Below are 65,041 nucleotides of genomic sequence, written 5' to 3'. Positions count from 1 at the left end.
TATATATATATATATATATGGGGGTTCATGGAAGGGGTTAACCCCCCACCTTGCCCCGCCCCTTGCCTACACCACTGTATGCGACACATTCAGAAATCATGCGTCTGGGGATGAGAACTATTTGACATGTGAAAGCATGGATATAAGGTTTAGTAGAGACATTGGTCTTATCGAGATGTCGACGGGCCGGAGAGTTCAGTCTTATTCCAGGAGGAACCCAATATACAAGGTGCTTACGTGGTGCGACTTGCGGGATTTTGGGGGAGTTCTGACGCCAGTGGGTGGATAAGTTGACGCCAGTGGGTGGATAAGTTGACGCCAGTGGGTGGATAAGTTGACGCCAGTGGGTGGATAAGTTGACGCCAGTGGGTGGATAAGTTGACGCCAGTGGGTGGATAAGTTGACGCCAGTGGGTTGATAAATGGACGCCAGTGGGTGGATAAGTTGACGCCAGTGGGTGGATAAGTTTACGCCAGTGGGTGGATAAGTTGACGCCAGTGGGTGGATAAGTTGACGCCAGTGGGTGGATAAGTTGACGCCAGTGGGTGGATAAGTTGACGCCAGTGGGTGGATATGTTGACGCCAGTGGGTGGATAAGTTGACGCCAGTGGGTGGATAAGTTGACGCCAGTGGGTGGATAAGTTGACGCCAGTGGGTGGATAAGTTGACGCCAGTGGGTGGGAGACTTGACGCCAGTGGGTGGATAAGTTTACGCCAGTGGGTGGATAAGTTGACGCTAGTGGGTGGATAAGTTGACGCCAGTGGGTGGATAAATTGACGCCAGTAGGCGGGAGACTTGACGCCAGTGGGTGGATATGCTGACGCCAGTGGGTGGATAAGTTGACGCCAGTAGGAGGGAGACTTGAAGCCAGTGGGTGGATATGCTGACGTCAGTGGGTGGATATGCTGACGCCAGTGGGTGGATAAGTTGACGCCAGTAGGCGGGAGACTTGACGCCAGTGGGTGGATAAGTTGACGCCAGTGGGTGGATGAGTTGACGCCAGTGGAGGGGGGGGGGGGCTGAAATTTTCGCCAGTGAGAAAAGAAAAAAAAAAGATTTTTTTTTCAATTCCATGAGGGCGTGGCGCTAAAATAATCTCCTGGGATTTCTGTCTCTTGTGAGCAGACATCTAATTTCTTAGTTGGTAAACCACCAATGAACAAGGGCGCCACTAAATAATGACTTCAATGACCATATCTTGTTGACTTGATAGCCATCCATTGATGACTTTTAGGCCCCGAAAGACAGCTTTTGGGCCATCTGGGGATGATTTCAGATCCATCCACTAATTTCTTGCAACCTTAGACCATCTTAAGCAACTATCTTGATGACAGCACTTCTTAAGTGGGCGCATATTGACACCCTGTAAAGACGACGCCCCTTTAACCAACGCCCTTTAAGATAACGCCACAAGGCGAGCATGATATGCCCATGTGTTGAATTAAGCGATGTTTTCTGACGAAAATGATACAGTCCCGCGTCAAATGTCTGGGTCTTCTACAGCAGGGTGAGACAAAATGGAATACAATAAGAGAGTGACTGCTGGAGAAAGGTCAGGCAAGACATTAGGGGTGTGGTATTTGGGACGGGGGTTGTCCTCAGTGTTTCTTTCAGACTTTTTTCTCCGGGGGGGGGGGGGCACTTGATATATTTTTGGGGAGTGGGGAGGGGCGGACACTGGTAAAAGTATATATTTTCTATGTAAATTCCATTTCGCTCGGTGGGGGGAGGGGGGGATGCTCAAGAGGGTGAAGGGGTTGGCTGAGGTGGGTGAGTGATAGGGGATTGTAGTGGGATGGAAGTGATGAGATGGTACTTCGTTGGTGGTTATGGTGGGATGGTGTGCTGGTAGTGGAGGATTGGAGATGGTTGGATGTGACGTGTTGGATGTGACGTGTTGGATGGATGGGACGTGTTGGATGGGATGTGTTGGATGGAAAGTGTTGGATGGAACGTGTTGGATAAGACGTGTTGGATGGGACGTGTTGTTGGATGGGACGTGTTGGATGGATGGGACGTGTTGGATGGGATGTGTTGGATGGAAAGTGTTGGATGGAACGTGTTGGATAAGACGTGTTGGATGGGACGTGTTGGATGGGACGTGTTGGATGGATGGGACGTGTTGGATGGGATGTGTTGGATGGAAAGTGTTGGATGGAACGTGTTGGATAAGACGTGTTGGATGGGACGTGTTGGATGGGACGTGTTGATTGGGTTGTGTTGGATGGGACTTAAGGTGGAACTGGCGCCAAGCAAACCCAAGACACCTTTCAGAATAACACATTAACGGTGTGTTGTAGGTCATTAAGTGAACTAAAATTATCGTTTTCTCTAAAAACACACTCAGGGAAGACCTATCCCACGAGAAGCATATAGCTATTTACATACAGATTCAGCGTACACGTTTTTACATCTTACAGCATGAAATATAAAGGTAACATTGTGTGGATGGCAGATCCCATGAATGTGTTGCTTGTTTAGAGAAGGGTTGTAGATTTGGCTGTAGGTTTTTTTTAATGTTTTGGTTTCGGCAGGTTATGTAGGACGGAGAGGTCTAGGAAGAGAAGTGTTTGAGTATAGATTTTTTTGGTGAGGTTTTAAAGTAGTAAAGTAGATTTTAAAGTTTGATATTATTGGGGACGTGGTTAAGTATTTATGTGGCGTCGTATGTTTGAATGTGGTGTTTAATCAAGTTGTGTGTTTAAATGTGGCATTTAATCAAGTTGTGTGTTTAAATGTGGCGTTCGGTGAAGTCAAGAGTTTAAATGTGGCATATAGTGACATCGTGTTATGAAAAGTAAAAGCAGTGTTTTTGGAAGATGAGAAATTTTTGTCTTTGAGTGGATGAGTGTTGATGAATGAAACATAATAACAGAACATACTGTAATGCATTGTTAAACATAATAACAGAACATACTGTAATGCATTGTTAAACATAATAACAGAACATACTGTAATGCATTGTTAAACATAATAACAGAACATACTGTAATGCATTGTTAAACATAATAACAGAACATACTGTAATGCATTGTAAAACACAACAACAGAACATACTGTAATGCATTGTAAAACACAACAACAGAACATACTGTAATACATTGTAAAACATAACAACAGAACATACTGTAATACATTGTAAAACATAACAGAACATACTGTAATACATTGTAAAACTTAACAGAACATACTGTAATAAATTGTAAAACATAACAACAGAACATACTTTAATACATTGTAAAACATAACAGAACATACTGTAATACATAGTAAAACATAACAGAACATACTGTAATACATTGTAAAACATAACAACAGAAAATACTGTAATACATTGTAAAACATAACAGAACATACTGTAATACATAGTAAAACATAACAGAACATACTGTAATACATTGTAAAACATAACAACAGAACATACTGTAATACATTGTAAAACATAACAGAACATACTGTAATACATAGTAAAACATAACAGAACATACTGTAATACATTGTAAAACATAACAACAGAACATACTGTAATACATTGTAAAACATAACAACAGAACATACTGTAATACATAGTAAAACACAACAGAACATACTGTAATACATTGTTAAACATAAAAACAGAACATACTGTAATACATTGTAAAACATAACAGAACATACTGTAATACATTGTAAAACATAACAGAACATACTGTAATACATTGTAAAACATAACAGAACATACTGTAATACATTGTAAAACGTAACAGAACGTACTGTAATACATTGTAAAACATAACAGAACATACTGTAATACATTGTAAAACATAACAGAACATACTGTAATACATTGTAAAACATAACAGAACATACTGTAATACATTGTAAAACATAACAGAACATACTGTAATACATTGTAAAACATAACAGAACATACTGTAATACATTGTAAAACATAACAGAACATACTGTAATACATTGTAAAACATAACAGAACATACTGTAATACATTGTAAAACATAACAGAACAAACGGTGATACAATGACGTGGTTAAGTAACCGTCTCTTTTCCAGTGATTTAAAAAGTCGACATTTGAAATGAACTGGTGTAAGTAAAGTACCCTACACTCAAAACTAACATTTTCACGAAAAGGCAACGCGAAATATCAAACGAGAAAAAAAAATTACACGCCAAGGAAGATTTGTTTACCCCTGATGTAAACAAATCAGTGTTGAAGTTTTAACACCTTGAGGATCACTGTTTTCATTTAACTCAATTACCCCTCCCCCCTCCCTACACTAGTTCTACAGATGACGCACAATAAAGTCTTTGAAACTTTTTGATCCTAAAATTACCCGCGTCAAGGTTTGACTCAATTTACGCCCCTCTAAACAAAATACTTCGCTTTAGGTTCAAAGCTAATTTTTTTGCTTATTTCTCTTAATGGAGATGCAGCCACTCTGCGCTTGACCTTTGTCCTTTATCTTAGATGACCTTGACCTTTCACAGTATGTTATGAACAATAAATAAAATAAAAACGCCCCTAGCGTAAGGTTGTATTTACCTTGATGGTATAAGGAAGGCGCTGATTGGTGAAGCCAGTATCGATGCTGTAATATACATCGCCATAATTGTACTCGATTATAGTGCCACATGAATATTCCACAATTGGTTTACAGTGATTTGAGGGGTGCATTTTACATAGTCACTGATATAAAGATTTTGTATACAATATAGGCCATTTATCAAATACGTCCCATATATATATATATATATATATATATATATATATATATATATATATATATATATATATATATATATATATATATATATATATATTGCGTGTGTGTGTATGTGTGTGTGCTTGTGCTTGGGCGTATTTGTGTGCATTTACATCTATACATAATTGCCGTCTCCATGTGAACCCCACCCCTCCGACCAATAACTCCACCACAGCCGGGGTCCGGTGCGGATGTAGCCTGTCTAACTGGGTCAAGAGCTCCACACGACTCGACAAACAACAAACATCTCGACCGCCAACCGTCGCCCAACTGTCGTCCGACGGTCGCTCGTACTCGTCCTAAAAGTGACGCGGACACGTCTTTATGTTGGTCGACAAAGTTTGGGCCGACCTGACCAAATGGTGTTTCGACAGCTCTAACCCACTGGCATTTTCTGTAACATTTTTTTTTGTTTCGAATTTTTTTTCTCAACAAAAGCGTCAGTTTTTGCTACTCATAAAAAGTCAGCAAAATGTCTTGGAATAAATGAAACATCAAAACTCTCTCAGTAACATACTTTTACATGTACAAAAAAAAGGAAAGAAAAAAAAATGTCGGTAGTTTATAACCAAACTTGGCTTAATTCTATTGCATAATTTGACGTTCGTTTACCGCCACCCCCCACACACACATACTTTCCGCTTAATACAGAAACGTAAAAAAATAGATTTTAAAACATAAATACATCTTTTATATAGAAAAACAAACTTAAGCTATATTATTTTATATACTGTCTTATTCTTAATGAAAACAACCTAACAAAACTTGATATTCCGTTTGGTCTATCTAAAAACATTTTTTTTTAAATTCTACCTGTAACTTGCAAACGACTGAGCTGCCAAATTGGATATTTGGTTTAACACAAGAGAAATGCATTGGCATCCTACAGCCAAACCAGGCAAAGCAAAAAAAAAAAAAAGTCTGTGCAAACCTGGCCAAACGACTTGCAGACTCGACCCGCTTGGTGGTGTGAAAATTTTAGGAATTTTAGGCGGAATTTCGAGAAAATTCTCGAAACTTTTTTCACGGACTTAATTAGCTGGGAAATTTGACTTCAGGCACTCCCCCCCTCCTCCCTCCCCCCCCACCGAAAATTTTAAGTGCCCTTAAAAAAAAAGTCTGAAACAAACAGTTTGACTGGGGTTATTGGAAGGACTGTTGGCGCCCCGGACTCACCCGGCTATGAATATAATGAATTGCTATAGTAGCTCACAAATTGAATCACCCGCGCCAGCCTGCACCGCTACAAGTTGCGATTTGGCGCCCTGGCTATTATGCGAGGACTATTGCGTCTACTTTCGTTTTAAAGAGTTCCATAGGCTATGAATACAGTGGATTGCCATAGTGGCTCACGAACTCGAATCAGACGCGTCCTCCGACAGAGTACAACAGAATATGGATAAGATATTGTATTATAGTCATTCACTAAATAGGGCTGGTAAGTAGGTCACCAATCAGTTCTAATGCTCAATAAAACCTGCATGAGCCATAGAACTGGTTGGTGACCTACTTACCAGCCCTATTGAATCAGGCGCATCCACCCGCACCCCGACAGGATGCGATTTGACGCCCCGAGCTGTTATGTGAGCATTTTAGCGCATTAGTTAGTTTTAACGAGCACACTATAGTAGACACGGTGGCACACGACATTCGACGATTAACTCGAGCCAGCGAGCCTCTGCCGTAGTGTATCCTGGGGCTCCCGATAGCGCCGTGCTATTTCCCTGACACCTGGGTGGATGTCGGAGTATGTTTACCTCACTGTTAAGGAGAGTGGTTAACCTACACTCAGGGCATTCTGTGGGCGAACCCGTGCCTCGCAAATATGATCCAAGAAATATAGCGCCAGCATTGATTACATTAAAATAACTCAGTTAAAAAAAAACAAGGTCATGTGTCTAAGATTGGTAACACATTAATGAAACATTCTTATAATATTTCGTCGGACTTTCTTCTGAGACTGCGGCAACGCGCTGCGACGGGCACGCTAGTATATATATATATATATATATATATATATATATATATATATATATATATATATATATATATATATATATATATATATAAAGAAAGAGAGAAAGAGAGGTAGTGAAGGAGATAGAAGCATCACAACAGAAAAATAAACCGGGAGTGATCTCCCCTAAATTTTCTCGAATATTCTTATATAAAACAACAGGGGATGGGAACTCGGGATATAGTTATGATTTTTAATCCATTTTAAATACTTAAACTTTTTAAAATAGAATAGAATCTCATAGAAAAAAGAATTGCGCACCAAGCGAACGCCAAATAAAGATGTTCATAATAGTGAGCAATATTATTAGTACTTTATAAATGTACGTGCGTTTTTGAGAAATCGGAAACAGCGTAAATTAGTACTTCCGGTCAACGGAAATTACTCAACATTTGACAGAAAGTAGAGAATTAGATCTTTTACTTACACGTGAAATTTCATTTATCTATCTGAAATAGTACTCAAGTTATAGGCTTTCGCAAAATTCAAAGTAGAAAAAGTACCAATTCCGGTTATTGGAATTCGCTCAAAAGTTGATAGGTGTCTACGATTTTGATAAAATACTTATATATGAAATTTCATCAACCTAGCTGTAACGGTACTCAAGTAATCGTGTTTACACACAAACAGACAGACACACAGACATACGGACAAGATTGCAAAATTATGTTTTTCCGTATCAGTGAGGTGTAAAACTTCGAGATTTGCAAACAAAATTTTTTTGCACGATTACAAGACTTTCTCTATACTTCGTATATACGAGAAAGTAAAAAAGGAATTGAAGTAGAATTGGTGATTAAAAGAGAAGCTAAAATTGTTTTAGGCAAATACAATTGATTGTGTGGGCCTATGCACACCATAGCATCTGCTCCTCTATATGGGTTGCCTCAGTTGTATATGTCAGACTAAAGCGTTTGTTACATTTTAATTTGTTCGTTCCCTTCTGTTTAAGAATCTATCTATCTATCTATCTATCTATCTATCTATCTATCTATCTATATATATATATATATATATATATATATAATTCTCTTCTGGGAGACGCTAAAAAACAAGCTGTAAGCGCGCTCCCTACCACCCCCACCCCTACATGGTCTGGTGAGCTGTGGTTCACGCTAAATGTTTACAAGCAGAGCCGGGTTTAGTGACGAGTATTAGGGGCAGATAATTTAGTTTGAAACGATTTTAAACGTAGGGGGGGGGGGAGTAACTAAGTGAAGTTTACTGTAACGGAGGGGGAGGGGGGAAGGGTTATCGTCCTTAACGAGCTTCTTATAGTGTTTTAAAGAAATATTTTCAATGGCAGCGTTGGTACTGTCGAATTCACAAATTATAAATTACTGAAAAGTAGAAAAAACAACAACTAAATAGCGGCGTATGATATGCCGCGGGTCGGCTCTTAAAAGATATTTCGTTTACGAACAGGGATATCTATTTTTTTTCCACCTCAGACATGTAATTTACAGCGTCAGTTAGCCTTGAATTTTCGCTTTAGTATTAGAGTTTTCATCATTGGCTTGTGAGGACTGATATATATTTACAATAGTAATACTTCTTTATGGTTTACTTATACATAGAACTAATACCTAACGTCTAATTACAATTTTACTTTATAAAAAACAAGCTGAAAATAAAAATGTCAAATGGACATTTAAAATAAATATTTGAAATTGACATTTGAGTCTATTTAGCATTGTTACAAGAAAAGTTTTACAGGTCTATAAATTAGTTTAACGATACAGCCAAGGGTTTTATATTTAAATAATATATCAAATAAAAAATTAAGTTTAAAATATTTAGGGTTCAGAGAAACATCATATGCAAAGTCTTATATTTATATTTTCCACTTTAATAGATAGCTCAATTTAATAAAAATAATAATTTCAATACCATGTTAATTATATGTTTTGGAAGATAGGAGTAAGTTGTTTCCCTTGTTTGCTTTGCATTCTTAAAATGAGAATTAGCGAACAACAACAAAACATTTTTAAACTGTACGAAAGTAGTAATAACAATTAAACACGTACACACATTAGGCCTATTATATATATATATATATATATATATATATATATATATATATATATATATATATATATATATATATATATATATATATATAAAATTATATAAAGCAAAGTGGTCAGGTGCACTTCCCGGCGACGCAGGCCCATCAAATTTGGCACGATGATGCCTTGGGGCGATAGAACACGAGGGCCGGTGACGGTTGGCCGAAAAGTCCACGGAGAGGGGGTCAAAACTGACCTCGACTGACCGGCGCCTTATATGGGCTATATTACGAAAAAAAAACTTTTGCCGAACGACCTCCCCCCCCCCCCCCCTTAATATTTTGTGAGATGGTAGAAGATCGCCTAGGGGTGTCAGAAAAAAACTCGCCATGTCCGGAAAAAATCTGGAAATGGGCCAAAACTGACCAGTCGTATTTCTCTATATAATCTTTGTATTTTATGGGAAAAACAGAGGGTCATTTCAACGCGGAATTTAGGGTATAAACAGTGATAAACTGGTTAATGATGTTTGATTAAAATGTGTCGGAGATTTTATTCTCAATTTAAATATATTCGATGTTGTAATTTGTAAACTGTGCTGTAATCTTTAGGTTTATTAGTGTTACTTCGGTATTTGAAAAAAACTAAAAAAAAAAAAAAACAACAGCCCTGAATGACTTCCATGTCAAGGCTCTTGACCTTTGACCCGACACGCCCCCTTGTTTGAGATACGTGCCACACATACCCCGAACTTACTGTCCCCTGCGTACTCTCTAAACAGACGGAGACTCGTCTTGATGGTGCTTAAGGGACCAGAGGTCCACCGAGGATTCTCAAGTTCTGAAACTGTATTGGCACCTGGAGCTAATCGTTTCAGCGGTTGCTAGCGAAGGTTGATATTTTTCATGTAGGCCTACAGACATTTTTGAGCGTCTGCAGTGTAGGATAGTGGGGTAGGGAGGGGTGAAGGGAATTAACTTTGGTAAAACAACATCCGCAGAACCCATCTTTTATTTCTTGCAATGCCAGATAAAAATTAAAAGCCAAATTAAAGAGTAAAAAGCCAAAAAGTACCAAAACAAAATAATAAAAAAATAAAAACAACAACAAAAAAACCCCAATAAAAGCTTCAGAAATAGTTTAATTAAAATATCACACTGTAAAAAGTTTAAAAAAAAAATGAAATGAAATAGACACATTTAAAAAAAGAAATAAATGTCAAGCTAAATAAAAAAAAGGCGTAGGGGATTTTTAAAATCAAAAGCCGTTAAAAAATAAATAGTGGCATATTGCAGGTTTAAAATAAGATGAGATGCTCTTTGAAAAAGTGTTAACTCCCTTTGATATCAGATGCATGAATTTGTAAGAGAAAAATACTTTTAGCATCAGATATCAAGGGCAGTTTTTTTTTTTTATTAAGGTGTCCAGGTACAAAGTTCAGTAGTTGTCAGTACATTGTTGTAGTGACGATCGTACCCAGTCCAGTCGCCATTCCTTGGTCCAGCCTTGTCAAATAATTTTTGGTCAAGTCTGTTTCAATGTCCAGCTTTCACGGGTCACATTCATTACGTTAAGTCGTTAGATTGTGGAGCTAATTACATCAGATTATGGATTTAATTACAGTATAGTATGGAGCCAATTACATCCGATTATGGATTTAACTACAGCATATTATGGAGCTAATTACATCCGATAATGGATTTAACTATATCATATTGTGGAGCTAATTACATCAGATTATGGATTTAATTACATCATATTATGGAGCTAATTACATCCGATTATGGATTTAATTGCATCATATATGGTACATCAGATTACAGATTTAATTACATCATATTGTGGTGCTAATTACAACCGATTATGGATTTAACTACGGCATTTTATGGAGCTAATTACATCAGATTATGGAGTTAACTACAGCACACGGTGGAGCTAACTACGAAATATTATGGAGCTAATTACGGCAGGTCATGGAGCAGATTGCGGAGCTATCTATTAAATATTTTGGAGCTAACTACCAACGACTTAGGAGCTAACTTAAACTAAAGTGGACTTTAGAGCTAAGTAAATCAGATTGTGGAACTAAGATTGTAGAGCTAACTATCGACACAGTTTAAAGTATTCTTTTATGAATGAACAGTCATTGGATTAATAAAAAATAAAAGCATCAAACATTTATTAGACCTGATGGTCAATAGGGCAGGTGAAGTAGAGCTCGTATATTTCTGAATCTCGGCACTACACCTAGTAGCTTTTTGGTTTCATCTGTTTGAGTCGCGCGCCCAACATAATATAGGGTATGTCTGGAACACAACACAACGTTGTGAATCTAGGATGGCACACGGCTGATACTAAAACAGGACTCGAACTCAGACCTAACCGTCACATGCGCTAGCGTTTACCCACTGCATCATATGTAACTACACCTACACTTTGAAACATAACCTTAACCATCAACACTAAATCAAACACTAAGTCGGAACTTCAAAACAAAAAAAAATTGAGATAGAATCTGATTATTGTATTGGGTAATGCTGTCTTCAACACTTTTTCCTTCATTTATTTTGGTTAATTCTTTACATCGCAGTGACCTTTCTTTGGAGCTATGATACATTAAGGTATTCTAAATAAACCGAACATCGCTGCCCACTATATTCATGCAGCTTGCAAGGTTATCATCACAGTTGAATGCCAGATTTCTGCTGTCTTGTAGGTCACGTCCCACACCCTCCCCCACCCACTCACCCACACCTCCTCCCTCCCCACCCCCACAATATGTAAACAAGTGTTATCCAGGTGTGTGAACACGCATATCTCACACCTTTACTTGTAGGTAAATATAGACTGCAGGGTCACGAGGTGCAATTCTACAAGAACTAAGAACCCGTTTTGAAGGGCCATTCACTGAGACACAATCCAAGGCGACGATAGGAGGGGGCGGTGGTGGTGGTTAGGGGCGGGGGGGGGGCAGAAAGACCGGGAACGATTTCCGGTATGAGTGTTATGTTTACGGACCGTTATATATAGGTCTATATATAAATGTATACATTCATTCATATACAGATCTATGAAGCATCAATAGGGTTTTTTATAAGTTCCGCAAAAGTATCATTTATAAACTTTCTATTGGGGGGGGGGGGGGGGGGAGGGAGGGGTTGGCTTTAAAATGATGTTTACATTAAGCTGGAAACATACAAGACGACTTCAAAGAAAGGGAAGTTTCTATTTTGTGGGGTCATAGGTCATGTAAAAAAAAAAAAGAGTCACATAAAAATAAACCAAAGTTTAGACAAGTGACGTGCAGTAGAGTTCAGTTTTTAAAAAAACTTGAAGCAGACGATCCATCTTCGCTGACAAGGTCTGCCGTCGTGTCATGTCACTGCAGCTTGGCATTTTATTATAAGATTAACAGGGGCTTTAAACAGGAGAGTTGTTTTACAAGATGTGTAAAAATGTTGTGTCAGGCAAGATGTTGTGTCAGCAAAGATGCTGTGTTAGGATGTTTTATAACATGTTGTATCATAAGATGTTGTGTCATAAGATGTTGTGTCAGCTAAGATGTTGTGTCATAAGATGTTGTGTCAGCTAAGATGTTGTGTCATAAGATGTTAAGTCATAAGATGTTGTGTCATAAGATATTGTGTCATAAGATGTTGTGACATAAGATGTTGTGTTGTAAGATGTTGTGTCGTAAGATGTTGTGTCGTAAGATGTTGTGTCATAAGATGTTGTGTCATAAGATGTTGTGTCATAAGATGTTGTGTCATAAGATGTTGTGTCATAAGATGTTGTGTCATAAGATGTTGTGTCATAAGATGTTGTGTCATAAGATGTTGTGTCATAAGATGTTGTGTCATAAGATGTTGTGTCATAAGATGTTGTGTCATAAGATGTTGTGTCATAAGATGTTGTGTCATAAGATGTTGTGTCATAAGATGTTGTGTCATAAGATGTTGTGTCATAAGATGTTGTGTCATAAGATGTTGTGTCATAAGATGTTGTGTCATAAGATGTTGTGTCATAAGATGTTGTGTCATAAGATGTTGTGTCATAAGATGTTGTGTCATAAGATGTTGTGTCATAAGATGTTGTGTCATAAGATGTTGTGTCATAAGATGTTGTGTCATAAGATGTTGTGTCATAAGATGTTGTGTCATAAGATGTTGTGTCATAAGATGTTGTGTCGTAAGATGTTGTGTCATAAGATGTTGTGTCGTAAGATGTTGTGTCGTAAGATGTTGTGTCATAAGATGATGTGTCATAAGATGTTGTGTCGTAAGATGTTGTGTCATAAGATGTTGTGTCGTAAGATGTTGTGTCGTAAGATGTTGTGTCATAAGATGATGTGTCGTAAGATGTTGTGTCATAAGATGATGTGTCATAAGATGGTGTGTCATAGAAATGTTTATTTTTCTGGCTAATTCATTCATCTCGTCGTAGGTCAAAGGTCGTAATGTTTTGTACATGTGATGTCGCTTTATGAACGCGAGAGAGGGAAGCTTAGAACATGTAACAGACGTAGCTAGCCTGCTCCAGGTACAGTTTCAGTGTTTACCGGCTACAGATACAGCTTCACTGTTACGGCTACAGGTACAGCTAAAGTGTTACCGGCTAAAGTGTTACCGGCTAAAGTGTAACCGGCTAAAGTGTAACCGGCTAAATTGTAACCGGCTAAATTATAACCGGCTAAAGTGTAACTGGCTAAACGGGTTAATTTACTATTATAGCCTCGTTATTTACGCGTATTTTACAGTAGATGAGGAATTAAATCCCCAGCACCATGGGCCCCCAAAACAAAATTTGTTCCGCAATAAGTTAAGAAATATAGAATTACTTTTACATGATTAGTACATTTTGCTAGTAATTTCCGATTTATGAAATGAAAAACAACTAAGGGACACAATTTATAACTATGATGAGAAAATCATTAAACATGCACATAAATCAAAAAGAAAAAGAACTCAGTTAACTTGAGCATTATAGTTTCTTTTATTTTTCGAAAGGAAGTATTAGTTTTTTTTAATTATCAGTGTATATTTATCTTATTCATATTGCAAATATCAGTTGTATATAGTTTTATAGAACTGAAAACAATACCGTTCATAGATATTAATTTATTAGACTTGATAAATCTCATACAAAGCTTTTTAATTAATTTGAAAAATCATTTGTATTAGATCTTTGTATAAACTAAAATGGCGGCCACCAAGCGCTTCCAAGAGCTAAGCAAAAGAAAACAAGAAATCGAAAGTAACATAAAACAGTTTATGGACCTCCTAGAATCACAAAAAAGTGTTGGACTGAATGAACCATTGGTGGATGCAGAAGGTTTTCCAAGGTCTGACATTGATGTGTACTCATGTCGTCATGCCAGACACCAGATTTCCTGCCTTCAAAACGATCATATTTCAATCATGAAAGAAATTGAAGAAGAATTGATAAATATCCACCAAACAGCTCGTGCCAATAAGGCAGGCGAGTCTCTTAACACATGCACAATCACATCAGGAGATGAAATAATGGAAACAGAACGGATTCCATTTGCTTTAATTGACAGGGTGGACCAGGGCTCACCAGCTGCTCATGGGGGACTAGAAGTGGGGGATCAGTTGATAGAATTTGGATCAGTCATGTCTGAGAACTTTACCAATATGCAGTCAGTGGCTACAGTTGTACAGCATTCCAAAGATAAACCACTGAGAGTTGTTTTACAGCGGAATGGTCGTGTTTTTAATGTAAATATCACACCATCAACATGGAGTGGTCCTGGATTGTTAGGGTGCAATATTAAGCCATTGAATAAGTGAAACGGTCATTGTATGCTATGTTGGTGATTTTTTTGGTTTCTGTTGGGTACATTAATAATAATAAAAAGTCATGGGGAGAGACCTGTTTTTAAATCACTTGAGTTATCACTTAGCTCACCACTAAAGAGTGGACGAATGCAAGCTAGTGTCTATGTGAGATGAGAATGGTTTTGAATGATTTCACATGGGTTTAATTATTTAGCATCTTTTTAAAATTATTGTCTTAATGTACATGAATCGAATGATAGACATTTATCTTTTATATATTATTCATATCTCCTGATAAACTTACAACACATGTAGTTTTGCCTAGAATTATCTATTACCTGTTTAGATGTAATTCTGGTTGGTAGTATCTACTGGATACTCTGGGCTAATTTAGCATACATAGAATATACTTAAAAGTTTTCTGCAACTGACTCCTACACCTACCTAAAAGTACTAGAGACTATAGCTAATTTAGTTCACGTAAAGTATACTAAAATTTTTCTGAAAACTCCTGACTCCAACTCCTTGACTCATGTTGGCATAAGATTGGTTGCCATGTTATTTGATGAAAATGTTGCATGTTTGTTGGAAGGTTAGTCTGATGTTATGGTTAACCCACAAAATGAGAGAAAAGTGACCACATGGTATTATTTTGTACATACATTTAAAAAAAAATAAAGTCCTGGTTTAAAGCTGAAAAAAAAAAAAAAAAAAAAAAAAAAAAAAAAAATGTATAAGTAAACCATCTTTGATTATTATATATTTGATGTTGATGTACTTGTTTTAAATTGCAAATAAAAGTATTTAAAAAAAAAAAAAAAAAAAAAAAAAAAAAAAAGATTATTATATATGCAATTGATGTTCATTGTTCATGTCTTTGATGCTGTGTAAAAACTATCAAATATATTAATATTACTGATTTCAATGTTTAAAACAATTGAATTAATAAAAATAAAAAAAAAATCTACCCCCTCCTCTCTCCCCCTCTATCCACTTTACCCTCATACATGATAACCCCACAATCCCTTTAACTGTTCCAACCACCCCACCACCCACCGCAACATCAATATCCAGAACTTATTTAAAGTTCTAAATCTTGTCTCTTTTCCCTCATCTTTCACACTGCAACCTTTTGAAAACTCAATGCGACCACTACAACACCCTTCCAACTAGTCAACTTAAGTTGTTTCCCTACATAGAAAATGCTTCACTGTCCCATTGACCTTCTCTGAAAAATTTCCTTTCCTCTCCCCACCCAGACTTCTGACACTTTCTTTTGACCTTCACCCCTTTTACTGTCATCCTTTGCAATTTTTTATAATCAAATACATGACATCATGTAAATATTCATTATCTACATTTGCAAAACCTTTCGTTTTCATTTGGTGTTCAAAATTATGTTAAAAAATTGGATGTTGATGTACTTGTTTTAATTGCAAATAAAAGTATTTAAAAAAAAAATAATAAAAATAAATATAAGTAAACCATCTTAAATGAATGAAAGTAGGCTACAAGTAAGAAAGAAATATTATTGTAAATATGTATCAGTCCTCACAAGCCGATGATGAAAACTGTAATACTAAAGCGAACACACAACTGACGCTGAAAATTACATGTCTGAGGCAAAAAAAAACAACAAAAAAACAAGTTGTTTATAATTACATACATAACTTCATGTAAATATTTATTATGCACATTTGCAAAACCTTTCGCTTTCATTTGATGTTCGAAATTATATAAAGAATTTGATGTTGATGTACTTGTTTTAATTGCAAATAAAAGTATTAAAAAAATAAAAAAATAAATAAACAGCGTCGGATAAATTATAATCTGCGTTGATACGCATATTGTAAAAAAAAATAACATGCGGCGGCACTTTTTTTGCGTGCTTTTTACAACAATAAATGCTTTTCCAGTTGCATAATTAAAATTATATTTCTACATTAAAAAAATAAAATTTAAAAAAAAAAAAAAATGAAAAATGCTGTTCATCATAGAAATGTATTCGAATTGTATATGCAAGATTCTCTCTTCGTGCAATTATTTCACGACTCTTAACAAGGTATATGTTCATTTTAACCTGCTTGTAGTGCAACGCTCCTTGCTTGCGTGGAGCAACAGTTCGAGTGAAATAGTTAAAGCTCTAAACCTATTTCAAACTAAAAAAAAAAAAAATTAAAAAAAAAAGTTATGTTTAATATAACGAAAGACATATTTTCGACCCCTGTTTTCCAATGGATAACAGCCAGATACTCACCAGAGCTGGATGAAGTTATCGATGTCCCACGGACTCAAGTCTATTTAAATTATCTGCTTCTCTTTAATTCAACCTCTTGTATAGTTTTGTCATCTCAATGTCTTTTATGGGCTCCATACGCTGTATACCTAATAAGGGAGTATGGGTTGCGGAGAAGCCCATTTTTGGGATTTTTTTTCAATCGAGGTAACAATGAAATAAAGTTTGGAAACCTCTGGGTTCTTCTATGCAAAATTGTATTTGTTAAAAACAAAAAAGCTAAGATTCAGTTTCTAAGTTTAATTTATTTCACGCCACTAGTAATAATATTATGGTCTAGTGGTAGAGCGCAAGAAGAAAGTTTCGAGTTCGAATCCGATTCCATTCAATAGAACGTCTCCGAGTCCACCCAGCGTTAATGGGTACATGATACTCATTCGAGAAAACAAAGGCGGATGGGCATAGTGCTGACCACAGCATCCCTTCGTATGCCGGGGTCATTGGAACAGATTAACTCTACTTCATCTGCCTCATGTATCGTTGGCATAAACGGAAAAAGATGGTGAATAACAATATCAATATAAATGAAAATAATTCTGATTTTATTTATTTCGAATTTTGTCTAATTTAACAAATTGAATTGAAGGAAAATTTCAGCACAAAGGGAATTAATTTCCTGAGAATAAAGGGAGCTAATTTCCATGCATGGTTTAAAAAAAAAAAGGAGTGCTGTGCCCCTGTTTCATGATTGAGTTTAATCAAACTGCTTCAACACCTAACAAATCCATTCAATTGTTCTTGACGCCCAGCGGGAGGGTAATCTAAGGGCCTTGATCTACAGGATCGAGGTCATGTGTCGCCACTTGGCTGTTCTAAAGGGTTGACGTACTTTGATGTTGGAGATAAAAGTGGAGGAAATGAAAATGTTTGGGGCGAATTGAAATAGAGTTAAGAGTGGGTCGTATTTTGTTGTTGGATAATGACAGTTTTAGTTTGACAATCTGAGTTGATATTTTTAGGTTATAAATCTGTGTATAGGTTGTGTATTTTTAGGTTGTAGATTTGTATAGAGGTTGTATTTTACAAGCTTTTATTTAACTTGCTTCCTCTGTCGTCAGTCTGTCTGTCTAGATCGAAACGCCCGAGCGAGATTACGGGCACTCCTAACTGATAGATTCGTTTCAAAGTTGGCACGTTGGTCTCTAAAGTGTCATAATGTTCACATAGTCTCACCAAGTCAACATCTCTAAAAACGTCACGATGTCAGTAAAGTGTAACAGTGTAAAGAAAACACAGCAGTGTCACTGAGGAAACAAAGTCACGAATGTGTCATAATGTGAATAAAGCGTCACGTCTTCACTGGAGTGTCACGTCTTCACCCGAGTGTCACATTGTCACTGACACGTCAAGTCATTAAAGCGTTAGCTTCCATTATACAAAAATGGTCTGAAATTAGATGCTATCAGCTGACTGTACAGTTGGATTCGGCGAAACGGGACAAGTTTATTAAGGATGCGCAGTAAGGCAATGTCTGTTGAATGTGAAACAGAAGTAGAGGGAATGTCGAGGGCCCAACTTGAAGGAGTCGCCCACAACAAAGTAGATGGAGAGATATGTTTGCTTGACAAGGTGTCCGCAGTAACGACGACAATGACGACGATGGCGGTGATGATGGTGATGATGATGATGATGATGATGGTTATGATGATGATTAAGGCGAATGGGGCTAACAGTTGGAGTTGGGATTCGGGTCTAAATATTAACCTAGGGTTTAGAGACAGATTTAAGAATCCGGGTTATGGATCTGATTTTGATCTAGGTGTTTAAAAATTAGTGTGACGATAACAACGCATAAAATGTGTATATAAAAAGTATGCAAAAAAAGCTCTATTTCAAAGCATTTGAGAGTAAAGACTTATATTTTAAGAAAGATTATAAAAGGAATAGAAATAGCTAAGAAAATCAAATAAAAAAGATGAAGTAGATCCACACAAAACAAATTCGAGTCGGTTTTTTTTAAGCTTTAAGCTCGAGATTTAAGTTTAAACCATCCGACTGTTTGAAGATGTAATTAAGATCTTGTTTACCCCGTCAACCGTGACGCTTACACCTTAGGTGTAAGCAAACCCTCGCTTACACCAACGTTGGTGTTCCCGGCACCCCCGGGATTTATCAGAGGTCAGGCGATACTGCCTGCCCTGATATCTTGACGCTGGGGGATACAGCCGGGCTATACGGTGCTAATCCGGACCGAGGCTTGGATTACACGGTTAGGATTAGCTCGGATTAAGTTTGCCAGGTCTAAGGTGTCGGCCAAAAGTAAAGCACACATTTTTAAAAAAAAAATCTGGGATATTTTAATAGATTTACGAAGAAGTTTAGTTTAAGTAAATATTTGAAAGCTTGCGATTAAAGAATGCTGAGAAATAACTGAAATCAATGAAATGTATCTTCAGAGATGCTAGTTTTTAAAATTATTATTTTCTTGATTGTGTATGCGTATGCGTATGCGTATGCGTATGCGTATGCGTATGCGTATGCGTATGCGTATGTGTATGTGTATGTGTATGTGTATGTGTATGTGTATGTGTATGTGTATGTGTATGTGTATGTGTATGTGTATGTGTATGTGTATGTGTATGTGTATGTGTATGTGTATGTGTATGTGTATGTGTATGTGTATGTGTATGTGTATGTGTATGTGTATGTGTATGTGTATGTGTATGTGTATGTGTATGTGTATGTGTATGTGTATGTGTATGTGTGTGTGTGTGTGTGTGTGTGTATGTGTGTATGTGTGTATGTGTGTATGTGTGTATGTGTGTATGTGTGTATGTGTGTATGTGTGTATGTGTGTATGTGTGTATGTGTGTATGTGTGTATGTGTGTATGTGTGTATGTGTGTATGTGTGTATGTGTGTATGTGTGTATGTGTGTATGTCTTTATCTTTTTAAGTCTTTATGTGTGTGTGTGTATGTGTGTATGTGTGTGTATGTGTGTGTATGTGTGCATGTGAATGTGCGTGCGTGTATGTCTCTGTATTTGTTTATATTTAGGCGTAATTAGGATGACTTACTAAACCGTATTTCCCTTAAAGTAAGGTATACAAAAATGTGTTTTTTACTAGAACGTTTTTGGGATGTTCGAGTGAGGGGATAGGTTTTCAACCAATATCACTTGTCTTCGACGGAGTCGAGTTGAACCTAACCTACTGCACCCGAGTCTTTTAATTAATTACTGAATCTACTGCACCCCAAAGCGTCTGACCGTCAAGTCTTGTATTTAATTAACAAGCTTTGCAAACAACTGGATCATACTAATTCCTAAACTAATATATATATACATATATATATATATATATATATATATATATATATATATATATATATATATATATATATATATATATATATACATATATATATATATATATACATATATATATATATATATATATATATATATATATATATACATATATATATATATATACATATATACATATATATATACATATATACATATATATATATATATATATACATATATATATACATATATACATATATACATATATATATATATATATATATATATATATATATATATATATATATATATATATATATATATATATATATATATATATATATATATATATATATATATATATATATATATATATATATATATACAGATGTTCTCTTACAATCCTTGCAAGGCAAATGTCCAGAACAATATGCAAACGAGCATCGCGAGGTTGTAAAAATCGGGGAAAATATGGAAGGTCGTGATTTATTGGTGGGGGCAGAAAAATTGATATTTGGCAATAGACTGGGTCGCCTTGTTTGAGGAAAATTTGATTATTTTGTTCGTACACGCCGTTATTGATGTTCGTTTGTGAAAAGAAAACATCACGTGATCTGCAGAAATGAGAAAGGGAAAAAAAATTGAAGTTGGATAGAAGGAAAATTATGAAAATTGGCCCGCTGTAGCACCATAAAAAATTGCTATGGAGAAATACTCCGGATGCGGAAGTTTTCTCATCTTACAATACTCAGTGCGAGATTGGAAAATATTCTTGAAGCTTCAGAAGTTAACATTTGAAATCAGGGAAGTGTCTGCTAGTTTGTTAGTGGAATGTTTTAGTTTGGCTTATTCAAAATAAGACCAAGGGAGACGTGAAGTCGTACGGTGGGGAAGCAGCTGGCAGAGGCAGGACTGTCATGGGGGACGTTCGGGAAGCAGCTGGCAGAGGCAGGACTGTCATGGGGGACTGCCAGGAAGCAGTTGGCAGAGGCAGGACTGTCATGGGGGACTGCCAGGAAGCAGTTGGCAGAGGCAGGACCGTCATGGGGGACTGCCAGGAAGCAGCTGGCAGAGGCAGGACCGTCATGGGGGACTGCCAGGAAGCAGCTGGCAGAGGCAGGACTGTCATGGGGGACTGCCAGGAAGCAGTTGGCAGAGGCAGGACCGTCATGGGGGACTGCCAGGAAGCAGCTGGCAGAGGCAGGACTGTCATGGGGGACTGCCAGGAAGCAGTTGGCAGAGGCAGGACTGTCATGGGGGACTGCCAGGAAGCAGCTGGCAGAGGCAGGACTGTCATGGGGGACTGCCAGGAAGCAGCTGGCAGAGGCAGGACTGTCATGGGGGACTGCCAGGAAGCAGCTGGCAGAGGCAGGACTGTCATGGGGGACTGCCAGGAAGCAGCTGGCAGAGGCAGGACTGTCATGGGGGACTGCCAGGAAGCTGCTGGCAGAGGCAGGACTGTCATGGGGGACTGCCAGGAAGCAGCTGGCAGAGGCAGGACTGTTATGGGGGACTGCCAGGAAGCAGTTGGCAGAGGCAGGACTGTCATGGGGGACTGCCAGGAAGCAGCTGGCAGAGGCAGGACTGTCATGGGGGACTGCCAGGAAGCAGCTGGCAGAGGCAGGACTGTCATGGGGGACTGCCAGGAAGCAGCTGGCAGAGGCAGGACTGTTATGGGGGACTGCCAAGAAAATTGCCCGAGACCGAAATAAGTGGAGGGAGCTTTCTGTGACGGCCCCATGTGTCTTGCGCTCAAAAAGAAAGACATGATAATACGAAATAAAAATAAAATAAGTATTGTTTCAGGGGATAGTTTTCTATCATGAAAGAAAAATATGATGATGCAAAAATCAAATTAAAATAAGTATTGTTTCAGAGATGGTTTCCTATCATGAACCCTCTACAACAACCCTAGCGACTAAATCATTAGTTGAAGATTCAAATATCTGGACCCCCCCCCCCTACAATAGAGTAAGCCCCCCCCCCCCCACCCCCCCTACAACAGAACAAGCTAAAGTACACCAGTCTCGGTATTTAAAGAACACTATTTAAAACCGCTGACACATGACAAATTGGCGTAAAGCTATTGCAGTATGTAACTTATGAAACGAGATTACATCTTACACCGAAATGTTCATTCGCCGAATTGTGCACTCCTCCCCCCCCCCCCCCACAAACTATCAGATCAGCCGTAGTTCTGTTCCATTAATCCCCCGCGGGCTGAAAGAAATAGTTCTTTAAATAGAGAGAAACGGGAGGGGTGGGGGGGGGGGCTTATTGTGTAGCACTGCGACCGTTACATTGACGGGAATTCCTACGAATAGGTGGCGCGTGACTAAGGAGGGGGGGGGGGGGTCGATCGCAATGAGCGTGAAGTCACGTGACTTATCGTTCCACTACAGTGATTCCAAATATTTATTTATTACGTAGCTCCGTTGTTTTATTTTAAAAATTATCAAAACGAGCCGGCCCGCGGCATAACATACGCCGCTATTAAGTTGTTTCTAATTTTCAATAATTCATAATTTGTGAATTCGACAGTACCAACGCTGACACTGAAAATATTTCTTTAAAACACTATAAGTAGCTCGTTAAGGACCATAACCCCCCCCCCCTTCCTTCCCCCCCCCCCCCCTACGTTTAAAATCGTTGGCTCTGCTTGTAAACATTTAGAGTGAACACAGCTCACTAAAACCATGTAGGGGTGGGGAGGTAGGGAGAGCGTTTGCAGCTTGTTTTCTAACGGCTCGAAGAGGAGAATTATATATATAGATAGATAGATGTACATTCTCAACTCAAGAGGTTAAGTCTTAATAAACTCTCAACCCCCCCCCCCCCCACCCACACTTACAAACACACCCACACCCACAACAGTCACATTTCAGAAAAAGATTGACGGGTTTCTTACAAGAGAACGGATAAGTTAAAGCACAGATGAACTCAATTTTTCTGACGTCACTTACAGCGACACCCCCCTCCCCACCCCACATCCTACCGTAATGGTAAATGATGACTAGTATTTATAGCCGTTAGCGTAGTGACAAAAGCCAATATTGTTGTGATAACAGCCATTACTGTCGTGACTATAGCCGTTACTGTCGTGACTATAGCCGGTACTGTCGTGACTATAGCCGTTACTGACGTGACTATAGCCATTTTGACGTGACTATAGCCGTTACTGTCGTGACTATAGCCGTTACTGACGTGACTATAGCCATTTTGACGTGACCATAGCCGTTACTGTCGTGACTATAGCCGTTACTGACGTGACTATAGCCATTTTGACGTGACCATAGCCGTTACTGTCGTGACTATAGCCGTTACTGTCGTGACTATAGCCGTTACTGACGTGACTATAGCCGTTACTGTCGTGACTATAGCCGTTACTGTCGTGACTATAGCCGTTACTGTCGTGACTATAGCCGTTACTGTCGTGACTATAGCCGTTACTGTCGTGACTATAGCCGTTACTGTCGTGACTATAGCAGTTACTGTCGTGACTATAGCCGTTACTGACGTGACTATAGCCATTTTGACGTGACTATAGCCGTTACTGTCGTGACTATAGCCGTTACTGTCGTGACTATAGCCGTTACTGACGTGACTATAGCCATTTTGACGTGACTATAGCCGTTACTGTCGTGACTATAGCCGTTACTGTCGTGACTATAGCCGTTACTGTCGTGACTATAGCCGTTACTGTCGTGACTATAGCCGTTACTGTCGTGACTATAGCCGTTACTGTCGTGACTATAGCCGTTACTGTCGTGACTATAGCCGTTACTGTCGTGACTATAGCCGTTACTGACGTGACTATAGCCGTTACTGTCGTGACTATAGCAGTTACTGTCGTGACTATAGCCGTTACTGACATGACTATAGCCATTTTGACGTGACTATAGCCGTTACTGTCGTGACTATAGCCGTTACTGTCGTGACTATAGCCGTTACTGACGTGACTATAGCCGTTACTGTCGTGACTATAGCCGTTACTGTCGTGACTATAGCCGTTACTGACGTGACTATAGCCATTTTGACGTGACTATAGCCGTTACTGTCGTGACTATAGCCATTTTGACGTGACCATAGCCGTTAGTGTTGTGACTTACAGCTGGTACTATACTGAATGCAACCGTTAGTGTCCTAATTGTAGCCGTTACTATAGTGAGTATAAGCATTACAGTAGTGACTATAGCCGTTACTATAATCGTAACTATAAGCGTACTGTAGTGCCTACAGCTGGTACTGGTAAAGACTAGCTCGTTCAACGCTGAACAAATATCTGTCTATGTTTGTTCATTAAGACTCAGTGTTCTCAGACACCTAGACACGGAATTAGAGCAAGTCAGATTTACAGGTGTGTGACCTAGTTTCAGGTGCAAATAGGTCAAGTTATTTTAACACATATGCCCGCGGTACCAGAACAAAAACTCTCAAAAATGTGAAATGTGATGCCAGGATATATATCACATAAATTATATGATGCCAGAAAAAAAATGGATGTGAAGGACAGGTAAACTCTACTTCGTCTATCTAACCGTCGTTTGTTGATAGTGGCACTTGTGGAGCGAAGATGATTAAGTGTTTTGGGGATAAGAAATAAAATTGGATTATGTGAAGAGTGAGGATTGTGAAGAGAGTAAAGATTGAAGGGGGGGGGGGTGATGAAATGCAGCGAGGGGCAGGGAGAAGAGTGAGGATCGGCAGGGAGATTTAGGATATGGCAGTAGAGTGAGGATTAAGGAGTGAGGATTGGACAAGGGAGTTAGAATTTAAGGAGTGGAGTAAGGATTGGGGAGGGAAGTGTGGATAAGGGACCGGAAGTGAGGATTAGAGGAGTAGAGTGTGAGGATAGGAATCGGGAGATGGTGGTTAGTGTTCTAGTAGGAAAAGGGGTAGGTGGGGAAGAGTGAGATGAAATCGTTTTGAAGAGATGGACAAGTAAAGAGGAGGTAAATCCTCCTCCTCTAGGCTACACTACAGCAAGGGAGCCCCTCCTATCTTTTCAAGGGGAGTAACCCATCTAATGACATAATTAGTAAGGGGCGAGCATCGATTGAACGGAGGAGTTTCTTTAATCACTGTAATTGTTGCTTCAGTTAACCCATTGTTTCCCGGCTTTTGTCTGACGTTATGGCTGCAGTTACAGCTATCTTTAGCTGTAGGCTGTCTAGATTGTTAAAAATGTATGTAACTGTTTGCATAGGTGGTTAATGTTATGGTAAATTTGAAAAAAACCCACAACAACAACAGCTAACATCTTTATTGTTAAGAGATATAAATTTAATTTGTAAGTTGAATTTGGAAACATATTTTTGGATATGAATGTCGTATGTTTTTTTTTAATGATAGCCCTTCTTCTTCTTCTCCTACGTTCTAAATTGAGTTTATGTTGGAGGATTTAAACAACAAGCCCAACTTCGTGAATGAACTGGACTGAGGCCTCCAGATCTGCGGGTGCCCCATATAGTTTTTCCTTGAGTGGGGTGTAGGGGCCAGTGTTTGGATCTCACCTAGTCGTACGATCCAAACACTGGCCACTATACACCCCACTCAAGGAAAAACTATATGGGGCACCCGCAGATATGTATAAATCTTCCGACATTCACTAAATTAAGAACGCAGAAGAAGAAGAAGTTTCTTAAATAACAATCTGACATGTTATTCAACATGTTATTACGTTAGAGAAATCATATATTACACCTTGATGTGAAACGGATTTAAAATCTTATTTTGTGTTAAAGAAAATAAACTATTTCTCAAACCATTCGAAATGGCAAACATTTAAGGACAAAATCAAATCAGTATTACATAACTTGGATAACCTTACCCCACATAAAAATAAAACCAAAGCGATGATCGACCCCTTCCTCCCCCGTGTTACTTAATGTGTACAATCGCTGTGTCTGGAAGGGTCCAATTTTTTCGGGCATACAAATATAGGAAAATATCAAATTCCATTTCTGAGACCTGGTCTTAACAGAAATAGGATCTGCGTTTCTGAGCCAACCCAGCCCTAAACTGTATTTATCGATTAGCCAAACCCATATATTAGGGGTGGGGGAGTCATGAAATAATTGTGGTAGGGGGTAACCGAAAAGATGCGCCACGGAATACTGCGCATAACAAAGTGCGCAATGGAATTTTTGTTTTATGAAGTCGAGCGTTTATATACATTAATAAATAATGGCTACATGCACATTGCAGCATAATTAAACATATTTCTTCGAAGTATAACAGAAATAAAGTGTATTAGTAGAATTATAATTTTTCTGGGAACCATTATGGGGGGGGGGGGGGGGCGTGGGATAATGGGAGGGAGGGGTCTAGTGTCATGGTGGTAGGGGAAACATGTAATACTTGGGGTAGTAGAAGCATGAGAAAATTGGGGTGGGGGTGGGGGGAATGGGGGAATCGAAACTAGGGTTCTGGTGGGACTGCGTGTGTGTGTGTGTGTGTGAGGGGAGGGGGTTGTGTGAGACATGTGATAGGTGTGTGGACGCATGTGGTGGAGTGTGTGTTTGATTGTGAGTACAGGTAGGTTTGATATCTTTTCCAGGTAATCAAATTTTACCTGAGATAGCCTCTACTCCTCTTACCCCTCTTACCACCCTACCCCCCCCCCCCACACACACACATCATGCAATGACAGATACCGTATCTGTAAGTAATTTAAAAAAAGTGAAAAAGCAAACACTAAAACCTAAAAGAAAAACAAAACAAAAATGTCGATAACAGCGTGATAAGCAAAGCAATTTCCCCATCATAAACGATGAGCTATAAATAGAACAAGGTTTGATTGGTCGAGGCAATTTGCGTTTTATTTATCTAATTTTATTTTTCTTTAATCAAAAGCTCATAATGTATTTTGGTAACGGCTCATAGTGAACTTAAAAGAGCTGGGTTTTTTTCTTGTCTGTTGCAGGTTCTAAGAGAGTCTGATGGAGCTCATTTGTCGAAAGATGTCGATGGCGTTAGAATTCCAGCGCGTGGTTATACAATACAGAGTGGAAGTTTTGGGTAGGGAACAGTGTTAAGGATTGGTGTAGGACAAAAAGCCGACATCCAAAAGGCCGAAAAGACAAAAGGCTGACATTGACGAAAGGCCGACATTAAAAGGCCGACAAACCATAAGGCCGACAAATCATAAGGCCGACAAACCATAAGGCCGTGTAACCATAAAGTCGAAAAACAATGCTTATATCACAAAATATAGATACGCTACAGCACTGACACAATGGCAAACCCCCGCGCATCAAGATAGTTCATTCCCAAATGTTTGAATTCAATCAAATCACTTAGCGTATTTTTTAATCACACATCTCTACCAAGTAATCCCCCGCCCTCAGCTAAACCAAACATTCCTAAAATGTACTCAATTTAAGTTTTAATTACATCAGATCTCCATATATTGCATGCTATACATTACATCTTAACCCACCCATTCTCCACCCTACCCTCAATCCCACCCAACCCTACCACTCACAAACTCAATCCCTATCCCAGCCCCATACACTACCTTTGTCAAACTCAACCAAACCACCTTCTACACCCACAAACATACACAACCTAAACCAAACACTCAAATACCCAACCATTCCACCCCCCCCCCCCCCCGCGCCACACCCCTTTCAATATTTAGCCAACCCACCCCATCAAAAGCCCCCATAACTTTCTTCTTGTTACATTCGTTGTATATCCTACACCAACACGCCCCCCTCCCTCCCCCCTCCCCTTGCTGTTGCTGATATCACACACCTAAAACTGCTAGGTGAGCACATAAACCCTGATATTACTAAATAACAGGTTTTACAAGTAAGGAGTGAACCTACTGGCTGTTTGATTATGATGCAGGGGATGGGGGGATATAAAGGTGAGATGTTTTGGCTCAGGTGTATATTTTTTAAAAAACTTCGTATTCTAAATAAAGGTTAAAAACTTTGAAGTGAGCATCTTGTACAGGTAGAAAACTTTGAAGTGAGCATGTTGTACAGGTAGAAAACTTTGAAGTGAGCATGTTGTACAGGTAGAAAACTTTGAAGTGAGCATGTTGTACAGGTAGAAAACTTTGAAGTGAGCATGTTGTACAGGTAGAAAACTTTGAAGTGAGCATGTCGTACAGGTAGAAAACGTCAGGAGTGAGCTAAGTGCAAGTGGTTGGGCTGGCCAGGAGCTTAAATGTAGGAGCTCAAATGTAGGAGCTCAAATGTGGGAGATCAGATGTAAGAGCTCAAATTAGCACAAGGGACGGCGTGGACTAGCAGTAGAGCGTATACTGCTACGCCACAAGTCTCGCGTTTAAATCACGTTAGGGAAAGGAACGACGGCTGGGCATAGTGATGACTACACTATCCCCTCATATTACGATGTCAAAGAAACTCTACTTCACCTAACCCGAAAAAGCACGTTACTTACTGTACTTTACAAATGAGCACGCAATTTGACTGAAAGTCAGAAACTCAAAGTCAGAACTTCAGTCATTAGCTCAAATTTCAGAGGTTCAATTTAGGAGTTAAGCACAAATGGAAAGTTCGAACAGTCAAGATTAAGTTAATTAAAAAAAAAAAAGAAAGTTAAAATTCAGAGGAAATATTCGGAAAAGAAACGCGTATGGATATACAAATTCAGCAGCTCAATGTCAATAGCTGTTTAGAGTCAGGATCCACAGGATCCTCACAACAACAGGATTAGAACCGCTGGACAACGCTGAAACAAAGCAGACGCGAAATGCTGCAGACAATCCAAAGAACGATAACCCGTTTAGAAGGTGGCGCTGCTTGTTTGTTTATCAGGGGGTCCCCACCCAGCGCGAGACAAGACTGACAGTCCCAATGTCAAGGGCGAGACGAAACCTGGGGTTTCAAAATTAAATTTTTGTTTTTCCTGGAAGGGGGGAGGGTGAGTGAGGGGGGGGGGGGGTAAATTTTTTGTGTAATGTGAATGAGGATTGATGTGGTTTCGTTTTTTTGTATACTTGAAATCGACAGAGGGGTATTCGTCGTAGTTCAGTTGTAGTTTTTGAGACAATTTTTAAGCAAATACTTGTAGATCTATATAATAGTTATCTGCAATGTGATTAGACTGCGTGATTATTTAACATTTACGATAAGGTCTTGATTGGTGAAAAATGGCAGTATAGTGTTCCATAATCTGTCGAAACATACCTTCGAACAAGCAAAATATATTTCGTGAGCGCGGTGCTTTAAAACCCCTCATACAAGTTTGTATTTTAAACAACGACAGCATCGTATGTTTACAACTACTGCGCGGCCGCGCAACTGCGCAACTCAATGAATACATAGATACGTTTGGCCCTTCAAGCCCCACCCTCGTCTCTTCATCTCATTAAACCAAGAGGAAAAACTATATGGGGCACCCACAGATCTGAAGACCACAGTCCAGTTTATCCAGGAAGTTGTATGTGTTTAAATAATCCAACATATATTCAACTAAGAACGCAGAAAAGGAAAAAAGAATTGAACCATACCATTTCTGAAGTCGAGATAACAAAAGTGCGTTATCATTTAAAAAAAAAAAAATTCTTTCGAGTAACTAATAAACTAAAATAAAAAGTGTATAACTGCACATGGGTAGAGAGCTAGACTGCTAACCCGATAGCCTCGAGTTCGCATCCGGGTTCAAGTCAGTAGAACGTCCGTGAGTCCACCCAGCTCTGATGGGTACCTAACTCTCGTTAGGGTAAGTAAAGGCGGCTGGGCATAGTGCTAACCCCCACTATCCTAAGTCACAGAAACAGGTGAACTCTACTTCACCTGTCCCGTAGACTGTAGACCATCAGGTTTGAAAGGGGACTTTACTTTTACATGGGTAAATGCCCCCCACCCCTCCCCCCTCTCAGTAGACCTTACAAGAACTTCGATCAACAGGATCTTGTGCAGGTCGAACACGACAAAACGATTTCTAGTACGTCATCCGTCTAGCCGTATCGTGGTGACGCAGGCATCATTAGTGACTGGAGTGACGGATGAGAGTTCCAGTCTGTACGGCAGGATACTGGGGTGCTATCAGTGTGTTAGTTTCATGGTAACCTTTTATGTATGTGTGTGGTGGGGGGGGGGGGGGGTGGAGGAGGGGAGGGGGTATATAGAAAAATGTCATACGAAAAATGTCTCAAGAATGACAGTCAAAGAAAAAAAATTAATAACATGAAAATATAATAGGAAAATATGACAGGAAAAATTAGAGGAAAATAGGTTAGGAGAATATAATAGGAAAAATATGACTGGAAAATATGGGACAGGAAAATTTGACAGAAAATAACACTGAAATAAGTCACATGAAAATGTCACTGGAAAAAAAATTACTAACTATAATCACAGTTAAAACTTCATGGGAAAGAAAATAGTTACTTTGAATGACAATGACTTTACATAGTTTTCCTTTTTGCGACAATGTTCTCAAGAGAATCAATGTACTTTTCTACGGAAATAAGAATGGTGTAAGAGTGAGTCGAATGACGATTGGGTTGATAGACACTTAATTGGCAAGTGAAGAACCCGTATGAGGAAGAGTGGTTGGTAGAAAGTATTAGGCGAATTGAGGGGGGGGGGGAGGAAGAGGATCTTTCCGCAACATTTGTGAGGAAGGATATGTTTTTAGATGTATGATAAGTGACATCACGATGACATGACTTACCGTACTGACATCTCGCCCCCTGATATCCAGGCCGGCAGGAACAGGAAGAAGTATATCCGCCATTACACTGGCCGCCATTGTGGCACATCGACTCACTGCAAATCCCTAAAATAAAAAAGCAAATTAAAATAAAATATGCTAATCTTATACTGACTAATCAAATTAATTCGTCACTTTGAATTAATCTTTTTTTCATACATTTTATTTTATACTTGAATGATTGTCGGTGCCTCATGAAAATGGCTCGTGACAAAAGAGCCCCTTTTTATCGATCTCAGAGCTGTTAATAGCGGCCGCAGAATTGGCGGAAGCCGTAATGTAGAAAACACGGATTGGCGGAAGCCGTAATAACGAGGTCCATTTGTCACAGACCCTATATACGGGGTAGGTTTGACGGGGCTCTTTTATCAAAGACCTTTTTGTCGCAGCAATTGTTGGCGGTTGGGAAAAATAATACATATAACCGTTTTAATAGTAAGGAGTAGGTTAGGCCAGGGCGCAGAACTAGTGTTAAGAAAAAGGTTAGAGTTAGGATCACGGTAAATACTAGCGAATCAGTACCAGCAAAATATAGTATTTGTTAAACCTACGGCTAGAATCATTTTTTCCGTTCGTGTTCAAGACAGATGAGACAGATGAAGTTCATCTGTTTCAATGACCACGGCATATGAATGGAAAATACGATCAGCGCTATGCCCAGCAAGTGAACTCTACTTCACTTGCCCCGTAGACCGTCAGGTTTGAAAAGGGAACTTTACTATGCCCAGCTGCTGTTGTTTCCCTACAGTGAGTTAGATACCCATCAGAGCTGGGTGGACTCAGGTGGGCGTCATGCAGTTCGAACTGAGATCCGAACTCAAGACCTTTGGGTTAGCAGTGAAAAGCGCTATTACTCGAACACACCATCCCACAAACTACAGCGGTATTGTATCATCATATACCGGTTCCATTTTTTCTGCCAGTACAGTTGATAAAGTTAGTCTTGTGACCACGGCTAGGTACTGGAACAGTGTTCCCTCTAAGCTGCGCGGCTGCGCGGCCGCGCAGTACTTTCAAATGTGCCGCGCAGACATTTTCTGATGCCGCGCACAGATTATCAGAACGTCGGGCAAGCGTAATTCACTAGAAAAATTGTGGCCAGCGGCTTGAATCAAGCGACATTTTTAGTGCCTGTTTTCTTAAACGAACAGTCTTTGTGTTTTGGGGCATAAACCACAGGTATCATTGACTGGGGGGAGGGGGTGACCTCGGTTGTCATACCACAGGTCCAGTTAATGACAACTCTAAACTGAGCGGGGCGGGTTCCAATGTGAGGTCTGGGAGACACTCCCTCTGCTTGATTTAATGGTTTACCCCAAAACTGGCCCTAGCTGACACCTAATACCTGAAAGGGATTACGGCTTGTAGCTGACCATGGAAGGTTTTATTTTCTATTGCCACCGCCCTCCCCCATCTCCCAACCCCACCCACCTCCTTGATACTTTCACGATTTACCCAAGTCAGATGCAAATTCTACGATTCTAACGGTGGATGTATTTTTGCTCTGTTTGGTTGAAGGATTTATATACTTTATATCCAATTCTTGGGATTATTACGTGCACCTGGATCGAACTGTTTCAGTATTCACAGACTGGTTTAATAAATAAGGAATAAAAGTTTACTACTCTGTGTTATTTGAACATGTTGAAAAGAAAAATGTGTGTAACAAGCGGTAAAACAATACAGCAAAAAAAGCGAGAGATTCGTTTAAACTGGAATGGCTCAAAGTTAAAGTGAGAACCGAAACGCCATATTCTAAGAATGTTTCAGTTGAATTAGGAAGCATCTGAAGTGTAAGTTCTGTGCCGCTAGTACTTGAAACTAACACTGAGCGAGAAGAACGAGTTGAACAAAATGAGCGCCAGCGGTCAAACAAGGATCAAGTTCGAATCCTAATGGATAATGTTCTTCTCGCCATTAGGATACACGCCTCGATGCTGTCGGTACAACTGATTCATAACCACATGGTGAAGTATGTTTCTATACCAGGCAGTTGGCGAAGTAAGAATTGCGCCTTTGAGTTTGTTGAAGCAATCAACGAGGTGGTTGTAAAGAACACACTGACAGAACTTCGAGTAGCATCGTTCCACAAGCTTATAGTTAATGAAAGTACTGACATAATTGTACATAAAATTCTAATCCTTTATTTTAAATTTCGTTCACTCAATTCTTTATTTTACAAAACCGTTTTTGGTGGAATAATTCAGCTTACCGCATGTGATACCTCAGCTCTAGAGGCAGCCATAACACTACACTGAACATCAACTTGAAATGAACCGCATGGTAATGATAACATCAGACGGGGCATCGGTTATGTTAGGCCGTAGGAAGGGATTAGCTGCTTTATTGAAGGCTAAGGTACCCCATTTTGTTGAACAGCACTGAGTTCGATCTTCAGTTAAAAAAGGCGCACTTGAAGAATTGGCCAAGGTGCATGATATGGATGTAATTTCTTTTCGACCAATTTATGAAGTTCGTTGGTTGTAATGTCACTTTGCTGTCAGTGCTTTTGTTAGAAATCTTGATGTTTTAGCTGCTTACTGTGAAGAACAAGTCCAAGACTACAATGATCCTGTTTGTTGTTATGTTTTGAAATCATTAAAAGATCCCCTGTATCAAATTGCGCTTTATACCGTTAATGAATTAGCTAATCTATCAATGTTGTTACAGCGAAATAATTTATCATCTATTGAAGCACATCAATTTTGCATTTCTAAAATACGCAAATTAGAAGCACAATACCTGAGTGAAGATGTTTATTGGAATGGTAAACCCAAGAAAATTTTGAATGAAAACGTAGGAATCGACACAAGACAAATCACACATTTTATACGATCGGTCTGCGATCATTTAAATGTAAGGTTTCCAGGAGATGAACTGCAGTTTTCTTCAGCTTTTGATCCTACTGGTTTTAGAAATTGCGCATTTGAGTTTGGCGTCAAAGATATCAAAGAACTGTGCGTAAAGTACAAAGACGTGTTACAAGCAACAAATGAAGAGTCATTATCATGCAATAAATGACTTTAAATTTCAGATCAGTGAAAAACTCAAATCAGGTTCAGTAAATGCACTAATTGAAAACGCAGGAGTGGCTTTAAATGATGAAAAAATTTGCTCATTGGCAAAGTTAATTGACATATGCTGTACTTTTCAAGCATCCAGCGCTGATTGCGAGCGAGGTTTTAGTCTTATGAACAGCATTAAAGTACAAGCACGAAATAGACTTGAAGCCACACATTTGGATATATCTAAATGCTGGAGAGGATGTGGATTTAAACAAATCATATAAGGTGTGGAAGCAAAGCAAGGTTAGACGCGAGAAATTGCAATAAATGCCACTGAAAGGTTAGCTAATTTTGTTTTCAAGTCAGCTCTTTAAAATGGTCTACATGTTAACTGTTGTATTTGTATTACCGTTATGGTATTAACATTTTTAACATACGATTGCATTACACTAACATAGTACGTCGACCATATAACCTGTTGTCTAAGTATAACTAAATGTTTCTGTTGTGTATTTTATTTTATTTAGATGGGATTTGTATCTTCTTTTAATAGCATACGTTTCATTAGTCCTACACATTATACTATTAATTTATCAAAATGCATGCCTTCATTACTCTGCTTAATTGCAAGCTTAATAAACATACATATAAAGTTGCCCAAGTCATTTTTAGCACCGCGCACACAACATATTTTTTGCACACACACTCTTGGTCCTTAGAGGGAACATTGTACTGGAACAGATAAACTCTACTTCATCTGTGAAATGGTAGTTTTTTTTTTCACAGCTCAAACTAAACATATACTAACCTATCATTCATACCTAGAGAAAGATTAGTACCACGATAACACGTGAGACGGGAGTCACGTGACGACCCCCCCACTATCCCTCCACACCCGGCCATATGACACCCATTTGTAGCGGGCGATGATACCCAAACGAGCGGGGAACAAAACACACCCAGACAGTGATGGAGAGGGGCGCTAACTGATCGGGTCCCGGGCCAGACAGGCAAAAACATCGCGCATGCGCAGGGAACTCACCGGAAATACCAGAGCGCGGGAAAATGACGTATGACTATGTGAGAACAGGCGTAGAATAAAGCTAAACAAATGTTGATCTAATTATCCCGCCCCCGTCCCCATCTACTAACCAGTACCCCTGCCCCACATCTAAAAACAACCCCACCCCCCGCGCCTTATCTATAGCCCAGCGCCCGCGTTTACGCATGCGTGAAAACAAGGTATCGGGTTACTTCCTGTAGAAGAATCTGAGAAACCTCAGAGATATTAGTAACGTCATTCAGGTCATTGGTATTGTCACGGTCTGTTCACGGTGACCTACATCAGGTAAGGTCATGTTCCTGGTCTGTTTGGTTACCTTAATTGAGCGTAGGTCAAGTTTCTTCAACAGGTAGGTCATTTGTTTGCTGGTAAAGCTATGCCGTGTGTTTGTTATGTTTAAGATATTACCTCATATAGTGTATTTTAAATTCCTGTCATAAATAGTCTATTCTCTATCATAGATCAGTTTTCTATGTCATAGATGGGCACTTTGTCTTTCATATGTCAGGTTTGTATCATAGTTAATATATCATAAATTCATATGTCGTTTTGTTATAGATAACCTTGATGTCATACATATGTCAATATTTTGTAATTATTTTGTTTTAGATAGATAACGATTTTGTCATATATTTAGTACATTCCAGTAATACTATCACATAGATGAATTGTATGTGTACGTCAAATTGCTTTAGATCACGTGATGTATTGTTTAAAAATATGAATATTGTAACATTTTAACTGAAAGTTTTATTTTTGTTACATTTATTTTTCGAAAGATATTAACAGAATTTTTGTATTTTTATTTTTATCTCTCGTATGGTACAAATTAAAAAACAAACAAAATGAACAACATTTTGTTTAAAATACATTAAAAAACAAGTAATAACCTAGTTTTTTTTTCTCATTATACGATCAAGAATCAGCAACACTGTAGGCCTATAGAGTGACATTTTTAACATGTGTAATGCTGAAATAGTGCGAAGAGCTATTAAGTTCACTGCTGCATTGGTGTGACATTAGGCTGATTACGACCACTATATATATATATATATAAATATATATAAATAAATATAAATAAATAAATATATATATATATATATATATATATATATATATATATATATATATATATATATATATATATAATGATAATATAAATTAAAGACACTGCATTTAAACAAATATTTGATTTTCTTTTTTACTTTTTTTTCTAAAAAAAAAAACAGTCGCATTTTTATTTACTTCGAAAGAGTTTCCGAAACTGAAATTCTCTTAGTTACCAAAAATACTAATCAGGGATTTAGAAATGTCAACGAGCTAAAAAGCTCGACAGAGAATAGCATCAATCTTCACTATCTCATTTTTTATTGGAATGTACTAACTGATTTTTTTTAACGCGAATACCTGAGGGGAAAAAATGTGAACGTAACACATAAAAAAAAATCGTATCAGTTTCATCCTATAGAGGGCTAGAATGTAGCGTTTGGTTCTGGCATTCAACGCGACACGACCGGAACACGGCGCGACACGGCGGGTAGTAGACCAACAATGGAACATTTAAATGCGATAATCTCCGTGTTCGTAGTTTGGTCTAAACAATCTAATACGTGATCTAGGCGCCCTGCTGCGGTCGAAAAAATGGGGAACAAAAAAATAGAATAGAAAATATTAGAAGTATTCGAATCAAATACAGTGAGCATGCAGGGGAGTTAACTGAGGACAGGGGGGATAACTTTTTTAATAATATTGCTAGGGTCTAATTTTAATTTAGGACGAACGCAGTAGGAAACGAATAAGTTCATTATAAGCTTAATATAAATTTAAATATGTTGTTAATAATTTTTTTAGTATCAAATTTTTTCTTATTTTTAAATAAAAAACAATTGAAACAAAGTCTGTCAATTTTAGCCGAGATCAACACCACGCATTAAACGATGCACATTATCTATAAATGCATATAATAAATAAAATTTAGTGCTTTTGAGGCTTTTTTTCGGATGTTTCATTGAAATTTCAACCCATTTAAAAAATAGATCCGAAACATATTCATGTTGACGACCTAGATAGCTAGCCTTGGTAAAGATCCCCTATCGAAGATGACTGTCCATGGAGCAAGTAAGGTACAATTCACCTATTTCTGTGAACACGGCATATGAAGGAAAAATTTAATAATGTGGTCAGCTCTATGCCCAGACGCATTTACTTTCCCTAACGTAAGTTAGATACCCATAACAAACTGGTGGACTCAGGAATGTTCCATGTCGTGGATTCAAACTTGAGACCTTCGGGTCAGCAGTCGTATGCTCTACCATCCTACTCCGTCCTTCTTCTTCTTCGTTCTTAATTTTTAGTGTTGGAAGGGATCGGGCCTTATCTGCCGGAGGATTTGAACTCGAAACTTTTTCGAAATCATCAACCATGATATTTTTGCCAACTCGACCACGCCTCCATCACGATTAAGGATACGTGTCAACTGGTTATGCGCCATTGAGGCCATTGACTCCGATTTCAGCCTGCTTTTCTTTTTTGGATTTGCTCCCATAGCCTTTGTCCAACCAAGAACAAACTTCAAGGCAGCAGTTGCTTTATTTTGGAATGGTTGTCCCCTGCTAACAAGCTTCATCTGCCCGAGGGTTCGAAACTCGAGATTTTTCGGTTTAGCAACCATGAGCTTTACCGACTCGACCACACCGTCCAACATAGCGAGCCGTATGGCTGAACAAACTATTAAAACGACCCCTAACCAAGGTAGGTAATCGGTTCTTGTACTGACTTCTAGATGAGTTGCATACCGTGTTTGACCTAGTGCAGGGGTCGGCAACCTTTTGAAGCGGAAGAGCCAAAAGTTACAATTTTCAAAATTTCCCTGGTTTTAAAGAGCCACTAACATTTTTTTATTTCAAATATTTTATTTTTTGATTAAGATTATTAGTATTTGTGCAAGGAGCTGGAGAGCCGCATCTTGATATCAAAAGAGCCGCATGCGGCTCTCGAGCCGCAGGTTGCCGATCCCTGACCTAGTGTATCAAAGAACATGTGCCGACGTTTCCTGGGATAAACTTTCTACCTCTGAACCAGGGATCTACAAACTACGGCCCGCGGGCCATATGCGGCCCGCAAGGTCCTCTCATCCGGCCCGCGGAGATATTTTTCTCCACGGAAAACAAAATGTTTGTTGGAGGTGGCTGAGAAACTTTGCCCAGAAAATTCAAAACAATTTGAAAATGTAGCTTTGGGTGCAAATACCATGCAGTTTCAGTAGCGGTTTTCTGACTTGATTTCAAAGGCAGAAGAAGTGACACGATGAACTGCATCTGGAAGTCATTGAATTGCAAGCAAATGACCTCCTTAGAGACAAGTTCAAAGAAGGGCGGTTGGGTTTTAATAAATTTTTGCCCTAGTAAAACTTTCCTAATATTAAAAATTTGCATCAAAGTACCTTTTAAATTTTGGAACAACACACCTGTGTTAACAAACATTTACAAGAATGAAATACGTGAAGAACAATTTGAGAACAAACCTAGCATTCGAGAGTGTTGTCTGCCCTGGACAGTGTTTCTTTCAAACTTTTTTTTTCTCAGGAGGGGGGGGGGGCATTTGAAATTTGTATATATTTCTATATAAATTATAAATTGGTGGGGGGGGGGGGGGTTGACCTTCTATGAGATGCCTGGAAGAAACTCTGGCCCCCGAACTGATATTTGATAGTTGTATCAGTTAATGTGACCAGTGTTCCCTCTAAGCTGCGCGGCTGCGCGGCCGCGCAGTACTTTCAAATGTGCCGCGCAGACATTTTCTAACCCCGCGCACAGATTATCAGAACGTCGGGCGAACCTAATTTACAAGGAAAATTGTGGCCAGTGGTTTGAATTAAGCGACATTTTAGTTCCTGTTTTGTTAAACGAACAGTCTTTGTGTTTTGGGGTATAAACAGAAACTACGGTTATCACTGACGGGGGGGGGGGGTGACCTCAGTTGTCATAGCACAGGTCTAGTTTATGACTTAACTCTCACCTGAGCGGGGCTGTGTGACACTCCCATTGCTTGATTTAATGGTTTACCCAAAAACTGACCCGTAGCTGACATCTAATACCTGCATTGTATTGTGAATTGAAGCTGACCCTGCACGTTTTTTTAATCGTCGCTTGCCCCCCGCCCCCCCCCCCCCTCCCCTCATCTTGAAACTTCGACGATTAAGCCAAGTCAGATGCAAGTTTTACGTTACTTAAGGTGGATGTTTTTGCTCTGTTTGGTTTAAAGATTTATATATTATATATCTGATTCTTGGGATTATTACGTGCATGTGGATCGAAATGTTTTAGTATGCACACACTGCTTAGGTAAATCAGGAATAAATGTCCACTACTGACTGTGTGCTATTTGAAAATGTTGAGGAAAAAGTGTGTGTAAAAAGCAGTACAACAACGTGGCACAAAAAAAAAGCGATAGATTCGTTTAAACTGGAATGACTCAAAGTTAAAGTAACAACCGATACGCCAGATCAAAGAATGTTTCGGTTGAATTAGAAAGCATCTACAAATATTCAGATGAGATTGGACAAGTGTAAGTTCTGTGCTGCTACTACTTGTAACAAAACCAACATAAACAACGAATTGGTCACAGGAAAGCTCTGGGAATCATGGGCGCTTGACTACTGTAAACGTCATTTATTGTCTCGTGTTTACGTAGGAAATGTTGCGATTTCGTACAACAGCTCACAAGGAACTGACCTTAAACGTCTGCTGGTTGAAACTTACATTGAGCGAGGAAAACTAATTGAGCAAAACGAGCGCCAGCGGTCAAACGAGGATCAAGTTCGAATCCTAACGGATAATGTTCTTCTTACCATAAGGATGAACGCCTCGATCTGTCGGTACAACTGATTCATAACCACATGGGGAAGTATGTTTCTATACCAGACAGTTGGCGAAGTAAGAAATACGCCTTTGAGTTTGTTCAAGTAATCAACGAACTTGTTGTAAAGAACATACTGACAGAACTTCCAGCAGCATCTTTCCACACGCTTATAGTTGATGGCATAAAAGTACATAAAATGCTAATCCTTTATTTTAAATTTCGTCCAGTCAATTCTGTATTCTACAAAACCGTTTTTAGTGGAATAACTCAGCTTACTGTAAGAGATGCCTTAGCTCTGGAGACAGCCGTTACACAGCACTACACTGAACATTAAAGCCAAGAAAAGTGTGAGTTAAACGAAAGAATCGACACAAGGCAAACCACACAGTACATACAATCAGTCTGCGACCATTTAAATGTTTGGTTTCCAGGAGATGAACTGCAGTTTTGGTCATCTTTTTTTATTCTACAGGTTTAAAAAAAAATGTGCATTTGAGTTTGGCGTCAAAGATATCAAAGAACTGTGCGTAAAGTACAAAGACGGGTTACGTACAACAAATGATCAGTTAATTACCACCCAATACAACGACTTCAAATTTCGATAAAGTGAAAAACTCAGATCTGTGTCTGTAAATTATATGTCTGAATATGCAAGATTTGTCAAAACAAAGAACAATTTAGCTCACTGGCAAAGTTAAGTGACATTATTGTACCTTCCAAGCATGCAGTGCTGATTACGAACAAGGTTTTAGCCTTATTAACATAATAAAAGTGCAAGCACGAAATAGACTTGAAGCCACACATTTGGAGAATCTGATGCAAACTAAATTATATCTAAATGCTGGAGAGGATGTGGATTTAAACAAAGCATATAAGGTGTGGAAGCAATGCAAGGTTAGACGCGAGAAATTGCAATAAATGCCCCTGAAAGGTTAGCTAATATTTGTTTTTAAGTCAGCTTTATTAAATGTTGCATATGTTAAACTATTGTGTTTGTATTACCGTTATGGTATAAGCATTATTACCATATGACTGTCTTACTTTAACATAGTAAGTCGAACATATAACTTGTTGTCTAAGTATAACTCTGAAAGTTTTTATAAGTTTTTTTTTATTTTGATGGTATTCGTGTCTCCATTTAATTGCATACGTTTCATTAGTCACACACATTATACTATTAATTTATCAAAATGCATGCCTTCATTATTATGCTTAATTGCAAGACTAAAAATACGTATTATTTTGCCCAAGTCATTTTTAGCACCGCGCACACTACATATTTTTTGCACACACACTCTTGGTCCTTAGAGGGAACATTGAATGTGACCCTCGGGCTGAAAAGTTTGGAGACCCCTGCTCTGGACCTACCCGCTGAATTCATTGACTGAGCAACCTGCCAGGCAGACGGGCTAGAAAAAAAAATCTGGCCATTCATGGCGCGGATTTCGCTGGCTCGTGATATGGCCAGGTTGGCGTGGCTTTATTGTACCGCTGGTGATCGGGTTACCGGCAGGCTAATTGGTAGACAGTGCTGGTCATTTTTTTTTTGGTTAAAAAAGGTCTTATAGTGATGGTATAGTTTTGTTATAATAGGTATACCTTGTCCTATTACAGTAGTTGTGTAGAGTTTATCTGAATATTTTTTTACTGTTGCTGTACAGTTTTGTTAAAATGTTTGTGCCTTTGGGGGGTCGTCCAAAAATGACGTCACACTCGAAGGGGAGAGGGGGGGGGGGGTCCGTAATTTTGTGACGGTGTGTGATGAGGGGGAGGGGGGAGGGTTCAGATGGTGTGACGTCATTTTTTTTGCATTATAAAAATGCAATCTTAGAAAACGAGTTTTAGACGTTATTTCGAGTTTTAGATAACGTTTTTAATAATTGTAATAGGAATTGATAAAAATATCGATGTTTTAAGCAAAATTCAACAGCAATTTTTAGGGGGGGGGGGGTGTAGGCTGAGATGTGACGTCATTTTAGATGGGGGGGGTCTGGCTTTTTGTGACGACGTGTGACGGAGGGGAGGGGGGGGGGGGGGGGAAGGTAAAAATCGTCAAAAAAGCGTGACGTCATTTATGGATGACCCCTTTATCCTAATTATGTACTTTTTTTGTCAAAATATTTGTACCGTGTCCTATTATGGTAGTTTTGTAACATTTTTTTATACCTATGTCCTATTACTGTACAGTTTTGTTAAGATATGTGTACCTTTATCGTGTTAGAGTATATTTCTGTCAACACATCTGTAGGATTTCCTATAAAGATAGTTTTGTAAAAAATTTTTTTACCTTTGTCCTATTACTGTACCGTTTTGTCAAAATATTTGTACCGAGTCCTATTAAGGTAGTTTTGGTTGGTAACATTTTTTGTACCTTAGTCCTACAAAGGACCCGTTTTATTAAAAAAGTACCTTATGTCCTATTACCGTACACTTTTGTTATACTTTTGTACCTTTTATGTACAAGTTTTCTTAAACTATTTGTGCTTTTGAAATATGTTAAAGTCTTGTTTAAATTCTGGAACCCTTTATCGATAATGGTACAATTTTGTTTAAATATTTGCACCTTTGTTCTATTATTCTTTTTATACTAACAACTTCTAGCAACAAAGTTCAGCAAAGTGCTAATAAAATACTTAAAAAAAACTTTTTAAAAAACCACGTTTTTCTTGTGGACTAAAAAGTAGAAAATAACTATTTACATACATTTGATGACAAAAAACGTGGGTACGTTCACCATCAAATTTCCCGACCCATCTGCCCGACCCACGTTTTTTGTCATCAAATGTATGTAAATAGTTATTTTCTACTTTTTAGTCCACAAGAAAAACGTGGTTTTTTAAAAAGTTTTTTTTAAGTATTTTATTTTCTTCTTTTTAGTCCGTTGCTACACATGAAAAACGGGGTTTTTAAAAAAGTTTTTCATATAGTTTATTTTCTACTTTATCTAATGACTTGATTAAGCATGACTTGACTAAGTGTTTATAAATACACGGACTAAAAATCTTGAGAGACCAGGATTCGAACCTGGGTTGTCGCGGCCACAACGCGAAGTACTAACCACTATACGATCACGGCCAGCGCGTTCACATCGATTGGGGCCGAAGTAACTGTGTCAATAGGCCTCCAGTCTTGTCGGTATCTTTAGAAATCATGTCCTCAATTTTATGGTCCTTAGGGCGTAATTAAATTAAGCTAATTACGGTCTCTAATTGCTAGTTTTTATGATTCCATCTGAAATTGTTAGGCGAAAGTAGCCTGCATGCCAAATTTCAGATCTATAGAGCAATCAGAAGTGGGCTAATTTTCGATGTCAATTTTAACAACAAACAAACACACGCGAAGCTGAGTTAATAAAAACGTGTTAAAAAGTAACAACACAACATTCCGTTGGGAAGTAACTTGTTGCGCATGCGTGCCTTAGACTCGGAACGTGAAATTTCCGATTGTTGCACTGTGCGGTGAGAAGTCAACTCCCACGCTTACCACCATCAGCTCCCCCGCCCACGCATTTCTTGGAGGGGGTGGGGTTAGTGTTAATTTACACACTTTAAAAACAATAGGAGCCACAGCATGAGCATCCGCGAGTGCGCATGTCACGAACGCGCAACTGCAGGCGGATAAACAAACATGGCGTAAACACGTGGGGGGGAGGTCACGTGTCTTGCATATGGAAACTACACCGTGATTGTTTTGTTGCGTAACAAACGCGCGTTAATCGCCCCCGGGGTCTGGCCCGAGGTGTGGGGGTGGGTGTGTTTAGAGGGAGGGGGGTTCGTGAGAGTAAAAACTTGGGTGGGGCGTCGAACAAGAATCAACTTAGCGCTCGACTGTCAGAATGATTTCGTTTAAAAAACGTTCCGATTTGTCCGACATTCCGTGCCGGTCTACTCCGAAATTACGTGCCGGTTTATTCCGGCATTCCATGACGATTGGTGGCTGGCGAGATGTAAACATGTCCTCCCGAATATCACGTGACTGCTAGTGCAGCTAAGCTGCTGAAGTTTTCAAGTGCAGCTAGATTGCTAAAGGCAACAGCTAATCAGCAAAGTCTAAAGCTGAAGCGCTAAAGTCAAGAACTAAAGTGCTAGCTTCAAGTAAAGCAAAAATTCTTAAGTCTACAGCTAAAGTTCTAAAGCTCACAGCTGAAGGTATAGTCTACATGTAAAAGTAAATTTCCCTCGAAGCAGGTGAAGTAGAGTTCACCTGTTTCTATGACCTCGACATATGATGGTATAGTGTGATTAGCACTATGCACAGCCACCTTTACGTGGGTTAGGTACCCATCATAGCTGGGTGGACTCAGGGAGTCATTCTACATGTATTAGGTGCTAAAACTACAAAAACAACTATTTAACACCAAATTTTACCCTTTGTATATGGTAAGATTTTAAGTTAATAAATTTTTTTAATTTTACTTTTATTTTTTTATCTTAAATATCATTTTTGAAATGTATATTTAAAAAATAGAACATGTTTTTCGACATCACAAACTATTTTAAATTTATAACCAGGAGCGATGTTAAATATCAAGTAAAACAAAAAAGACAAAACGCTCTTCCTGGTAACTAAAGAATGTTGTATTGCTGTCTCACACCCCCCCCCCCCTCCCCCCATGAACCGAGACTGCCAGTTCGGTAACTAGACAAATATTGATATGGTTGGCCCGAAACGTCGCAGCTAAGACTTTCTGTCACTCAGGCAACCACTCCTTATGATAAAAAAAAAACGTTTTGAAGTTTCCGCTGTGTGACACCTAGGTTATCTACCCTTTCAAGTTTAAAGACAAAGGTAAATAACATGGGAGGTAATTCTTGCATTGAAAAATGGGGAGATAATGCAAAGGTGTAAACTAACGGGGTTTATTGTCAACGTTAGTTGACAGAGGATTCTTGGAATATTTGACATAAGCGTTAAAGAGCATATTGAAATTGAATATCCCAATGTGTGTTTACATTTTTTTTTCTGGTGAAAGGCAGTGGGAGATATTTGAAGGCGAATTGTTATGGACACCAAGTATCATATTATGTAAATATGCAGCGAGACTATCCTCGAGTCAAAACATCCAATATTTTAAGTATCCTATATTAAAAGTATCCTATATTGTAAGCATCTTTCAAAGTAAGTACTCCTCTGAGATAAAAAAAAGTAAGTACTCCTCTGATTACTATTTGGATGCAGTGGCGTAGGCAGGGGGGGGTTAGGGGGGTCATAACCCCCTCCCCCCATAGACCCCTCGGTATATATATAGAAAGTATGAGATGGGTGCAAATCGAAAAATTGAGGGGGTGGGGTGCAAATCGAAAGTTTGTCCCCGGGTAAAAATTGGACCCCCCCCCCCCCTCCTTGAGACGATACTGGCTACGCCACTGTTTGGATGGAACCCTCTATAAACACAACAACGGTCTATTTACGGCTTTTCAATCGTAAACACAATACCCATGATCCTTTTTAATGCCATTTTTTTCGGGGGGGGGGGGGGGGTAACGCCCGTCCCGTTGCTAAATTGTCAAGTGACGACGATCACGTGACGAGGTTGTTACGCGACCAGGGCGGGTATCACGTGACCAGTTTGCCAAGTGACCAGAGTGGGAATAACGTGACCAGACCATCACGTGACCACAGATATCACGTGACGAGGGTGACCATCACGTGACCAGGGAGGTATCGCGTGACCAGACCATCAGGTGACCAGCCATCACGTGACGATGGTGGCCATCACGTGACCAGACGACCACTACTTACTGTTGTTGCAGGCGGTGCCCTGTGTGTCCATCTGCCAGCCACTGCAGCACTTGTACCTGGTGACCTGGGTCGGCTCGTAACGCTCCTTGTACGTCGTGTAGTACTGGGTCCTGGAAGTACAACGTGTCGTGTAGTAGTAGAGGTGGGAGTGATGGATGTGTCTGGTGGTAGTGGGTGTGTCGTATAGTAGTGGATGTGTCGTGTAGTAGTGGATGTGTCGTGTAGTAGTAATGTGTCGTGTAGTAGTGATGTGTCGTGTAGTAGTAGATGTGTCGTGTAGTAGTAGATGTGTCGAGTAGTAGTAGATGTGTCGTGTAGCAGTAGATGTGTCGTGTAGTAGTGGATGTGTCGTGTAGTAGTGGATGTGTCATGTAGTAGTAGTTGTGTCGTGTAGTAGTAGTTGTGTCGTGTAGTAGTAGATGTATCGTGTAGTAGTAGATGTGTCGTGAAGTAGTAATGTGTCGTGTAGTAGTTGATGTGTCGTGTAGTGGTGGACGTGTCGTGTAGTAGTAAAGGTGTGGTGTAGTGTCGCTTAGTAGTAGATGTGTCGTGCAGTAGTAGATGTTTTGTACTAGTAGTGGATGTGTCGTAGTAGTAGTGTTGTATTGTGTAGTACTAGTTCATGAAAGTAGAACATGTCGTGTAGTAGTAGGGTGCCGTGTCGTAGTAGATATCTGAGTAGTAGTGGGTCTTGAGAGTAAAATATGTCCATGTAGTAATGGATGTATCGTGTAGTTGTAGATGTGTAATATAGTAGTAGGTGTGTCGTGGTGATGGATATATCATGTAGTAGCGGATGTATGATGTAGCTGTGGGTTCTAAAAGTAAATGTTTCGAATAAGTGGAACAATCATTGTAAACTTCAGTGAATAATTCAGATAATCTCTTTCATATCAAGCTATATAAATACAAAATCGTCTTTAAAAAATTCCAATGAGATCATTTTTAAGCACGGAACTTCTTTTTCAGTTAATTTATTTAGCCTTATAAAAGCTGACTACAATGAATACTTTATACGGTCCATTACTACACAAGCAAACATGTAACTGTGTTAATTAATCGAACTTTTCTTCTCAATGTTTTCCACCTTCTTTCTGTTCGGCATTCGATCCTAGTACAAACATCAGAAGTTAAGTATATCTAACAAGGGGCACAACTCACCTTTTCAAAATCCCCGAAAACATTCGGGAAAGTCCCGATTCTATTTTTACCCGTCAATTATTTATTTTTTCCGTCTTTCTTTTCCACGCGGGAGATTCGACCCTGAGATGTCATGAGCGATCCAGGTTTCAGTTTTCTTCCAACCTTCACCCCCACCCCCCCCCCTCCTCCTCCCCCCACCCCCATCACTCACAACCGTACCTAATCAGACACTTATAGCCGATCATTACCTGCTTATTGGCGTTCGCCTTTCGCCCCAAGTCTAGCTCAGGTAGAGCGACAATGACACCTTGTGTCACCCCCACCCCAACCGCCTCCCAGGTAAACAGGTTACAAATAGCCTGGGAGCGACACCCCCGCCTCCCCCCGTCCTACTCCCCGCACCGTCGAACAATGAAAAATTGTAACGGCCGTATGGTCTGCTGGTCTGGTTAAGATAATCAGAGTGGAGCTAATTAAAACGAATTTAATTGACCTTCCGTGTTTGACATAACAGAATCGGTGGGGCGTGAAACGAGGGGTAGCCCCCAGCGGTGCCTCTAGGGTGGGGCTCTAGGGTGGGAGTGCCGTGGAGGTAATTTGACCATTTAAATAATTAGGACGCGAGAACGAGAAAGGTGAACAGGAGAATCAACCACGTGTATAGGAAATTTTTAACTTGGCCAAAATTGTGAGTGTGTGAGTGGTTTTGTTTTATAAACACATCCCTCGTTCACTCCTCCACCCCACTTTCTACCGCTATGAAATCTTTCTCTGTCTATGTATGAAATTATATATCAATTTTAATGATGGGATGGTGTGGTCAGCACTATGCCCATCCGCCTTGACTTTCCCCGAACCCATTAGTGCTAAGTGAACTCAGGGACGTCCAACAGTCACAAGACCGAACCGAGATCCGAACGAGAGACCTATGGGTTAGCAGCCAAATGCTCTACCATTCGACCAAGCTTGTTTCTAATATCAACAGAGCCCAATTAATGTATACGAGCCGGCCCGCGGCATAACATACGCCGCTATTTAGTTGTTTCTAATGTTCAATAATTCATAATTTGTGAATTCGACAGTACCAACGCTGACACTGAAAATATTTCTTTAAAACACTATAAGTAGCTCGTTAAGGACCATAACCCCCCCCCCCCCCCCCCAGTGTCTCACCGTAGCAGGCAGTATTTTCCTTTGAAGACCATCGTCGCAATTTAGCAACGCAGTTTTAAGCTCATTCAGTTTAACGAGTTAACTCAGTCCTTCAACTTGACAGGAAAACTCACTGCTTCGATTTACAGGTAAACTCAGTTCATCAAAGTGCAGGTAAACAAAGTACTTCAATTTACAGATAAAAGCAGTGGTTCAATTTACAGATACAATCAGTACCTCACCAAGTACTTCAATTTACAGGTAAACTCATTACCTAAATTTACAGGTAAATCAGTACTTTGATTTACCGGTAAAACAAGTACTTCAGTTTACAAGTAAACCCAGCAACTACAGTTACAGGTAAATCACTACTTCTATGTACAGGTCATTTCAGTACATCAGTTTACAAGCTGAGTTATTTTTTTTCTGTAAACACTTGTAAATTCAGTTCTTTCTTATACAGGTAAACTTGATAGTTAAGCTTTAGACAGGTAAATCTACATTTTCATGTCTCGTTCCGATCCACCTTTTGGATCGTTTACAATAGATATCTAGAGAAATGTCCATGGCCTGCTTTTCGTGCCAATGTAAAAACTAATTAAAATGACTAATCTGTTTAATCAGCAAGTGACAGTGACAGGTCTAAATGTCAGGAGTCAACCAATCACTGACAGTCACGTCACTGACATTCCTGACTTAGCCAGGGACTTGATTGAAATTTCTTGACTTGAGACTTGACATATTTCTCAAGGCCAGGCCTCGATAAGGTTTAAACCGTACCGTAAAACCTTCAATATTTTTTTTGGGTCTACGTCATCAAGTCAATCCAACCTGCGATTACGTCATTTGACCATTATTTAAGATCGAGACGTGGGTCATTTAGTCAGTCTGTGACGTCACATTCAGCTATTGTCATGAAATGCTCTAGTCTAGCATGTAAACATACACAGCCGATGAATCAGTTTCATTATACAGTTACCTCGAGTAGGGGTGGAGGTCGGACGAAAACATGAACAGCCAATTAAAAGAGTTTTTAACAACGGCAACAACTTCAAAGAAGACAGGCGAATCTCTTAAGCTTTTATCATCTACATAATTTATACACTAGAGAAGCTCGTTTTTATACCACACACTAAGAAACGCTTTAACGTTCGTTTTTTTACTCAACACACCATATAGATAGAATATAAAGACTCGATTTCGTATCATCGTTACTATAAATATACTTTATATCTAACAAGCTATTAAGACCGACATTCTTTCAGACAACAAACACACAGTGAAAGCTCCATCAAATGTAACAGCATGTCATGAAAGCTTCGACTTTTATGCTCACCTCAACATAAAACGTCCATGTTATTCACAACTTTACATTACAACCAGTAGTCTTTCACACAAAATACACAAAGATTAATCTTTCACTCAACTAATATACCATCGAAATTCACCTTTTGACTTTACTAATACTCCATTCAGTCTCACTAATTTATACAGGTAAAAAATGAGTAAACCAAAAAGGCAAGCGACAGAGGAATCTGAAGAGCTGTAGGTGGCTGTCCATACTCCAGCAAGACTTATGGGACAACGATGATTAACACTACTTGAAAACACATTAGAGCTATCATACAATAGATTGACAAAACACACCGTCCATCATTAACCCACCTTCACTCAACAACAAAAAATGTACGACTTACACAACCACACACTTACGACACACACATATACGACTCACACAACCACACATTTACGACATACACACATATACGACTCACACAACCACACATTTACGACACACACACATATACGACTCACATTTACGACTCTTACAACCACACATGTACGACACACACATATACGACCCACACATTAACGACTCACACATTAACGACTCACACATATACGACTCACACATTTACGACTCACACATTAACGACTCACACATTAACGACTCACACATTAACGACTCACACATTAACGACTCACACATAAGACTCACACATATACGACTCACACATTAACGACTCACACATTAACGACTCACACATTAACGACTCACACATTAACGACTCACACATTAACGACTCACACATTAACGACTCACACATTAACGACTCACACATTAACGACTCACACATAAGACTCACACATATACGACTCACACATTAACGACTCACACATTAACGACTCACACATTAACGACTCACACATTAACGACTCACACATTAACGACTCACACATTAACGACTCACACATTAACGACTCACACATAAGACTCACACATATACGACCCACACCACCACATAATGACTACTCACCTTCTCTCGTATCCCACACACCAGTTCCTGGTGTAGCCACAGTCTGGCTTCCACACCTTGACCAGTCTAGTAAACGCCTGGACGCAGGGTTGTCTGATGAGTACCATGGTCACGTCCTGGTAGGGGCACACGTTAGGCCTGGGGGGCAGAGGAAAATTCTAGATCAGTGGGGTAACTTAAAAGTTAGTTTTGGTGGGAAAACTAAAGTTTAGGTCAGTGGGGTAGCTTAAAGTTAGTTTTGGTGGGAAAACTAAAGTTTAGGTCAGTGGGGTCACTTAAAGTTTAGTTTTGGTGGGGAAAGCTAAAGTTTAGATCAGTGGGGTCACTTAAAAGTTTGTTTAGGTGGGGAGAACTAAAGTTTAGGTCAGTGGGGTCACTTAAAGTTTAGTTTTGGTGGGGAAAGCTAAAGTTTAGATCAGTGGGGTCACTTAAAAGTTTGTTTAGGTGGGGAGAACTAAAGTTTAGGTCAGTGGGGTAACTTAAGGTTTACTTTTGGTGGGGAAAACTAAAGTTTAGGTCAGTGGGGTAACTTAAGGTTTACTTTTGGTGGGGAGAACTAAAGTTTAGGTCAGTGGGGTAACTTAAAAGTTAGTTTTGGTGGGGAGAACTAAAGTTTAGGTCAAGTGGGGTAACTCGAAAGTTAGTTTAGGTGGGGGAGAACTAAAGTTTAGGTCAAGTGGGGTAACTTGAAAGTTAGTTTAGGTGGGGAGAACTAAAGTTTAGGTCAAGTGGGGTAACTTGAAAGTTAGTTTAGGTGGGGAGAACTAAAGTTTAGGTCAAGTGGGGTAACTTGAAAGTTAGTTTAGGTGGGGAGAACTAAAGTTTAGGTCAAGTGGGGTAACTTGAAAGTTAGTTTAGGTGGGGAGAACTAAAGTTTAGGTCAAGTGGGGTAACTTGAAAGTTAGTTTAGGTGGGGAGAACTAAAGTTTAGGTCAAGTGGGGTAACTTAAAAGTTAGTTTAGGTGGGGAGAACTAAAGTTTAGGTCAAGTGGGGTAACTTGAAAATCAGTTTAGGTGGGGAGAACTAAAGTTTAGGTCAAGTGGGGTAACTTGAAAGTTAGTTTAGGTGGGGAGAACTAAAGTTTAGGTCAAGTGGGGTAACTTGAAAGTTAGTTTAGGTGGGGAGAACTAAAGTTTAGGTCAAGTGGGGTAACTTGAAAATTAGTTTAGGTGGGGAGAACTTAAGTTTAGGTCAAGTGGGGTAACTTGAAAGTTAGTTAAGTTGGGGAGAACTAAAGTTTAGGTCAAGTGGGGTGACTTGAAAGTTAGTTTAGGTGGGGAGAACTAAAGTTTAGGTCAAGTGGGGTAACTTGAAAGTTAGTTTAGGTGGGGAGAACTAAAGTTTAGGTCAAGTGGGGTAACTTGAAAATTAGTTTAGGTGGGGAGAACTAAAGTTTAAGTCAAGTCGGGTAACTTGAAAGTTAGTTTAGGTGGGAGAACTAAAGTTTAGGTCAAGTGGGGTAACTTGAAAATCAGTTTAGGTGGGGAGAACTAAAGTTTAGGTCAAGTGGGGTAACTTGAAAGTTAGTTTAGGTGGGGAGAACTAAAGTTTAGGTCAAGTGGGGTAACTTGAAAATTAGTTTAGGTGGGGAGAACTAAAGTTTAGGTCAAGTGGGGTAACTTGAAAGTTAGTTTAGGTGGGGAGAACTAAAGTTTAGGTCAATTGGGGTAACTTTAAAGTTAGTTTAGGTGGGGAGAACTAAAGTTTAGGTCAAGTGGGGTAACTTGAAAATTAGTTTAGGTGGGGAGAACTAAAGTTTAGGTCAAGTGGAGTAACTTAAAGTTAGTTTAGGTGGGGAGAACTAAAGTTTAGGTCAAGTGGGGTAACTTGAAAATTAGTTTAGGTGGGGAGAACTAAAGTTTAGGTCAAGTGGGGTAACTTGAAAATTAGTTTAGGTGGGGAGAACTAAAGTTTAGGTCAAGTGGGGTAACTTAAAGTTAGTTTAGGTGGGGAGAACTAAAGTTTAGGTCAGTGGGGTAACTTAAAGTTAGTTTAGGTGGGGAGAACTAAAGTTTAGATCAGTGGGGTAACTTAAAGTTAGTTTAGGTGGGGAGAACTAAAGTTTAGGTCAAGTGGGGTAACTTAAAGTTAGTTTAGGTGGGGAGAACTATAGTTTAGATCAGTGGGGAGAACTAAAGTTTAGGTCAAGTGGGTGAGCAAAAAAAAGTTTAGATTAGTTGTAGAAGAAAAGTTTAGGTCAGGTGTGTGTATGTGTGTGTGGAGGTTGGGGGGGGGGGGGGGCGGAAATAAGTTTAGGTGGGGGGGGTGGGGGCGGAAGTTAAGATCAGCTGTGGGGGGGGGGTGGGTTAAGTCAGGTAGGGTAGCAGAATTATTTAGGTTAGATGGTGTTGGGGAGAGTGGGAGGGGGGGGGGGGAAACTAAGGTCAGGTTTTGAGGAGTACATCACACAAATTACACACAACCTCAAACAAGTACGATTGAGGTTGTCCTTACAAGTGTTGTAGCTAGCGCATGGAGGTGATTGAGTTTTGTGACAATATGTCACGTTTTAAGCTTGGGAGGTAAGGTTAGTGAGTGTTGGGGGGGGGGGGCGATTTAACAAAATATTATTGATTTCTTGAAAAGCAAAAAAAAAAAAAAAAAAAAAAAAAACAAAAAGAAAACGATGACATGTTAATTCTAGTTAGGAATGTAACAATTTTAGTCTAGCTTGATGCAGAGGATGAGCTAGGATGAGGGGGGAAGAGGGCACTGAGGCTGTTGTTGTAAAAATAAATGTAGGGTAAGGGTGCTGCAAATCTATAAAGTAAATCAAATAGCTTATAAACGAAACAACCGCGCCATTTGTATACAGTTAAATGGTGTATTGAAAACAAAATCAAATACAGAAAACATGGAAGTCACTTGTAGTCAAACACATTTTTAATCCTTTGCAAATTAGCTTATCCGTTATAATTGAAACACAACAAATTGTTTTAAATATGGCTCAATTATTTGAAATTAAGGTTTCACTAAACGCAACAAAAAAAAAAATGGCAGTTCTTAATGTTTGCCGGAAGGCAAAACTAATCATGCGTGACATAGTCACCCCTTTCAAGTCATGAGGGGGGGGGGACAAAGGTTTTTGATCATGTAGTAAAACGAAGATGTGTCAAAAAAAATTTGTTTTGAAGTATTTATTTTATTCTAAACAAAGGAGGGAGTGAGAGATAGTAAGAAAAAGAGATTGAAGAGGGCAATACCCCGACGCATTATAATGCCCTAATTTAGTATAAAGACAAATACGGGTTCCGCATGGATGAAGGAAACTACAATGTTACAAATGGACTGTGATATTATCTTGATAGAAAGGCTGGCGATAGGAGTTGGGGGGAGGGGGTGGGGGGGGGAGGACTAACAGAAAATAATATTTTTAATCGAAATAAACAAAGTCAAGAAAACTTTCTTAGCTAAAACTGATTTTTCAATTGTTTCAGCAAATAGTTTCTTTTCCTTGACTTCGTTTTATTTTGATGACAATTTTTTTCCCGTGATAGTTCTACGATTTGTTTACATTTTTTAACGATTAAAACCCAGAATAATCCGTCAGGTTATGTAGCATATTTCAGACATAAGATCGCCATACAAGTTAATTCCAACAGACCAGCCGTCACATATTTAACTATAGCGATAATAGACTTAAGTTTATGAATGATATAATTTGTTTTGTGACGATCGTTACGGTCACACAGGTGTGTTTGAGTGGGAGTGGTGGTGTGTGTGGGGGGGGGGGGGGGGAGATTTGTGTGTGTGTTTGGGGGGGGGGGGGGGGGGGGAGTTACAGGTGAATGTCGCCAGACAAGCCCGTTGTTTGTAGGTCAAAGCTTACTCCAGATCCCGTGAATTGAGGTCAAGAGGTTTATTTAAAGATGGTGTCCTTAGCGGGGCGGGCTGAGGGCTGACACAGCAAGGTTAGAGGGTCCAGTGTTTCTTGGGGATAGGTGGGATTACAACGATACAACGGGTGGTCCTACTACGTTATAATGTGTGGTCCTACCACGTTATAATGTGTGGTCCTACCACGTTACATGTTGCCCTACTGTGTGGCACTACTACGTTATAATGTGTGGTCCTACTACGTTATAATGTGTGGTCCTACTACGTTAAATTGTGTGGTCCTACCGTGTGGTTGTACCACAGTTTAATGTGTGGTCCTACTACGTTAAATTGTGTGGTCCTACCGTGTGGTTGTACCACAGTATAATGTGTGGTCCTACCGTGTGGTCCTACCGTGTGGTTGTACCACAGTATAATGTGTGGTCCTACTACGTTACATTGAGTGGGCATACTACGTTACAACATGTGGTCATATTATATGGCTATATCACGTGGTCCTACAATTTGATCATATTATATGGTTATATCACGTGGTCCCACCCTCACCACCTCCACCACCCTAACCACCTTCACCACCCCACCACCATAACCAACCCCACCCTCACCACCCCACCACCTCAACCAACCCCACCCTCACCACCCCACCACCTCCACCAACCCCACCACCCCTAACACCATCACCACCCCAACCACCCCCACCACCTGAAAGAAAGACGTGCTGAGATCATCCCCTCCACCACAAGATAGATCGACACTGCGGAACGCCGGCCCATTTGACTGTATCAACAACCCCCTTCTTTTGGCCGACGCTAACCCAAACCCTAAAAACAACATCTGAGGTTGTTGGCGTCGATCCTAACCCTAAACCTAAGGTGGTCCATGTCCATCAAATTGTTGTCTTAAACATGGGGTGCCCCCCACCCCCTACCAACATCCCCCCTCCTGTTTTTTAAATCTCACAAACACGCATGTTTTTGTTGCCTACATTCTAACTATACATTTCTCTAAGTCTTAAACGCATTATCTCTACAACAAATAAAATCTATTGCTGTGCAGGTGCAATGGTATACCAAGGCCCATCACTCTAATCTAGAAAGGGACAAATTGAAAACAGGAGTTATTTTTTCCTGACATTGCTAGATCTTTCTTTTTTTAATTTAATCTCCGACCCAACTAAGCCTTGAAATAAACACTTGAAATTCGAGTGTTTCGTTTCATATGAAAACAACCCAAGTCGACTTTTTAAGTTACAATACATTTGTGTAGTACTGTAGGCTCAAAGGCGTATTGAAAAGAAGTCGGGAAATATTGTTAGCGTTTAGAAGGTTGGGGAGGGGGGGGGGTTATAGACGAAGAAGGTGTAATGAAGGCGAAGGGATGTTAAAAAAAACAACTAACGACTGTCGTTAGCAACTTAACGAAAAGCTGAGTGTCTCTGGGTAAAGTGTATTCAGAAAATCAATGTTCATTAATAACAGTTTTTAAAATACGAAAAAATAAAATAGTGCAAGTAATGCTATAATAGACATATGAAAATATGTGTGTTTAAGGTTATTTAGTATTACTGTAATATCAGATTTAGTGCTATGGGAAAAAATTAGGTTAGAGTTCAAGTAGGACTTAAAGTACGGTTTGGAGTACGACCCTGATTTTTATCAAAGCAGGCCTACATCTGTATGTAATAAAGTAATAAATGCGTTAGGTCTTATATAACAGCTACACGTTCGCCCTACCACTCAGTAGTGAAATGGAAATTTTTCTAGCTCGACTGCCTTGTTTTAAAAAGTGCACTTTCAATGTTTTTTACATTTAAAGAATATATTTTTTTTTACAAAAGGTTAATTAAAACGGTTTATGTAGATGTATCTGAACTGTACATCAACACCTGGTTAAGTAAGTGACGAAAGGTGGGCGATTTACTTTGATTAATTAGGGGCAATTATTTTTGTTGTGTGTGTACAGATAGGAGGGGGTGGGGGATGCACAGTGGGATACCACGTAAAATTGGAAATGGGAAGGTGTGATTTGGTTTACGAGAATAATTTGGCAAATTTACAAAAGAATCCGAAACGCGAAAGGCGATGAAAAAAAAAAGAGTAAAAATTCAGTTTAAAAAGTGTCTTGACTTGTGTTGTCTAGTGTTAAGATGAAAGGGCTTATTTGGTTTTTGTCGGAAGCCCATTTGTCCTAGACCCTTTTGAAATGTCGATTTGAAGTTGCACGAATCCAATGGCCTTTAGATTCACTAAACTATAATCATAACCCAAAGGTATGCTTTTAAAAAGTTTCTATTAGTCAAAAGTTTTTAAAACTTGTATTTAGAAAAATAATTATGTATGTGACATTCCCCCCCCCCCCCCCCCCCCCCCCCCCCCCCACGTATAGTGTCAGACATAAGGTAAATACATCAACCGGTGTCAGCTTAAATTTGTCACTGCGGATTTTTTTTTAATTGTGAGGTGTCAGCATTTTTAGACTGTCACGTTGTGTACGTGTTGTAGGCCTTTAGTGTACGTGTTGAGAAATGTTATGTTGTTTACCTGTTGAAAAATGTAATGTTGCATATGTGCTGTAAAATGTAATGTTTACCGGTTAAAAATGAAATGTTGCATATGTGTTGTAAATAATGTTTACCTGTTTAAAAAAGTAATGTTGCATATGTGTTGTAAAATGTAATGTTTACCTGTTGAAAAATGTAATGTTGCTTATGAGCTAAAAAGTACTCTGTAAGTGTTGAAAAAAGACGTAGGCCGTTGAAAATGTAAAATTGTACACATGTTGTAAAATGTAATGGGGTGGGTGGGAGTGATCACAGAAACAGGTGAACTCTACTTCACCTGTCACACAGGCAGAGAGGTTCGAAAAGGTACTTTAACGGGAGCCTCTTACATTAGCTCAGTCACTAGAACAGCAAACAACTACCCAACTACCCCCTCCCCCAAAACATTCATAACACAAGCAGAAACACGTTTAAAGTGAATTTACAGTTTACTACTAACGTGCTAATCAACTACCATTTCTATAGCACCTCATTAATGTTTGTAATTAATTACTACACGTTTTTAATGAACCACCAAAGTGAAACAATAAGTTAAATTTTTTATGTGTGGTTGAAGAGGAGCGTGGTGCCTAGAAAATGATTGTGTGAGTGTGTGTGTGGGGGGGGGAGTGGCTAGGATGTTTGAGTTAAAAAAGTTATGTGTGGGGAGACACATAAGGAGAAAAATGTGTGGGGGATATTTTGTGTGTGTGATATTTGGGACTGGTGGGGGGATATTTGTGGTATTGTGTAGGATATTAGGTGTGTAGGTGTGTAGGTGTGTAGGTGTGTAGGTGTGTAGGTGTGTAGGTGTGTAGGTGTGTAGGTGTGTAGGTGTGTAGGTGTGTAGGTGTGTACGTGTGTACGTGTGGGGTATTTGTGTGTGGAGGATATATGTGTGTGTGGGGATGTTTGAGGTGTGTGTAAGTCGTGCGGGGGGAGACGTGTGGTGATGTGTGTATTACAATTTGTGAGGCAACAGAAGTGTCACCAATGAAGATCAGATCAATAGACGTGTACTAGGCTAGTGGATGCATATTAGTGTATGTAAGGATTATGTGAAAAAATGGTGTATGAGCGGTAGGTAATTTTTTTTCTCGTAACTAGGTAATTATGTGACCACACAATCATCACAACTACCTGTCACAAAACGGTTTTCACGTATTTAAAAAAAAACCCACCAATTATTTAGCTAGACAGCCCTGTCTACTGTGATGTGATCACTAGACCAGAAACGACGAGGTAACAAATATATGAATATTGTTCTCACGACGGTATAGAGTTACTGTCCCTGAAAGATCAGCTCTTCCCGTTGTATTGCGCTTATGAATAGGGGAGGCAACTTTGTAAAAAAAAAAGAAAAATCTTCTAAATAATAATGAAGTTTGTAGCCGGTGGACTTATTATTGTAGTAATGTGTTTGGTCATCTTATATTTGGGAAGGTCTATGGGATGATCTCCCACTTACACTGTTTGGGACTTCTGGATATATAGGTCAATTTTTAAAAGTTAAAACTAAATAAAAAAAACCTTAAGAACCTGGATAATACTTTGTATTATCTATAAAATTTTCGTTTTAAATTTATTGTTTACAGCCCATCGAATTGTCTATTAACTAAAGGAACCCTAAACGGCTTTTTTTTTTTTTTTTGTTTTTTTTTTGTTTGTGAAAATCATTTTTAAGTAATATCTGATAGAATCGCATTCTAACGCTGAAGGGTACGGGGCATGTTACACTGAAATAGATAAGCACTTGTTATAATTTTGATATACATAACGAAGGCAGTTAAACATCATAGTGACGTAGTCAATAGCTAACTGCTAACAAGGTGATGTAGCCTATTGTTAACAAACACATTGTAGCCTATAGCTAACTACACGATGTAGCCCAATGTTAACAAACGACTCGATGTTAACAAACTACACCGTGTAGAAAAATGTTATCTACAATATGTAGCCCAATGTTAAAAACTACACCATGTATTCCAAAGTTAAAAAGTTACACCATGTAGCCAAATGTTAACAAACTACACCATGTAGCCAAATGTTAACAAACTACACCATGTAGCCCAATGTTAACAAACTACACCATGTAGCCCAATGTTAACAAACTACACCATGTAGCCAAATGTTAACAAACTACACCATGTAGCCAAATGTTAACAAACTACACCATGTAGCCTAATGTTAACAAACTATACCATGTAGCCAAATGTTAACAAACTACACCATGTAGCCTAATGTTAACAAACTACACCGTGTAGAAAAATGTTAACAAACTACACCATGTATTCCAAAGTTAAAAAGATACACCATGTAGCCAAATGTTAACAAACTACACCATGTAGCCTAATGTTAACAAACTACACCATGTAGCCAAATGTTAACAAACTACACCATGTAGCCAAATGTTAACAAACTACACCATGTAGCCCAATGTTAACAAACTACACCATGTAGCCTAATGTTAACAAACTACACCATGTAGCCCAATGTTAACAAACTACACCATGTAGCCCAATGTTAACAAACTACACCATGTAGCCAAATGTTAACAAACTACACCATGTAGCCAAATGTTAACAAACTACACCATGTAGCCCAATGTTAACAAACTACACCATGTAGCCAAATGTTAACAAACTACACCATGTAGCCAAATGTTAACAAACTACACCATGTAGCCAAATGTTAACAAACTACACCATGTAGCCAAATGTTAACAAACTACACCATATAGCCAAATGTTAACAAACTACACCATGTAGCCAAAAGTTAACAAACTACACCATGTAGCCAAATTTTAACAAACTACACCATGTAGCCGACATGTTAACAAACTACACCATGTAGCCGACATGTCTATCTGAATGCTATTTGGATAAAGCCACTGACGTCTGAAATAGGTGGATTAGACGGACATGCGCAGACAGACCCAGAGACAGATCATCAAGACAGATTGAACAGACGACAAACAGACAGACAGACAGACAGACAGACAGATTGAACAGACGACAGACAGATTGAACAGACGACAGACAGATTGAACAGACGACAGACAGATTGAACAGACGACAGACAGATTGAACAGACGACAGACAGATTGAACAGACGACAGACAGATTGAACAGACGACAGACAGACAGACAGACAGACAGACGACAGACAGACAAGACAGACAGACAGACAGACAGACAGACAGACAGACAGACAGACAGACAGACAGACAGACAGACAGACAGACAGACAGACAGACAGACAGACAGACAGACAGACAGACAGACAGACAGACAGACAGACAGACAGACAGACAGACAGACAGACAGACAGACAGACAGACAGACAGACAGACAGACAGACAGACAGACAGACAGACAGACAGACAGACAGACAGACAGACAGACAGACAGACAGACAGACAGACAGACAGACAGACAGACAGACAGACAGACAGACAGACAGACAGACAGACAGACAGACAGACAGACAGACAGACAGACAGACAGACAGACAGACAGACAGACAGACAGGACAGACAGACAGACAGACAGACAGACAGACAGACAGACAGACAGACAGACAGACAGACAGACAGACAGACAGACAGACAGACAGACAGACAGACAGACAGACAGACAGACAGACAGACAGACAGACAGACAGACAGACAGACAGACAGACAGACAGACAGACAAGACAGACAGACAGACAGACAGACAGGACAGACAGACAGACAGACAGACAGACAGACAGACAGACAGACAGACAGACAGACAGACAGACAGACGGAATGATGCTCAGCTGAACAATCAGATAAAAAATGGTTGGATTGTGTTTGCTGGATGATAAGAGGTGGATCGGTGGGGAGGGGGAAGCAGAGGTGGGTTGGTATGAAAAAGAGGCGGTGGGTAGATGTGAGGGGGAGATAGTTTGAGAGAGTAGTGGGGGTGTAAAAATGGGTGGGTAGGTGGGAGGGGGGAGTTAGTGTGAGGGAGATGTGGGGGTGTGAGAATGGGTGGGTTGATGTGGCGGTGATGCGGTGGGTAGGTTTGAGGGGGAGTTAGTGTGAGGGAGACGTGGGGGTGTGAGAATGGGTGGGTTGATGTGGCTGTGATGCGGTCGGTAGGTGTGAGGTGGAGTTAACTTTGAGGAGATGCCTAGTGTGCGGGAGATATGTGCAAGAAGAAGAGAGAAGGTGTGGGGGGATGAGAGGGTAAGTGTGATTGGAGAGATTGTGAGGGGGGTGTGAGGGGGATTGGTGGGTAGGTGTGCGAGGTGTGGGTGAAGATTGGTTAGTTAAGTGTGAGGGGGGAGTTGAGAGTGAGGTGTGGTGGTGTGAGAAGGGGCGGGGTAGGTGTGAGGCAGATGAGTATGAGGGGGATGTGTTGATGAAGATGTGAGGGGGGGGGGGGATAGAGTGGGGTAATGTGGCTAAATTTAGGTGAATGGGGAGTAGATGAGTGTGAGCGATAAGGGGGTGGGGGGTAGGCGGTGAGGGTAAGGGTGTGATGTTGGGGTGGGGGATAGGAGGCGAGGGTAGGGGTGTGATAAGGTGTGGTATAGGAGTGGAGGGTAGGGATGTGATGATGGGGTGGGGGGGGTGAAGTGGCGTGCTCCTATTAAGACTACAAAGCTGAGCCTAACGCACCTAACGCATCTCACTCGTGATTAACCACGAACTCTTGTATTGGAATTATCGGAATCTTTCAGGGGTGGAGAGAATAGGGGGTGGGGTGGCGGTGAGAATACATGTTCTGGAGAGAAGGAAATTGACGTTAGTTTTGGCACCAGACCATATACTTGTCTGGTTTATTCAGCACCGCAGCCATCCATACATAATCTATGGGTTCTGCTGCATGACGTACATGACAAGTTGAACACCTTTAACAGGATGGGGTGGTAACCAGGGCAGGAGTCAGGTGTGGTGAATAGGTGGTAAACGGAAAAAAAGTCACAGGAAAAAAAAACACAGAAAAAAAAGTCACAGTTTTTGCTAGGAAAAAAAGTCACAGAAAAAAAAGTCACAGTGGAAAAATTTTATCGGAAAAAAAGTCACAGAAAAAAAAGTCACATAAATCTTTTTAGAAATCTTTTTATTAATTTGTTAAGAATTGTAAATTTTGTATGTTTATTGTTGTGGGTTGTATTTTTTGATAGCATAAATTATTTATAGACGTTAAAAAGCATTATGATTTATAACAATTGTAAGTAAAAATACTCTAAGATAATTAACATAACAATCTCAACTTTTGTTACGTATTTAGTTAAATACGCGGTAGAAAAGTTAATTATAAAAGAAATTTAGGCACATTTTGCTGTAGGCTATTCTCTGGTCGGCCTCTCCTCAGTAGGCATTGTCCGAACATATTTGTGTTGTTGACGTTATGCGTCAATGACAGCCTTTGAACCTTGTCGGCTTTCTGTTTTGATCCTAAGTTTTGTTATGTAATGAGCGTGATAAATGTGGGCAGTAAAGGTGGTTGAACCTAAAAATAACTATTGTTGCCATGAGTTGAGGGCAGCAAGTCCGACGAACTTACCATTTCACGGTAATTTAATATTGGTATTTAAAAAAAGAAAAGAAAAACGTGGACTTTGGAACATTCTATTAAATGCTACTAATCTTAAGTTTAAAATAATTACAATCTACATACTTCATAATAAATATTTTTAGATGAATTATAAAAATTCCTATGCGTATACAGCCTACACACATTACATTACATTTAATTAATCCTAAGTTAATTTGCACTCTCTAATTATTCAATACATAAAAGTATTAACAAATATCATACAAATATATATTTGTGACTTTTTTTTCCTGTGACTTTTTTTCCTGTGACTTTTTTTCCTGTGACTTTTTTTCCTGTGACTTTTTTTCTGTGTTTTTACTTTCTCGTATATACGAAGTATAGAGAAAGTCTTGTAATCGTGCAAAAAAAAAAAAAATCGAGATTTTCTTGTAATCGTGCAAAAAAAAAAAAAATCGAGATTTTTACAAATCTCGACGTTTCACACCTCACTGATACGGAAAAAAACATAATTTTGCAATCTTGTCCGTATGTCTGTGTGTCTGTCTGTGTGTCTGTGTGTCTGTGTGTCTGGTCTGTCCGTGTGTAAACACGATAAAACTTGAGTACCGTTACAGCTAGGTTGATGAAATTTCATATATAAGTATTTAATCAAAATCGTAGATCCGTATCAACTTTTGAGCGATTTCCGATAACCGGAAGTGGTACTTTTCCTACTTTGAATTTTTCAAAAGCCTATAACTTGAGTACTATTTCAGATAGATAAACGAAATTTCATATGTAAGTAAAAGATCTAATTCTCTACCTTCTATTAAATTTTGAGTCATTTCCCATTGACTGGAAGTAGTACTTTACGCTACTTCCGATTTCTCAAAAAACTAATGTAAATTTTAAAAGTACTAATAATATTGCGCACCATTATGCGCTTTTTTATTTGGCGTTCACTTGGTGTGCAATTAATTTGTCTACGAGATTTTATTCTATTTTTAAAACTTTAAGTATTTAAAATGGATTAAAAATCATGTCTATAGCCCGAGTTCCCATCCCCTGTTATTTTATATAAGAATATTCGAGAAAGTTTAGGGGAGATCACTCCCGGTTTATTTTTTTTTCCTGTGTTTTTTTTTCCTGTGACTATTTTTCCTACAATCGAATAGGTGTAGGAAACACCACACATATATTAAAATACAACAGCTATGTCATACATGCCACCATTATCCTGACGTTAAGTTATTCCCTATCTTGATATCGTGATAACATTATTATCCCCTCATTATAATATCATTATCCTAAAAATATTATCATCATTATCGTAGCACTATTATCATCATTATCCTATTTAAACACTATTATCACTATTATTCTACCTTAATTATCCCAACTATCCCAACACTATTATCCCAATTCATCTCCTATGATTATTCCAATTATCTTGACACCACTATCCCCATTATTCTATTACCATTATCCCCATTAACCTGTCACCAGTCCACCATTGTAACGATTATACTAATACCACTATAACCATTGGCCCTAAGCCTCAGCCAACTCCAAATCTTCAGAATTCACTCATGTGTGACCAGGTTAGTTCACCCCCCCCCCCCACCCTAACCCTAGTTTGAACACTCCTACACTCTAACCCCAAGTTTTCTAAGTTAACAGCCCATTCATGAAATAATTAGACACAACAATGTATATGGGGGGAAAATCAGATTTTCTTTTTACCGGTATCGTCCACTAGGGACAGCTTTGAATAAGGGTCAGGGTTTTAGCAAGAGTAGGTTATACATAAGTTAATGGCTGAAACATTTTTCTGCGAGTTTAGGATAACGGGCAGATTTAAAATGATAAGTATAGTCCGCGGTTAGAATTTGAGTTTGGGTTAAAATAAAAAAATAAAAAACTACTGGGATTATATAGTAGACATATCGATCCATTGGGTAGATGAAAAACAATTCATATGTTTTTTGACATAGGCATTATGAAAGGATAATATAGCCAACACCAGTGGGCGTAGCGAGGTCGGGTGTCACCCGGTGCGGGCACTTAATGGTGTCACCCCCCCCCCCCCCCCAGAGACCGTAGCGACCCTTCCCGGGGACAAAACTTTCAAATTTTCGATTTGCACCCCACCCCCATCAAATTTTCGATTTGCACCCCCCCCCCCTCGTCGAACTTTCGATTAGCATCCCCCCTAAAGTTTTTCTCTATATATTTTGCTATTTTTTTGCCTTGGTGTCACACCCCCTAAATGGTGTCACCCGGTGCGCTCCGCACCCCCCCCCCCCCCCCCCCACCCCTTCGCTACGCCTCTGGCTAACACTATGCCCAGCCGCCTTTATTTTCCATTACATTAGTTGGGTACCCATCAGAACTGCGTGGACTCAGGGGACGTTCTACTGACTTGAACCCGGATTCGAACTCAAGACTTTCAGGGCTAGTATTATGCTTAGTGTATTTTACGGACACATGGGTTTTAAAATATATAGGCTACTTGTTTAATACATTAACGTAAATAAGAATTTTAATACAAATATTCACCACACAGATCAGCTGAAAAACTAATTAGTAAAATAATAGGTTTGAAAAGGTGACCCCAGTCTGGTTATCTTAAAAATCATTAAATTAATTCAGGTTCAACGGTTAAAACCCGGTGAATGTCGTATCAAAAATTCCCAGCAGTACAAAAAAATTATTCCTCTTTATTTTCATCTATTCATCAGTTCATCAAGCACGCCCAAATTACCACGCCTATAATTCACAAAAATACAAAAAAAAAAAAAAAAACTATCGACGATTCCTTCGAATTTTGGGGCAGGGGGATTGTGGGTAGGGTACATCATGTAATAAAAAGAGGATTTTTTTTTTATGTCTGCGCATCACGCTCGCGCATGTTGCTAGGGGAAGCGCGAGACACTGGCGCGTGCCGTCAGAAAATATTTGACAATAAAAAAAAATGTGATAGGCGGAGAGTTTCAGGAACATTTCTCCAAGTGTGAATGGACAGGGGAAAGGTGGGGAGG

The 65,041-nt window shown here is 39.3% G+C and overlaps 2 protein-coding genes across 2 annotated transcripts; one reads left to right on the top strand and one right to left on the bottom strand.

Moving 5' to 3' along the window:
* The first annotated feature begins 13,986 nt into the window (after nucleotides 1-13,986).
* Nucleotides 13,987-15,271, top strand: LOC131932657 (26S proteasome non-ATPase regulatory subunit 9). The gene has a single exon (XM_059289596.1). It carries the CDS (start codon nucleotides 13,987-13,989, stop codon nucleotides 14,596-14,598), a length of 612 nt encoding a protein of 203 aa, XP_059145579.1. The 3' UTR covers nucleotides 14,599-15,271.
* Nucleotides 15,272-28,892: 13,621 nt separating this feature from the next.
* On the bottom strand, nucleotides 28,893-50,230 carry LOC131932658 (multiple epidermal growth factor-like domains protein 6). The gene is made up of 4 exons (XM_059289597.1): nucleotides 50,111-50,230; nucleotides 45,498-45,607; nucleotides 30,789-30,893; nucleotides 28,893-28,984 (listed from the first exon to the last, which is right to left on the bottom strand). Exons 1-4 carry the CDS (start codon nucleotides 50,215-50,217, stop codon nucleotides 28,893-28,895), a joined length of 414 nt encoding a protein of 137 aa, XP_059145580.1. The 5' UTR covers nucleotides 50,218-50,230.
* Nucleotides 50,231-65,041: the final 14,811 nt, after the last annotated feature.

This window comes from Physella acuta, unplaced genomic scaffold (genome assembly GCF_028476545.2).
Source record: "Physella acuta isolate Inbredline_101_S28 unplaced genomic scaffold, ASM2847654v3 ptg002246l, whole genome shotgun sequence".
Taxonomy (NCBI): Eukaryota; Metazoa; Mollusca; class Gastropoda; family Physidae; genus Physella; species Physella acuta.
Note: the sequence above shows the minus strand (reverse complement) of the source record. Positions and strands in the feature narration are given on the sequence as shown.

What these genes read in the sequence shown, in the direction of transcription:
- LOC131932657 (XM_059289596.1), top strand. Translation starts at nt 13,987, where the DNA reads ATGGCGGCCACCAAGCGCTTCCAAGAGCTAAGCAAAAGAAAACAAGAA.
- LOC131932658 (XM_059289597.1), bottom strand. Translation starts at nt 50,217, where the DNA reads ATGGTACTCATCAGACAACCCTGCGTCCAGGCGTTTACTAGACTGGTC. An exon ending in TGTGTGGGATACGAGAGAAG is followed by an intron (nt 45,608 to 50,110) that starts GTGAGTAGTCAT and finishes TTGTACTTCCAG; the next exon opens with GACCCAGTACTACACGACGT. An exon ending in GGGCACCGCCTGCAACAACA is followed by an intron (nt 30,894 to 45,497) that starts GTAAGTAGTGGT and finishes TTTTTATTTTAG; the next exon opens with GGATTTGCAGTGAGTCGATG.